This window comes from Zea mays, chromosome 7 (assembly GCF_902167145.1).
Source record: "Zea mays cultivar B73 chromosome 7, Zm-B73-REFERENCE-NAM-5.0, whole genome shotgun sequence".
Lineage (NCBI taxonomy): Eukaryota > Viridiplantae > Streptophyta > Magnoliopsida > Poales > Poaceae > Zea > Zea mays.
This window is the reverse complement of record NC_050102.1, coordinates 184,906,589-184,978,231: the sequence shown is the minus strand read 5'-3', so window position 1 is coordinate 184,978,231 and position 71,643 is coordinate 184,906,589. Positions and strand designations below refer to the sequence as shown.

The 71,643-nt window shown below is 48.2% G+C and overlaps 2 protein-coding genes across 2 annotated transcripts; one reads left to right on the top strand and one right to left on the bottom strand.

Annotated features, from left to right (window-relative positions):
* Nucleotides 1–40,892: 40,892 nt before the first annotated feature.
* LOC100279347 (uncharacterized) lies at nt 40,893–44,377 on the top strand. Its single transcript, NM_001152366.2, has one exon. The coding sequence runs from the start codon at nt 41,207–41,209 to the stop codon at nt 43,751–43,753; it is 2,547 nt and encodes an 848-aa protein (NP_001145838.1). The 5' UTR covers nt 40,893–41,206; the 3' UTR covers nt 43,754–44,377.
* Nucleotides 44,378–44,430: 53 nt separating this feature from the next.
* Nucleotides 44,431–60,041, bottom strand: LOC103634452 (synaptotagmin-1). The gene is made up of 13 exons (XM_020540923.3): nt 59,580–60,041; nt 51,720–51,848; nt 50,959–51,057; nt 50,826–50,876; nt 50,604–50,727; nt 47,648–47,766; nt 47,443–47,544; nt 47,273–47,347; nt 46,025–46,101; nt 45,690–45,936; nt 45,245–45,598; nt 45,025–45,156; nt 44,431–44,791 (listed from the first exon to the last, which is right to left on the bottom strand). The coding sequence occupies exons 2-13, from the start codon at nt 51,828–51,830 to the stop codon at nt 44,663–44,665; spliced, it is 1,620 nt and encodes a 539-aa protein (XP_020396512.1). The 5' UTR covers nt 51,831–51,848; nt 59,580–60,041; the 3' UTR covers nt 44,431–44,662.
* Between the last annotated feature and the right edge of the window lie 11,602 nt (nt 60,042–71,643).

Genomic DNA, 71,643 nt, shown 5'->3' with positions numbered 1-71,643 from the left:
CTAAGTGGAAATGGGATGAAATCGGTATGGATTTCATAGTCGTATTGCCTCGCACTCGAGCCGGCTATGACTCCATTTGGGTAGTAGTGGACCGCTTAACCAAGTCAGTCCACTTCATAGCTGTCAAGACCAACTATAGCAGTGCAGTATTGGCAGAGTTGTACATGTCTCAGATCGTTTGTCTTCATGGTGTGCCAAAGAAGATAGTGTCAGATAGAGGAACACAGTTCACCTCTCATTTCTGGCAGCAATTGCATGAAGCCTTGGGCACACATCTGAATTTCAGTTCAACCTATCATCCACAGACAGATGGTCAGACCGAAAGAACCAATCAAATCCTCGAAGACATGTTGAGAGCCTGTGCGTTGCAAGATCAGTCCGGATGGGACAAGAGGTTGCCCTATGCAGAGTTCTTCTATAACAACAGTTACCAGGCCAGCTTGAAGATGTCACCATTTCAGGCACTCTATGGGAGGAGTTGTAGAACTCCGTTGCAATGGGATCAACTTGGAGAAAAGCAAGTGTTCGGGCCAGACATTCTACTTGAAGCTGAAGAGAACATCAAGATGGTTCGGGAGAATTTGAAGATAGCGCAATCAAGGCAGCAAGCTATGCAGACACAAGAAGAAGAGATCTGAGTTTCGAAGTTGGAGATTTTGTCTATCTGAAAGTGTCACCGATCCGAGGAGTCAGAAGATTCGGAGTCAAAGGCAAGTTAGCGCCCCGCTATGTTGGTCTGTATCAGATTCTCGCAAGGCGTGGAGAAGTGGCCTATCAACTCAGTTTGCCAAAAGGCTTGTCCGTAGTGCATGATGTCTTTCATGTGTCTCATTTGAAGAATTGTTTGCGTGTGCCAGAAGAGCAGTTGCCAGTGGAAGGTCTAGAGGTCCAGGAGGACTTGACCTACATAGAGAAGCCAACGCAGATTCTTGAGACTGTAGACAGAGTCACCCAGAGGAAAACTATCAGAATGTGCAAAGTCAGATGGAGTCACCACTCTGAAGACGAAGCAACCTGGGAGCGTGAAGATGATCTGATGGCTAAATACCCTGAGCTCTTTGCTAGCCAACCTTCAATCTTGAGGGCGAGATTCTTTTAAGGGGATAGGTTTGTAACGCCCTGAATTTGGGGGCAGAATTTTTTCTTCTTTTCACTCACCAAATTCGGGCGTTACTCTCTTTTCTCTTCCCGTTTTGCTCCTTCTTCCCAATTTCAAACCAGTATAGTGACGGGTGTCTGTGCCATGTGTAAACAAAACCTAAGTGGCTAAGTGTCATGGGTGTTGCATCATGCCGAAGCACATTTCTTTGTCTAATGTCGCGTGTTCGTCTCGCCCCGTTTCAGATTTTTGGTTCGCGATCGGATTCCGTTTAGTGGTCGTGCGTGTCGTGGGTTTCGATCCACGATGTGTCACAGCCTGGCCCAGCCTGGCCCAGCCCAGCCCAGCCCGGCCCTTCTGGCCCGTGTGCCCCTGGCGCCCCCTACCCTCCCCATGCGTGCGCCCCCCTCCCCCTGATCCATTTGTCTCATTTGATTTCTCCCGCGCAGTAACCTCCCTCTCCCTCTTCCACCCCTCTCTCTCTCTCCCCATGGTGCCCTAAGGTTTGGAGACGGTGATCGCCGGAGTTTGGATCCCCGGAGGTGAGTTTTTCCCCTCCCCTTCCCTTCTCTCTCTCTCCCTCCCCCTCCCTTTCTTCTTCCCTTGGTCGCGCCCTCCCCTCCCCGCCGCGCCGCCCGTCGGTCCTCGCGCCGCCCTCGGCCTCCGCGCCCGCACCGCCTCTCGGCCCCCGCGCCCGGCCTCGCCCCTCCCCAGCGACCCTCCCCGCGTCCCCCGGCGAGCCCCTCCTCGGTGGCCCCCGCCCCTTCCCCGGCGAGCCCCCTTCCCCGCGCCGCCCTCGACCCCGCGCCCGACCTCGCCCCTCCCCGGTGATCCCTCCCCGCGCCCGGCTCGGCCCCTCCCCAGCGAGCCCCTGCCCGCGCGCCCCCCTCCGGCGAGCCCCTCCCCGCGCGCGCCCTCCCCGGCGAGTCCTCGCCCCGCCGCGGCCCCTCCCCGGCGGCCCTCCCCTGCCCGCGCCCTGCCCTGCTCCCCGGCGAGCCCCGCCCCCCGTGCCCTGCGCCCTGCGCCCTAGCCGCGCCCGGTGGCCACGCCCCGGCCGTGCGCCCTCTACCGCGCGCCCCCGGTCGTGCCCCTGCCCGCACCCTCGCACGCCCCTGCCCGCGCCCCTGCCCCAGCGACTCGCGTCTCGCGCGCCTGCACGGTTCGCGTGCCCTCAGCACGCGTAGCGTGCTCTCGCGAGTGCGACCGTAGTCGCGCTGCGTTTAACCCTCGTTCTAATCTAATTTAATTTTAGTTTAGTCAATGTGCTGCGTCACGCGCTTCATCGCACGATGATTCTTTTTAGATTTATATTTATTAATGTGTTGCGTCGCGCGCTTCGTCGCGCGACGATTCTTTTAATTTATATTTATTACAGTGCTGCGTTGCGCGCTTCGTCGCGCGACGATTCGTTCTAAATGTAGTTCTGTTGACGTAAGCCGTCGTGCGTTTCGTCGCGCAACGCTTAACGTTTATCTATAATTAATGCAAGAATCTCGTTGCGCGCTCTGTCACGCGGCGAGTCGTTCATTTCTTAATTCAATTTAAATGATGTGTCACGCGTCTCGCCGTGTGACCACTCCCTTTCATTCATCTTTATTTATTTATAATGATTAAATGTAGAACATGACTTTACTTTATGCTAAATGCAGTGGCCAAATTAATACCCTTCTGTTAAACGAGTGGTTTAATTTATACTTATGTAACGTGATCGCTTCTCGACTGTAGACTCGACCGTCATTTCCTCTTTCTGTCTCAACCGTAATTGCGACCCTGCGTGGAATGTCTGTTTATTTATTGTATTCTATTGTATGGTGTACTGTTCTTTTGTATTAAATGTGTGGATGTGTGTATGTTTGTGCTCGTATGGAGAACGATCTGGTTGAAGATTCCGAGGAACTCGCAGGAGAAGCCCCTGAGTAGCAGCTGGTTGGTGGAGGCTAGTGTCCCTTGACCTATCTCTGTCCTATACATTCTATAATTCATTTCCCGCATTTACACAGTTATACCTAAGGATTGACTAGCTTTTGTTATCCATGTCCTTGTTTACCTATTTGGGTTGGATTATTATTGTTTAGCTTTATGCTATTGCTCAACTCTAATCAATGAACATGATGAGATTTATCAATGATACGATGTTTCCCCTCTTTATTATGATGTTATACTTGTGGCATTCAAGGGGGCTCGAGCGGTTTCTCAAGTGCCTCTCCGTAAGGACCTGTTCGTTGGATGACCGCCCGGGAAAACAGTGCAACCATGAGGGTGGATTGGGATGCCCTTAGCTGAATAATTAGAGGAACTGGGGTGTAATTCGCTTAGCCGTCATGCCGTCAATGGGGCTCGGTGTATGTGGCTCGCTCTGCCAAGTTTGGGTTCGCCCCCTTGGGGAGGAGTGCGGTGCATTTAGGAAACCTAACGGGCGGCTACAGCCCCGTGGAATCTTTGTAAAGGCTATATAGTGATACTCTGCTGGGTCACCTTGGTAGTGATCAATGGAGAGTCATGATCTCTGGGCAGAAAGAGAATCACGACTTGTGGGTAAAGTGCGCAACCTCTGCAGAGTGTATGAAAAACTGATATATCAGCCGTGCTCACGGTTATGAGCGGCCAAGGGAGCTCTAGTGATTAGTGATACTTGATCAAGATGTTCGGATTTCAGGTGGCAATGAGATTGATGGTTTTTGGTATTGACTCTGGTAATCGTAAGTGATACTCTTTCCGTTTGGAAAGGAGTACGTTTGGATTAATAACGTGGGTTAATTCTAAAACTTGGCTTTCTCTACTAGTAATAATAATCTGACCAACTAAAAGCAATTGCTTGACTTACCCCCACATAAAGCTAGTCCACTACAGCCAAACATGATACTTGCTGAGTATGTTGAAGTGTACTCATCCTTGCTCTACACACCAAACCCCACAGGTTGTTAGCATTGCAACCACTGCTCAGGAGAAGATGAAGTCGTGGAAGGAGACCACCAGGAGTTCCAAGATTATGATGAGTTCTAGGCGTGGGTTAGCGGCAACCCCCAGTCGGCTGCTTGTGAAGGCCGCGTGTATCTACGTTTCTTTTCCGCACTTTGATTATTGTAAAGACTATGTGGATGTCTCAGACATATGATGTAATCGACTATTATTACCCTTTTATGTTATTATTTGAGCACTGTGTGATGATGTCCAGTTATGTAACTACTGTGTACGTGAATTGCTGATCCTGGCACGTACATGGTTCGCATTCGGTTTGCCTTCTAAAACCGGGTGTGACAAGAAGGTCATAAATGTAGGATTCCAAGGTGCGAAATCCATCTTGTCTTAGAGTAGAAAATGTAAGAATAATCAGAGTAGAACAGTAGAAGGTGAGACATGATCTAGATAAGTGTAGAAAGAATCAAAGTAAGGTAAGTAGGTAAGGGTTTTGTCCATTTCTATCTAGGTTTCGTCCTACAGTCAACATTTTCTCTGATACCACTTCTGTCACACCCGGATTTAAGGGATAAAGCCGGGTGCATCTCATATGTGCGCCAAGGAAGAACAACACATACAATTACAGAGTGCATAGAGATAAATGTCATAAATGTCATAAATGTACTTATTACATAGCGGAAGTCTTATAAAATAAATGATAAAATAAAGCAAACTAAATATTATTCCCTGACGCCACAAAGTTGACTGGGAGACGCCACCTAGATCAAGTCGAAAGCCTTAGTGTTAGGCGGCTCCTCTTCGACCACCTGTTCTTCTCCTGTGGGGGGGGGTGTAAGACAGCAAGGGTGAGCTCACACATGTTCATCGCTCAACAAGTTGTGGGAAATAATGTGCATGAACTCACCAAAGGTGGGAGTTCATGTGAAGTGTAAGGCAAATCAATATAATAAAGGTTGAAGCTGAGCATTGCTTTTATATGTTGGTCAAAATTTTATTAGCAGTTACTAAGTGTAAGTAAATACCAAACCATAGTAATAATAAGTAAAAGTAATAATAACATAATCCCAATGCGATGCAAATGACAAATTGAATTTAATTCCATAAGTTAATCATGTGAGTGTCCGAACTGCTCATGACCGTGAGCACAGCTAGTATACCAGTTTTACACTCTGCAGAGGTTGCACATCTTTACCCATAAGTCGTGTTACCCATTTGCCACGGGGTTGATCGGACCCCATACACCTCTACCAAGGAAGAGAGGCAGGGTACCACTACAAGGCATTTACAAAGTTCCACTAGCTTCAAAAAACCCACTACAATTTCTAGGAAGCTCCAGTGCAGGGATCCCTCACCTGACCGCCATCGCAGCAAAATCAACCCAAGGACCTCCCTACACTGACCACTCCCCTAATGCCCTTGCCCCTATCGGGTAAGGTAGTCATCCACTAGCTTTCCTAGTTAATCAGCCAAGGGCATCCCATACCACCCTTGTGGTAGCAGTGTTTTTCCGAGTGGTTCTCCATATTCCCATTAACATAATGATCTTATCATGAACAGTAAATAATAAACTAATAATAAAAAGTGTAATCATGAGTGATGTATATCTCTATACCAAAAAACACATAAAGCAATAGCATATACTACCCAAAAATATTCAGTGGCAAAACAAGGTATAAAGATAGCCAAAACTAGGGTAACCTATTGGATCCCATCAAAATTAACCTATGCAGATCATTATGATTAATAAGAACATGACTGGGTAAAAAGGAAATAATCAAGGGCACAACTTGCCTTCAACGAGCTCCTGCTCAGCAGTCTCCACCTGCTGAAGCCCTGGATCCTCTATGGATTGCTCATCTACTCGCATCAATACAAACATACATAGTATAGCAACAATTAACATCACACCAAACATGTAAACAAAATACACATGAATAATCTACATATTAAAATAAGGTCATAGAAACAGGAATCATTGATTTTGGAGTTACGGATCTTAAGTTATGAATTTCCAATGGTTTCAAGTGCTTGATACAAGATTAATCAAAAAATAAATTTTAATGTGGCTTTCATGTCAAAACAGTGGCACTATATGATAGACAATAATATTACAAAATTATAGGAACTGGAATGGATTAATTTGGACTAAGCATGAAGTTTCTACAAATTATACAAGTTTTAGCATTTATTTATACATTAAAATCAATTTCTGTTATTAATTTCCTATTTTCATTACTCTTTGGATTGGGCGCCAATTTCTGGAAAACGCAGAGGCTCTGGCGTAAAAGCAACTGAGACCCAGGCGACTCTGGCTAAGGACTGTGGGTTGAGTTCTTGAGAGGTTAGGCTCTCTTTAGTGAAATGGCCATCGCGAAGAGGTACAGTTGAACACTGGCCGTTGGATCCAAAATCTGCGCGCCAGATTAGATCAGCCCCCATCCCGAACCGGTATTCAATAGTACTCGCCCGATCGCGATCGAATGGTCCCGATGCACTCTGGTTGAATCGTTACGCTGGGCGAATTGTAGCCGTACGATCCAAGATCAACAACACCGATCTAATCAAACCTAACAGGTTCGCCAAACTAATCTCAGCCGCCAGTGCAAAATCGGACGGACGCGCCCCTGTCTTCTTCACCCGGTCGCAGAGCACGGCAGCGCCATCGATCCCCGCGACGGAGAACACACCGGCGATGGCTAACTGACCCCCGAACGACCTAATACTAAATTCGAAGATGGTATACAATAACCAGTAGGTAGGGAACTCGAAGCAGGCAACATACCAAGGTTTTAGGCTGCACAGACCCCGGTCCACGGCGCGACGCGATCTACGGCGGCGCGCCCACTCCGACGAGAAATTGTTGCCCGCCGATCGTCGCACGCGCCCAAGCCGATAAACGAGCACCCCCGCGGCAGCTTAAGGAAGCTTCTGGGCATAGCCCACGGACCTTCACGACGACGCTCGGCGGTAATCGACAGCGGCGTAAGTATTTAGCTCCTCACCAACTATCTGCGCAACACTACGGCTGAGATGAGGGGATTGGGGAGAAAAGGAGGGCAAGGGCTGCACACTTATCCTGCAGCGACCGACTACGCGAGGATCCCTCTCCGACGGTTGCGCCCACGGCAGCTGCGGATCTCCGGTTATGGCGCCCACCACCGCGGACGATGCAGAACAACCGGTCGTGGTTTGGCGGATGACAAAGCGGGCCCACGCGCCAGAGGAAGAGAGGGATAAGCGAGCACGTCATGGGAGGCTGACCGCTGGGGCCGTGCGGTTGGCGCCGGGAGTCCATCAGTAGTTGGGCCACGATTTCAGTTGAGATGGGCCGCAGATGTGGATTCGGCCCACACGCATTTCCAGTCTTTTCTTTTATATTTTCTTTTCTGTTTTGTTTTCCTTTTGAGTTTGAAATTCAAATTTTGAATTCAAACAGTGATGTGAACTTGTACTCTAATTAATGTACAGAAATAGGCATAGTAGTGTAGGAGGATTTAATTATTTATATTTATATTTTATTTATTTTGTTTAGCATTCTTCCTTTCTTTTCTCCATATCTTAATTTCAGAAACTAGGTTTAGTGTCTATTTCCCCATTATCTTTATGTGTGAATGCACAAACAAATAAAACCCGACATGATGCATAAGTTATTCATATGTTTCTTGCTAATTACTTACTTAAATAAGGTTGTTCACATGTGATATCAACATAGAGGGATTTACATAAGAATAACTATCTTCTTTTATTTGATCTACAAATTTGGGTATTACATCCACATGTTGCCTTCATCTTTTCCTAAGCATTAGTTGCAATAGAAACAACCTGAGGTTTGGTGTTTTTAAGCAAAGGTGAGTACACATCAACGTACTCAGCAAATGTCCCGTTTGGCTAAAGTGGACTAGCCGTATATGGGCTTAAGCTTAAAACAGTTGCTTTTAGTTGGTCAAGTATTTATTAATAGTAGAAAGCCAAGTTTTAACAATAATCCTAAGTTATTAACCCAAATAGTACTCCCTCCAAGAGGAAATACCAGAAACCATAAAGATAATCATCATCATTAAGCATCATCATAAAAGTATCCGGAGTAACTCTAATCAAAGGAGCTCCCAAGGCTACTCATAACCGTGAGCACGGCTAATATACCATTTTCTAACACTCTGCAGAGGTTGCACACTTTACTCACGAGCTGTGATTCCCTTTCTGGTCGAGGAGCGCTACTCCCCATTGACCACTACCAAGGTGATCTGACTGGGTATCACTATGTAGCCTTTACAAAGATTCTCCTGGTATGTAGTTGCCCGTTAGATTTCGCCAGTCATACAAACACAATACTCCTCCCTAAGATGGGTGACTAACAAAATCAAATTGAATGAACCTTGGCACCCACCCTTAACAGTACTATGCCCCAGCCTCCATTGACGGCACAATGGCGAAGCAAACTACACCCCCAAGTTCCTCCAATTAATTAGCTAAGGGCATCCCATTCCACCCTCATGGTTGTACTATTTTCCCGTGTGGCCATCCCGCGAACATGTCCTTACAGAGAGGTACTTGAGAAACAGCCCGAGTCCCCTAAAGTACCACATGTTCATCATTATAATCAAGATATAATCAAAGTATCATAAATGTTCTCACCATGTTCATTGATTAAAGTACATCAATAGCGTGATACTAATCATAGTAACCAATTCCCAAAGGGTAACTAAGGACAGGAAAATAGAACACTAGTCAATCCTTAGGTTGATCATAGTATGCAAGACAATGAATTATAAAGTAAGTAGGATATAATGGGTCAGAGGACACTTGCCTTCACCAGGTTGCTGCTCAGGAAAATCTCCTGCAACACACTCGAAAACTTTAGACTGCTCGTAGTCTACGCAAAACAATCATTCATTCAACACACTTGAGGAATAACAAAAGAATAGTACACCAAACATATGCAATAGAGTGAACACATGTTGAATAAAAAGGCAAAGACACACATGTGCATTAAAGGTTTTGGGGTAGACCACTATGCCTAGTGGTCTATTGTTCTCTAACTAATGCCTATCTCAGTAAATTACTTACTTAAATAAACTCATTCCAGGGATGGGATCATACATTAAATGGGATTAGGTCTACAAAGTTAAGCACTTAAATATTCATTAGGGTTTTACCTTTATTTTATTTCTAATGAAATTTCCATAGTCTTATTCCAACTTAGGGACTAACCATAAATTTGAAACATGGAAAAAGTGGATGAACATAATTTAAACAGATAGAAAATATTATAATGAACATTTTGCAATTTGAACCACCCAATTTAGAGTTCATATGACAAAGTTATGAAATTTACAAGTTTGGGGATTCAAAACCCTAATTTAGACCTATTTATGTGATTAAAATAAAGTCCAAGAAACCAGGGGCTCAGTCGCAAAAAACCAGGATGGCGGGTTAATTCTCGGGAAACCAAGGGGTTCTTTACCAAAAATAGCAAGCAAAGGGGTATCGGGCGATCTCGGCAGTCCGATCTCGGATCAACAAATAGATCCCGCGGGCGAGTGCGTGCGCGCGGGCGCGAGCGTGCACTGACAGGTGGGCCAGGGTAGTCAGCGGCTCGGGGGTGAGGGCGGGCTGACCAGTCGGGACCAACGCCAGGGGCACCAGTGACCGACGAGTGGGACCCAGGGGCAGGGGGCACCCACCTGAAACGGTATCTAGAGACCTAGGCTGTTGGATCAGGGACAAACGGTTGAGATCAAACGCCAGGGGGGCGACGGCTTCGGGCGGCGCTGCTCTCATCCATGGTGGTCAAGTTGCCGGAGACGAGGCAGGTGCGGGCTCCAGGGGGTCTGAGGTTGCAGGAGCTGGCCAGGACCGCTTAGGGGAATCCGGCGAACTCAATGGCAGGGTTTTGACCGTGAGAGCGGGGCTTGAAGCGAGCAAACGGTAGAGGGGGCGCTCCGGGCGGGTCGGGGTCACTCCAGCAAGCAATCCCAGCCGCGGGGAGGGGTGATCAAGCGCGCCGAGGCTGGTGTAGGCTCTGATGAGGGATGTGGGACACATAGGGCCGAAAAGCAGGCACGGGGTGGGGCTGAATCAGTCATACGCCGTGCGGGTGCGGCGGACTGTCGCGATAAAGCTCCGATGAGCTCTAATTTTCCACAGAGGGAAAGGAATCGGGGCAAGAAAGGCGCAAAGATGGTTCCTTACCTCGGGACTACGCTCCATGAGGGCTTGGCGCGGTATTTGGAGCTTCGGGCAGACGACGCGGCGGGCGTGGACCACCGGTGAGCTCGGGCGGCGGCGACTGCGCACAAGGGAGGCTGGGAGCGAGTGAAATGAGACAGGGGCGAGAGAGCGGATGTGGAAGGGGCTCACAATGGAGCTGGGGAATGTGGGGCATGACGTGGCCGGCTTTCTCGGCGTGCGTGCACGTTGGGGGTCAGCGGCGATTGCGGGGAGGACGACGCTCACTAGGTGGGTCCACGGTGCAGCGACTCAGGCGTGCATCGCAAAGAGAGAGCTGGGGCGCGCGTGCGAAGGGAGCGGCGCCGAAAGACTGGCCCCACCGGTCAGAGGGATAGAGGAGGCGGGCGCGCGGCGAGCGAAGCTAGGCCTAATGGGCCAAAATGCCGAGCAGGGATAGGTTTCAGGCTGCTTTGGATTTCCCTTTTTATTCTAAAGTTCTAATCCCTTTTATTTTTTTATTTTCTCTTTTGAATTAAAATCCAACCAAACCACAAATTCAAATTTGAATATTCCAAACATATGCATCAAACAAAAAGTTAAGTCTAGGCTTAACATGATGCAATATTTCATGACTCCCCTAGAGTTTAATCTACTAAAGTATTAATACATCTCCCAAATAAATAAACAAAACTCTATTAAAAGGAAGAGAAATAAATTCTACAGAGAGGAGAAAAGAGGTAACACCTGAATTTGGTAGATATTAGAGAAGAAATTTTATACCCCCAAATTCAGGATGTTACAGTGACGCATCCTGTCGTAGCTTACGTGGATCACTAGCACCGTACTCAGCTCTTTGCCTCGTCGGGTTGCTCGATAGTGAGTTGGTCGCCTTGTCCGCTCGTAGAGTTGGTTGGCGGAGTTGGTCGCCTTCCGGAGCATCGCTTGAGACGCACTCGGGCGAGTCAGAGAGTTGGTCGGTCGGTCCGCCTCGCAGAGTTGGTCGGCGGAGTCGGGCACCTTCCGGAGCATCTCTTGAGATGCCCTCGGGCGAGTCAGTAATGCGCTCCTCGTCCAGGGTTGGCCACAGGCGAGCCATGACTATGTCTCCCGCTCGACGATAGCCTCGGGTGAGTCGTGACTTCGTCTTCCACCCGAGGTTGGCCTTGGGCGAGTCGTGACTGCGTCTACTCACCTCAGTGTTGTCTCCTTCCCACCCAGCGGGGACTTGGTCGAGGTTTGTGGGCCTTGCCTTGGGTACCCCATTCTTGGGTACCCAACACTTCTAATGCTGAAAAGGACAAATAAATTACGTCACTTGAAGCTGAGCTGAAGCAAGTAAAAAGAGGAGCATGAAGATAAAATAATGAAGCTAATGCAAGCATCTGCCGAAGTAGTTGTCAAACTTAGCAGAGCTCAGGTGAAAATTGATGACCTGAAAGACAAAGTAAATCATGTGAGGGGACTTAATGAAAACTACCGAATCCTGCTGGTCAACTGTCACACCCTCGACAATAAATGTCATAATGAGTTGCTGAAAACCTTCTCCTCTACCAGGGCTTTATCTAAAGAGAAGAATTTTTTCAGATCGTGACTTGGAAGGCCTGATGAGGTGGGTGCTCAGCGAGACTCGTGCTTTCAAAAGTGTTCTCTCAGCGCGAGAGGACTGTTGTGCTTGGATAGGCACCCGAAGCACTGCTTCAGTTTTGCTAAAAGCTAGGTGTAATCATGTTAGGGCTTGCACATACCCCAATTTCAAAGTTTCTGCTGACCATGTCCGTAGATCGACTGTCGAAGCTTTGGAGTGGTCCAAAAAATTCTTATCTAAAATTTGGAAGAGGGGTGGAAAAGAATTAAGCATTGAAGAATATATAAAGAATAGGGAGAAGGTATGTACTTTGCTACCTTCATCTTTACCTTCGCGGGATATGTTCATACTTAATTTCAATCTCTATAGGTACGGTAAGCTGTTGAAAAGGTTGTGGACATTAGGAAGAAGCTTCAAGGCAAGAAATTCGAAGGTATTTGACTTTTTGCTCTTGTTAAATTTTAGTGTACTCATTCTAGCGATTGCTTTACTAACCCTTGCTAAAAAGTCTCCACTTCACAGGTAATAATTGAAGTGAAACATACTGAAGCCGAAGCAAAAGATGCTGCTGCCAAAGCTAAAGCAATCTCTACCAAAGCTATGAAAAACTACAGATGATGCTATCCTCAAGATTTGTGAGCAAATTTATGACGAAGCAATGCAAGGCAACCCAGGCAATTGATTAGATAATGTGAAAAATAGTGTTTGCTTGTTGTAATATATTTGATGGTTCAAAGCGTCTAAACTCTTTCAAAGTTTTTTAGATGTTGTGTAATATATTCGTAGCTTTTCTATTTTTGCTTCTTTACTTTCTTTTGTGATGTGTGAAATTTTATACAACACACGTTTTTGAGCCGAAGGCGAAAAACACCTTTCCTTCTTTTCACACATTACAAAGGAAATCATAGGTTTGCATTCTCTTAGGAATGTCTTCGTGGGTTTTTATGCTATCACTTGGATGCAATGGATCAAATTTCTGCATTCCCCTAAGAGCGACTTCAGGGCTTTTTCACCATTACTTAGGTGAAATGAAACATGGCTTTACATTCCCTTTGGAACGACTTCAGAGCTTTTTCATCATTACTTAGGTGAATTGAAGCATGGCTCTGCATTCCCATATAAACGACTTCAGAGCTTTTTCACCATTACTTAGGTGAGATGAAACATAGCTCTGCATTCCCTTAGTAATGACTTCGGAGCTTTTCACTATTACTTGGGTGAAATGAAACATAGCTCTGCATTCCCTTAGGAATGACTTCGAAGCTTTTTTACCATCACTTGGTGAGATGAAATATAGCTCTGCATTCCCTTAGGAATGATTTCGGAGTTTTTACACCGTTGCTTAGGTGACATGAAACATAGCTCTACATTCCCTTAGGAATGACTTCAGAGCTTTTTCATCTTTACTTAGCCGAGGATTCAATTGCAACTTGTCGGCGTTTCGAGACCGGGGGGTCCCTCGGGCCGACGAGTGAGTGTCGCTGCATGCCCCAGCCCAGATGGGTCGAGCGCGTGGGCGAGCGCGAAAGGGGGGAAGGAGCGAGGCGGCCGGTGACCGGCGTGAGAGAGGTAGGAATCCCGTGGCCTTTGTGTTCGTCCCGCGCCCAGGTCGGGTGCGCTTGCAGTAGGGGGTTACAAGCGTCCACGCGGGAGAGGGAAGCGAGCGGCCCCAAGAGAGCGCCTGTCCCGTCCTCGTCCCCGCGCGGCCAACCTTCTCTAAGAGGGCCCTGGTCCTTCCTTTTATAGGCGTAAGGAGAGGATCCAGGTGTACAATGGGGGTGTAGCAGAGTGCTACGTGTCTAGCGGGGGAGAGCTAGCGCCCTAAGTACATGCCGATGTGGTAGCCGGAGAGATTTTGGCACCCAGCTGGTGTGATGTCGTGGCCGTCGGAGGAGCGACAGAGCCTGGCGGAGGGCCAGCTGTCGGAGCGGTTGAGTCCTTGCTGACGTCCTCTCGCTTTCGTAAGAGAGCTGAGAGCCACCGTCGTCACAGAGCATGCGGGGCGCCATCATTGCCTATCTGGCGGAGCTAGCCAGATGGGACGCCGGTCTTGTTCTCTGCGGCCCGAGTCAGCTCGGGGTAGGGTGATGATGGCGCTTCCTGTTGACGTGGCTGGCTTGCGCCCTAGGCTGGGCGACCTGGAGGCTCCTCCGAAGCCGAGGTCGAGTCTGTCTTCCATGGCCGAGGCCGAGTCCGAGCCCCCGGGTCGGGCGAGGCGGAGGTCGTTCGGCAGAGGCCAGGGCGGAGTCCGAGCCCTGGGGTCGGGCGAAGCGGAGTTCGTCGTCTTCTGGGGCTGAGCCCGAGTCCGAGCCCTGGGGTCGGGCGGAGCGGAGTTTGTCGTCTTCTGGGGCTGAGCCCGAGTCCGAGCCCTGGGGTCGGGCGGAGCGGAGTTCGTCGTCTTCTGGGGCTGAGCCCGAGTCCGAGCCCTGGGGTCGGGCTGAGCGGAGTTCGCCGTCTTCCGGGACCTAGCCCGAGTCCGAGCCCTAGGTCGGGCGGAGCGGAGTTCGCCGTCTTCCGGGACTTAGCCCGAGTCCGAGCCCTAGGTCGGGCGGAGCGGAGTTCGCCGTCTTCCGGGACTTAGCCCGAGTCCGAGCCCTGGGTCGGGCGGAGCGGAGTTCACCGTCTTCCGGGACTTAGCCCGAGTCCGAGCCCTGGGTCGGGCGGAGCGGAGCTTCCTATGGTGCCTTTGGCAGGGCCTGACTGCCTGTCAGTCTCACTCTGTCAAGTGGCACTGCAGTCGGAGTGGCGCAGGCGACGCTGTCCTTTTGTCAGGCCGGTCAGTGGAGCGGCGAAGTGACGGCAGTCACTTCGGCTCTGCCGGGGGGCGTGCGTCAGGATAAAGGTGTCAGGCCACCTTTGCGTTAAATGCTCCTGCGATTCGGTCGGTCGGTGCGGCGATTTAGTCAGGGTTGCTTCTTAGCGAAGGCAGGGCCTCGGGCGAGCCGGAGATGTGTCCGCCGTTGGAGGGGGGCCTCGGGCGAGACAGAAACCCTCCGGGGTCGGCTGCCCTTGTCCGAGGCTAGGCTCGGGCGAGGCATGATCGAGTCGCTCGAATGGACTGATCCCTGACTTAATCGCACCCATCAGGCCTTTGCAGCTTTATGCTGATGGGGGTTACCAGCTGAGAATTAGGAGTCTTGAGGGTACCCCTAATTATGGTCCCCGACAGTAGCCCCCGAGCCTCGAAGGGAGTGTTAGCACTCGCTTGGAGGCTTTCGTCGCACTTTTTTGCAAGGGGACCAGCCTTTCTCGGTTGCATTTTGTTCCGGTGGGTGCGCGCGAGCGCACCCGCCGGGTGTAGCCCCCGAGGCCTCGGAGGAGTGGTTTCACTCCTCCGAGGTCTTAATGCCTTGCGTAACGCTTCGGCCGGTCTGGTTGTTCCCTCATGCGAACTGGCCGTAGCCCGGGTGTACGGTCGGGGCCCAAGTTCTCGGGCTGGTATGTTGACGCTGTCAATGGTTCGGCCAGAGCCGGGTTTGCGAGAGCAGCCCCCGAGCCTCTGCACAGGGCGAGAGGGCGATCAGGGACAGACTTGGCTTTTTTACATACGCCCCTGCGTCACCTTTCCGCAAGGAGGAGGGGGGGAAAGCGCCATGTTGCCCTCGATGGGCGCCGAACATGGTGTCTCCAGTGAGCTGCAAGCGGGTAATCCGAGTGGACGTCCGTGCCCCGTTCGTTAGGGGTCGGCTAGGGGCCCAGAGGCACGCCCAAAAGTACCTGCGGGTGATCTGCCGGACCCGGTCCCCTGGCGACGGGGTCCGAGGGCTCGATGCCTCCCTCTGATGGGATTCCGTTACAAGATCGCTCCCGCTGGTCTCAGAAATGTCCTAGGGTACCTCGGGAGCGCAGCCCGAGCCTTGGTTATGTATCGAACGTACCCATGGTCATCCCTCGCTCGGCGTCTGAGGCGGCTGTGAACCCTTCGGGGGCCAGCCTTCGAACCCCTGATCAGTAATGGGCGTGGAGCCCGAGTAGCCTGAGGCGGCCGTGGAACCCTTCGGGGGGCCGGCCTTCGAACCTCTGACCAGTAGTGGGTGTAGGGCCCATGCAATCTGAGGCGGATGTTGAACCCCTCAGGGGGGCCAGCCTTCGAACCTCTGATCAGTAGGGAGGCTCGGAGCCCGGTTCCTTCACGGGGAAGGATCCTTTTCGGGGTATCCCCCTTTCCCGGTCCCTGTTGCAAGAGATAGAGAAAGAGGAAAAAAGGAAAAGGATACGAAATCCAACGACGCGGCGTACCTTTTTTGGCGCGGTTATTACGGCGAAGGTGAAGCGTCGCCCGCTTCTCCTGCCAGAAGCGTCGCCTGTCCCGCCGCGGAGTTAATGCGACGGGGCGAGTTGTTGGCGGGTCGGCCGTTGCGCGTGCGCGAGCCGTTCGAGGAACGGCTGTTTCGCTTCGCGTTTTTTGAATCCCGCATCCGGTCCGGGCGGAACGTTGGAAACGGTCTCGCCTTGGTCTTTATATACCTGGGAGAGGGTCTGGTGACGGTTCTTTGCTCCGCTTCCTGCCTCCCTTTTAGGTTTTCGCAACCCGAGAGACTTTAGCTAGAGAAGAGAAAACCGCCCTTCCTGCCCCTTGCGCCGCCATCCCTTCCGTTTGGTAATGGCTGACCGGGTGACCATCATCTCGCCGCGTGACCCATGGCCCTTTTCCACGGTGACGACGAGCGATCTGGAGGATCTGGTCGGTGAGGGTTTGCTTCGCCCTCTCACCGATGAGCAGCGACCGGAATGGATTCCTCCCGTGGGCGGAGCCGCTCCATCCCCACCGCCGGGGTACATCGTGAGCTTCGTCTCCTTCCACGAGCGGGGATTCGGTGTGCCGGCGGGCCGCTTTATGCGGGCGATCCTGTACCACTATGGGGTGGAGTTGCACAACCTCACCCCCAACTCCATCTCGTAGGCCGCTATCTTCGTAGCGGTGTGCGAGGGGTATTTGGGGATCGCCCCCATTGGGATTTGTGGACCCATCTCTTTTTCGCGGAGCTTTTTGCCTCGCCGACGGGGGAGAGGAAGGTCCGCGCAGCGGTGCGGGCCGGCGGCTGCACCCTCCTGCTGAGGCAGTCGCGGGCGTCGCAGTATATTCCTGCCATCCTCGCGTCCTCGAACAAGGGGTGGCAGCGCCGGTGGTTCTACCTCCGGAATGACGGCGAGTTGCTTCCGCCGTTCTCCCAACGAGTAGTCACCACCGCCACCGACGCTTGGCGCCACGGGACCCCGCACGAAAGACAGAAGAACCTCGAACCCCTTCTCCAGGCCTTGGAGGCGTTGCGGAAGGGGGGACTCACCGCTGCGGGAGTGATTGCCGCCATCCACCGTCGGAGGGTGCTTCCCTTGGTGGAGTGACGGCTATCGCTTTGGGAGATGACCCCGGAGGCTGACTGGGAGGGCTCGCGGATGTCCTCTGATCCTCTTCCCTTCGACGCCCTCCAATGTCGAGTGTCCGTCGCGTTGGGGAAGCCGGACCCCCACGCCTTCTCCCAGCTTCTGATGAGTGTTCGCTCCTTCCTTCTTCATACATTGGGTTGCTCCTGGTTCTTACGATCTGGTTTCTTCCCCCCCCCCCTTCTTCAGGAGGTGGGGTGGCACAAGCCTTCCCTGCCACGGGTCCCGCAGGATGCGGTGGACCGAGCAGCGCGGCGGGTCGCCGCGGAGGAGAAGAAGAGGAAGAAGGACGCGGAGAAGGCCCGGGCCCGTGAGCGGAGGCGGGCTCGAGACGCCTTGGAAAAGCGCCGTCACCAGCAGGAGAGGGAGGGACTCCCGAGGGAGCCGTCGCCGGAAACGCCCGACGACGACGACGACGATGATGATGATGAGGAGGACGACATGGCCGCCCGTCTTGGCCTCAGCCCCGGCTTGGGGTGTGGCCAGGAGCCGTCGAGCCAGCCCCCAAGCGGGCCGACGCCGTCAGTCCCCGGAGTCGGGGCGTCGGGGTCCCGGCCCGAGGCACGGGGGCAACCCGAGAGGGCACCTGACCCCTCGGCTGGAGGAGCTGAGGTGACTCCGGGGGCCAGGCCAGGGCGTCTGCTCTCCGAGAGCCGCCGCTCGCGCCGGCAGCGCATGGAGGTGACCCTCAAGTCACCGTGACAGTGCCTGGGCAATCTGCTCCCCGGGTGTCCAAAGCAAGGGTGGTGCCGAAGTTGCCGGCGAAGCGGACCTCGGCGGCCGTTCCGGGAGCTGGGATCCAAGAGACTTCCCCCCAGGCGCGGTGGATCATGGCCCGGAGCGGGTAGGTATCTCGGAATGTCTTCGTCCTGGCTTTCCATTCATATGTCTCGGCCGTGATTTTCCTTCTTCCCTCAGCAAGCGAAGCCATGGCCAGACCGACCTGGCACCCCGGAAGGCCCTTAAGACGGCGCCGGCCTGTGCGGCCAGTGCCGCTCCGGGCCTTGTCGTTCAGCCGACCCTCTCGCAAGGCGTCCCACCGCAGGGGGCTCGGGCGGCACCTGTCGCTGTGGAGCAGGTTCCCAAGGCTGGCTCTTCTGCCGAGGCGGCCATCGTGATAGGGGAGGCGGCTGACGCTGACGCGGTCCCGAGCCCACCTGACGTGTCGGCCATGCCGGCGCCTGCCGCTACCGAAGTCGCCGCCGTCCCAGTTGGAGAGCGACCGGTTGCTACCGACGTCAAGACGACTGATGCGTCGGCGCCCAGTGCCTCGGAAGAGGTGGGCGTGGAGGCGCGATCCGTCCCGCCGGGCGGCAGCCTCATCGCTGTGCGGTGGAGCCCCGGGACCCGGCGCCAGTTGCTCCGGTTTCGGACCCGCGAGGCCTCGGACCCTGTCTTCATTCTTGACAATGAACAGGAGGACCAGTCCTGGGATGAGCTCCGCGAGTGTGCTGAAGCAACGGTGGGGTCGCTCCGGTCGTCGCTGGAGGTTTTCTGCAGGGACGTCCCCAAAATCCTCCAGGTAACGGTTTCAGGCATACCTTTTCTTTTCTGTGAACGAGGCGTTCTTCGTGACGCCCCGTTTCCTTCCCCAGGATCTGACGGATCGGAGCGCCGCCAAGTCGTCGTTCATCCGCCGCGAGGTTGATGTCTGGGGCTCGCTGTTGGGGACTTGTTCTCAAATGCTATGAATTAAGAACAAGGCAACACAAGAAATATTAAACGTTAAAGCCCTTCGTCCTTCGAAGCATTATTTCCCTTAGGACATAATGATTTTCGGGCGAAGGTTATGAAGGATATACCTTCATAAATTCAACATATAATAATGAAGAAGGAACCATATGAGACACAAAAGATAACATAAACCATTATGTATTATTATCAACTCATTTCTGTATTATTATTATAGAAAAGTAGAAATAATATCAAATTACAAATGTACCTTCGGCTTGAAAGAAGGCGAAAGTACAAGCGTGACGCAAAAGCAAATGCCAAGTCAGCGTGAATAGTACGGGGGTACTGTTCACCTATTTATAGGCACGGGACACAGCCCATATAAAATTACATCCACGCCCTTTACATTTGGTAGTAACTCTATAGTAATCCACCGAGGTCTGAATAGCCTTTTCATCTTTAAGTCGGTTTCCTTTTCTGCTACCACGCCGAAGCTTTTCTGCTCACATCTTCGGCGCTGTTTCAACCTTCGTATTATTTGGGCTTCTCCTACTGTGATATCGACTCGAATCCGAAGATACCTGTTCACACATTATACTCCAGAAACACTGTTAAATCTTGTTTTTGAGGACCTTCGGAAGCCGAAGGCCCCCAACAGTAGCCCCTCGCAATATTAATTTGTTAGAATAATAAATTTAGATTGCGACATGGACGAAGGCCTTAAGCCGATGGTCCGAAAAAACACCTTCCCTTTGCTAGAATAGCAACATTCACTGACAAGCGGGGTCTTTCAATATTCAACGCACTGGGCGTATAAATAAGAGCATACCGCGAGCTCATTTGGTACGCTCTCTTGCCATCTCCTCTTGCTCACTAAATTTTTAGCTCCTGCGCACCAAGATTTGCTTAGCTTTTTAAGTTTTTAAGCTTCGGCGTTGAAAACAGTTTTTTAGTGTTTCCGAAGATGTCTGAAGATAAGAAGGCTGCTGCCGAGATGAAGCTGAGTCTCTCTGAAGAGAAAAACCTGGGGTTTCTTATAGCAATGTCGAAGACCAATACAGAAAAAATCACCAAAGAGATTTTAGAAGGTTTGTCTGAAGATACTGATGACAACGATAGTTATGATGTGGATAGTGGTGGTGAAGACTCCGAAGATCGCCCTTGGCGACCAAGCCATGCGGTTTTCGGCAAATCAAGTATCAAAGAAAATCATCTTGTCAACATGAGGGGAAGATATTTTCGGGACTTGTCCGAACCCTGAAGAAAATGAAGTCGTAGTGTACCGAAGCTTTTTGAAAGCTGGACTTCGATTTCCCCTGAGCAACTTTGTCGTAGAGGTGCTGAAAATATTTGAAGTCTATCTTCACCAACTTACCCCCGAAGCGATCATAAGGCTGAATATCTTCGTGTGGGCCGCGAGAAGCCAAGGTCTGGAACCTGATGCGAAAAGTTTCTGCAACATACACGAATTATCATACGAGACAAAACCCTGGGGTAAGGAACAGTATCACAATAATTTTGGCTGCTACAGCTTCGTTTCTCGGTCTGGGTCAAGCTGTCCCGTGCCAACCTTTCGGAAGAGATGGCCCGGCGACTGGATGACAGAATGGTTTTATGTGAAGAATGACCTGAAAACACGGGAAGATATTAAAGGTATAATTATGCGCCCTATTTGGCAAAGCTTCGGCCTGCGGAGGCCGAAGGTTGAAATGAATGAAGCTGCCGAAGAATGCCAGAGAGCCTTCGGAGTTATTTGTTCTTTTATTGGAACGAGAGATTTGGTCCAAGAGCATATTGCCTTCAAAGTATGGCCGCTCGCGGAAAAATGGGAAATGCCGCAAGAGACCATAAAGGAGGCTGACGAAGGTGGACTTATCAGGCTGAAGTATACTTTCAAGTTCGGAGATAAATTCGTTGAGCCAGATGATGACTGGCTAAAAAGCATTGAAAATGTAAGTGATGAACTACTTGGGGCTTATTCGAAGGCCGAAGATACTGCATTGTCAGCAGCCTTCGGAGGCCGGAAAAAGAAAAGACTGAACCGAGTGTTTGACGCAATCGGGTTCGTCTACCCTGACTATCGTTATCCCATTCGAGGGCAGAAAAGAAAAGGCACGACTTCTGCGAAAGAAGAAGCTGCAGCTGCTCCTAGTGAGTCAGCACCGAAAAGAAAAAGGATAAAGGTCCTCACACATCGGCCACGCTATATTGAACTAGCCTCGGTGCCTGAGTTCACCGGAGAGACCTCTTCGGCCACCGAGGCTGAAGAGCCAACCTTGCTGCCAGAAGTCGCAGAAATGGCCGAAGCGCCAATAAGAACAGAATTGGAAGAACCAAAGATTTTGTTACCAGAAACCAAAGAGATGGCCGAAGCGCCATCAACAGAAAAAATGGAAGAAGCAAAAGGTTCAACTGAGGGATCAAAAATATCAGAAGTTTTAAGTCCTTCAGCAAATGTTGAGACAATAAAAAACCAAAAGGGGCCAGCGGTGACTCCGAAAAGAAAAAGAATGGTCAATGTGCTAGATGTTCTGGAGACAATTAAGTCCTCAAGCACAACTCCGAAGAAGACTGTTGAAACTTCCGAAGCAAAAACTGAAATTTTTGATACTAAGGCTCCAAAGCAAGAAACTGAGGCTGAAGCTGGGCCCTCAGAGCCCACGAAGGTAAAATCCTTGGAAACCGAGGAAGAAAAAATGACGGAGCCAATTCTTGTTGAAGAAATCAGTGCTGTTGCCCCCGAAGCATCCCCCAAAGTCCTTGATTATATTGTTCGACATGCTTCGGGGAAAAAATTATCAGAAAAAGAAAAGCAAGAGGCCCAGCTTTACGCCCAAAAACTGAAGTATCCAAAGGAGGCGTTAATATTCAACGGCAACGGAGAAGAAGACTTCTTGTATTGTCTCCCTGACAGCAAGGAGATTTCTGTCTGTCGGGAGATGAGCAAGAGCTTCGGATTCCCAACACTAGAAGACGGGCTCTCGGTGCTGTCGAAAAACGAACTGGCCGACAGCCTGGCGTACAATAGCTTAAAGGTGCAAAAAATGAGATCTTTGTATTTTTTCTTGAGACCAAAATTTTTCGTTTGCTTAAATTTATTGACGCACACACATTTTTCTTTGCAGGGCCTTATACTTAGTAATGCCCTCAGGGCCCAAAAAGATGCCGAAGACGAAGGGTGCGCTATAGCCCTGAGCAACCTTCGTTCCGAAGTAATTGAACTAAGGAACGAAGGTCTCGAAAAAGATAAAATATTACATTCATTGATAAATAGAATAAAAGAAGACGAAGCTACTTTTAAAGGTCAAGCTGAGGCTCAGAAGCGTGAAATTGAAGATCTTCGAAAACAGCTGGCCAGAGCTAAAGAGGAACGCATACTTGAAGAAACGAAGCGAGAACTTAGCGACCAATGGGCAAATCATTTAGAAGGAACTGTTGAAGAGCTTCGTTCGTCCAAGAAAAGATGCTATGATAAATCTATGGAGTGTGTTAAGAAGATGAAAGCTAGCTTCGCCAGCGTCGGTGCATTCTCGAGCGAAGAAAACTTTACAAGAGGCAACCCCGAAGGTCCCATCGAATGGATTAATCACGAAGCTGAGGCCTTCGAGGAAATTTTAAATAGCCGCGGAGACATATGCGCTTTCTCGGGTGCCAGGGGGATTGCCACCATTTTGGAGAAAAAGGGCTGCGAGCATGTAAAGATTTTAGCGCAATCCGAAGCTACCTTGTCCTTCGAAGATGCGAAAGATCCTTCAGCCGAAGCTAGCATGGTTGGTGGAAGATTTTTCACCGATGTCTGGGATAATGGTGGTCGAGAAATGGCCCGAGAAATTATCCAAAAAAGCGAAAAGGGCATCCACGATGCTAGAAAAGTAGCAGAGGCTGCTGAGAAAAGCGCAGAGCCCGAAGGGCAAATAGGTATTAACTAATGGTTTTTACTGTGTTGTAATTTTTGGTTTTAAACTTCGTTCGCAATTTGTAATAGCAATGTAGTCGTATCCTGTCCTCCTTCAGATCCTACTAAAGCGTCTCCGGGCCCTCACCCGAAAGGAGACGACGAAATTAAAAAGATGGCTGAAGCTATCATGGATGAAGTTGTTAATCGGCTCCTGAACGAAGCTGCGGAAGTTGTACTTAGAGAAGATTAAGTGCTATTGTAAAAACTTCTGAAATGTAATATGTGTAACATCTTGTAACCCTGAATATAATATACTTGTTTTTATGGTTCAATTCTTTACGATGCATGAAATTTTACATACGTACCGTTTTTGAGTCTTTGACGAAAAAACACCTTCCCTTCTTTTCATGCTTCGTGAAGAAGAATTTTCATTTATCACAACAATATGCGTAGTGTTCTGATGAAGAATATCCAAGCTTCGTGAAGATATTTTCCGAAGCTACACTTCCGAAGATCAATAGTATATCTCCTTGTGACTTAGTATGATTTTCCCCTTTTTCAAAACATTCTTCTGAAGATCGATATTGTGTCCCCTTCTTGTGCCATATGCAGCATGATGTATGATGCTTATGCCATGCGAAATGATGTGATGATGTTATGCTATGTAAGATGGTATTTATTCCGAAGATACACGCACATCCCTGTGATAAAACACATAATCTTTTTAAATCAGCGTTGACTTTTCGCTGTAAGCCTCCCTTAGGAGCTTCTTCGCCTTTTACTTCAGCGGAATCAGCGTTTATTTTTCGCTGTAAGCCTCCCTTAGGAGCTTCTTCGCCTTTTACTTTCAACGGTATCCACGTTGACTTTTCGCGCTTCGCCTTTTACTTAGGCGGTATCAGCGTTTATTTTTCGCTGTAAGCTCTGCATTCCCTTTGGAACGACTTTGGAGCAGAAAACTTACACTGCGCTCTCTTTGGAACGGCTTTTTGTAACTTCAGCAAACTTACTCTGCGTTCCTTAGAACGACTTTTTGTTGCTTCGAAGAATTTTTGATAATTCGAAGGTCCTCCTTGTTATCGCAAATCTTTAAGCTTCAACAACTTAAGCCTGTGGAGAAAAAATATTTTCCTTGTGGCAAACAACGAAACTATTACATGAGATTTAAAAAATGTCCTTTATTACACAGAAAATAAAACTGAATGGAGAAGACTACTATCAAGGTAGGATATTTGTCAATAGATGTGCTTCGACTCTGGCACAGTGCTATTGACTGTGCGAGCTTCGGACTGTTCTCTGAAGTCCCTTTGGTGTTGAGCATATTGGCCCCCTTCTGGCTGCTGGCCTTGTTGCAGCGGTGGTGGAGGCGGAGGCTGTTGCCAGGAAGCTTGAGGTTGACTCGCCGAAGCAACAGAAACTGCAGGGTGGTTGCCTACATATTCTGGGATGTAAGGCGAATGATACGAAGCAGTGTGCATGATTTGCTTCGGCTAAGCCTGTTGTGCTGCAGCTTCGGCTATCTCCTTTTGCTTCTGGATGGTAACATGGCACATCCTGGTGGTATGGCCCTTGTTTTCACCACAGAACAAGCAAAATATTCTCCTTGGTTGATCTCCAAACCTTCCGCCGAAGCCCCTGGCGCCTCTACCTCTTGGAGCTGGCGGCCGGAAGGAGCTTTGTTGTTGCCCCGAAGCCTGTGAGGAGCATTGTGGCCTTTGCTGCTGACTTCCCTTATCATCATTTTGAGTAGAGTTGTGAATTGACCTAACATGCCTCGGATAAAATCTTCCTCCGAAGCCCCTGGTCATTTCAGAAAACCTGAAAGCCTCCTCCCTTCTTTGACGAAAATCATTGTCGGCACGAATATACTCGTCCATCTTCTGGAGCAGCTTCTCCAAAGTTTGAGGAGGCTTCCTAGCAAAGTACTGAGCTGAAGGTCCTGGCCGAAGTCCCTTGATCATGGCCTCAATGACAATTTCATTGGGCACTGTTGGTGCCTGTGCCCTCAAACGCAAGAACCTCCGGACATACGCCTGAAGGTATTCTTCGTGATCCTGGGTGCACTGGAATAGAGCTTGAGCAGTGACCGGCTTCGTCTGAAACCCTTGGAAGCTGGTTAACAACATGTCCTTCAGCTTTTGCCATGAAGTGATCGTTCCTGGCCGAAGGGAGGAATACCAGGTTTGAGCAACACTCCTGACAGCCATAACAAAAGATTTTGCCATGACTGCAGTATTGCCACCATACGAAGATACTGTTGCTTCGTAGCTCATCAGAAACTGCTTCGGGTCTGAATGGCCGTCGAATATGGGAAGCTGAGGCGGCTTGTAGGACGGAGGCCAAGGTGTAGCCTGCAGCTCAGCGGACAGAGGAGAAGCATCATCAAAAGCAAAATTTCCATGGTGAAAATTCTCATACCAGTCATCTTCGTTGAGGAAACCCTCCTGATGAAGGTCTTTATTCTGAGGCCTTCGGTTCTGCTCATCCTGAGTAAGATGACGAACTTCTTCAGAGGCTTCGTCTATCTGCCTTTGCAGTTCAGCTAGCCTGGCCATCTTTTCCTTCTTCCTCTGCACCTGTTGATGAAGCATCTCCTTGTCTCTGATTTCTTGGTCTAGCTCATCCTCTGGCGGTGTCGGGCTGATAGCCTTCCTCTTCTGGTTTCGGGCCTCCCGAAGGGAGAAAGTCTCCTGATTGGAGTCTAGCGATTGCAGAGCTGTAGCCCCAGTTGCTGAAGCTTTCTTCGGCGCCATAGCGAAGGTTTATGATCGCCGAAGGTGTTCAAAACTCAAAGAGTGGAAGTGAGTTCACCGGAGGTGGGCGCCAATGTTGGGGACTTGTTCTCAAATGCTATGAATTAAGAACAAGGCAACACAAGAAATATTAAACGTTAAAGCCCTTCGTCCTTCGAAGCATTATTTCCCTTAGGACATAATGATTTTCGGACGAAGGTTATGAAGGATATACCTTCATAAATTCAACATATAATAATGAAGAAGGAATCATATGAGACACAAAAGATAACATAAACCATTATGCATTATTACCAACTCATTTCTGTATTATTATTATAGAAAAGTAGAAATAATATCAAATTACAAATGTACCTTCGGCTTGAAAGAAGGCGAAAGTACAAGCGTGACGCAAAAGCAAATGCCAAGTCAGCGTGAACAGTACGGGGGTACTGTTCACCTATTTATAGGCACGGGACACAGCCCATATAAAATTACATCCACGCCCTTTACATTTGGTAGTAACTCTATAGTAATCCACCGAGGTCTGAATAGCCTTTTCATCTTTAAGTCGGTTTCCTTTTCTGCTACCACGTCGAAGCTTTTCTGCTCACATCTTCGGCGCTGTTTCAACCTTCGTATTATTTGGGCTTCTCCTACTGTGATATCGACTCGAATCCGAAGATACCTGTTCACACATTATACTCCAAAAACACTGTTAAATCTTGTTTTTGAGGACCTTCGGAAGCCGAAGGCCCCCAACAATCGCTGCGATCCCTGAGGACCTCGCTCGTCGGGGCTACTGCGTGCCTTTCTCAGCAGGGTGCCAAGGTAGCGGACCTCCAGTTGCTCTGCACTGACCTGAGAGCCGAGGCGGCAGCGGCGCGCGCGGAGGCGGCAGCGGCGCGCGCAGAGGTGCAGTGGCGCGCGCAGAGGTGCAGCGGCAGCGGTCGGAGTTCGTCCAGGTCGTCGAGGAGCGGGACCAATCTCGGGGCCGGGCTGCCGAGGCCGAAAGCCGGGCTGAAACCCTCGCAGCCGACTTAGCCGCAGCCCAGGTCGCGGCCTCGGAGCAGCGTGCCCGAGCCGGAGGTACGCCTTGGCCGTCCTTGGTTCTTGTTCTTGTCTGTTTCCTCTGCTTGTGTTTGAGATCTTTCTTCTGGCTGTTCGCAGAGCTCGAGTCCGCCCTTGACGAGTCCGCCAAGGCGCTTGCCGAGGCGCTTGCCGGAGCTACCGAGCAGAGGGAGGCTGACCTCGCGGCCATGTCCGAGGCCGTCTCGGACGTTTATCAGATCCTTGGCTCCGGCGACGTCCCCTCAGGAAGCTCCCCTCAAAGCCGCCTTAAAGCCTTGGGTGATCACGCGCGCGGCAGACTCCGCGTGGTGCTACACCACGGCGTCAGGCGGCCCTTCGCCGTGCTCGATTCCCACTACGTTGTGGACCTGGAGCGGGTTAGTGAGGGGTATTGTCTTCCTGACGAAGACGAAGCTGCCCTGGCAGAAGTTCAGCGGCTCGACGCGGTCGCCGCGGGTCCGAGCGCAGTGCTGGCGACCACCTTTGAGGCGGAGATCCTTCCCCCTGCGCCGTCGCCGGAAGCCGAGATGGACCTTACCGAAGGCGGGGACGGAGCTGAAGGCGCGGCTCCTTCCCAAGGTGATGCTTAACTCTTATTGGAACAGTTTCTGTTGGACGCGCGTGTGTCTTGCTGCGGCCGCTGAGGCCTGAACACTTTGTTTTCATTGCATGAAGTCGTACTCTTCTTCCTTTTATTTTGCGTGTCCGGCTTAGCCTGTCAATAATAGGGTGGCTTCCCGAGTAGGGTCATTTTTCGTGGCGGGTGATGAGTGAGGTGTCCCTAACCCGGGGGCATAGGAATTCCTCGGCTCAGTCGGCCTTGCCACTTACATGCACCCACGTTCGCTCCTTGGGGCCCTGCTTCTGACATAGCCGGGAGAACGCAAAAGCCTTTTTGATCGAAATTTTTGGATGCGGAGAAATACACCCAATCTTGACGTGGAGGGGTTCCCCCTTTTTAGCCCCCGAGGGAGGGTCGGGCTCTGCCGAGGCGAGACCGACCCTTCCTTGACGACTGAGACTTGTGTGGGAGCGAGGTATACGAACAGCTTGAAAAACATCTTAAGGGTAGAAGCGATGTAGCTGTCGGATGTTCCAAGCGTTGCCGTAGACCTCGCCTTGACCGCCGGCCAGCTTGCACGTTCCGGGCTCCAGGACGTCGGCGATGACAAGCGGCCTTTCCCGGGGGTGCGTGCAGCCCCCGGGTGCCCCCAGCAAGGGCTCGGGGTGCTGTGCGATGGTCGGGGTCTTCTCCTGGTTGGCTTCGATGCCCCGCTTGGAGATGATGAACCCCAAGACCATGCCCTGGGGCGCCCTGAGGACCCACCTTTCAGGGTTGAGCTTGACGCTTTTCGCTTCTTTTAGCTTGTGGATCTCCTCGCCTATCACTCTACGCTTCTCCTCGTCGAATCGGCGCAGAGGCTGCTTGACGGGTCGGGCTCCGGCCCGAATATCCAGCGAGTGCTCGACGACATCCCTTGGTATGCCGGTAGGTCCGAGGGACTCCACGCGAAGATGTCGGCGATCGCGCGGAGAAAGTCGACGAGCACTGCTTCCTATTTGGGGTCGAGCCCGGAACCGATCCGGATCTGCTTGGAGGCGTCGCCACTGGGGTCGAGGGGGGCAGCCTTGACCGTCTCCACTGGCTCGAAGTTGCCGGCATGGCGCTTCACGTCTGGCACCTCTTTGGAGAGGCTTTCCAGGTCGGTGATGAGGGCCTCGGATTCGGCGAGGGCCTCGGCGTACTCCACGCACTCCACGTCGCATTCGAACGCGTGTTTGTACGTGGGGCCGACGGTGATGACCCCGTTGGGGCCCGACATCTTGAGCTTCAGGTAGGTGTAGTCGGGGATGGCCATAAACTTCGCGTAGCATGGCCTCCCCAGTACCGCGTGGTAGGTTCCTCGGAACCCGACCACCTCGAACGTTAGAGTCTCCCTTCGGAAGTTGGAGGGCGTTCCGAAGCAGACGGGAAGGTCGAGTCGTCCGAGGGGCTGGACGCGCTTCCCGGGAATGATCCCGTGGAAGGGCGCAGCGCCTGCTCGGACGAAGGACAGATCGACGCGCAGGAGCCTGAGGGTCTCGGCATAGATGATGTTGAGGCAGCTGCCCCCGTCCATAAGGACCTTGGTGAGCCTGACGTCGCCGACGATGGGGTCGACGACGAGCGGGTATTTCCCCGAGCTCGGCACGTGGTCGGGGTGGTCAGCTTGGTCGAAGGTGATGGGCTTGTCGGACCAGTCTAGGTAGACTGGCGCCGCCACCTTCACCGAGTAGACCTCCCGGCGCTCTTGCTTGCGATGCCGAGCCGAGGCATTCGCCGCATGCCCACCGTAGATCATGAAGCAGTCGCGGACCTCGGGGAACTCTCCTGCTTGGCGATCTTCCTTCTTGTCGTCGTCGCGGGCCCTGCCACCCTCCGCGGGCGGCCCGGCCCTGTGGAAGTGGCGCCGAAGCATGACGCACTCCTCAAGGGTGTGCTTGACGGGCCCCTGATGATAGGGGCACGACTCCTTGAGCATCTTGTCAAAGAGGTTAGCACCTCCGGGGGGCTTCCGAGGGTTCTTGTGCTCGGCGGCGGCGACAAGGTCCGCGTCGGCGGCGTCGCGTTTCGCTTGCGACTTCTTCTTACCTTTCTTCTTGGCGCCGCACGGAGTAGACGCCTTGGGAGCATCTTCCGATGGGCGGCCCTGGGGCTGCTTGTCCTTTCGGAAGATAGCCTCGACCGCCTCCTGGCCATAGGCGAACTTGGTGGCGATGTCCATCAGCTCGCTCGCCCTGGTGGGGGTCTTGCGACCCAACTTACTCACCAGGTCGCGGCAGGTGGTGCCGGCAAGGAACGCGCTGATGACATCCGAGTCGGTGATGTTGGGCAGCTCGGTGCGCTGCTTCGAGAATCGCCGGATGTAGTCCCGGAGAGACTCTCCCGGCTGCTGCCGGCAGCTTCGGAGGTTCCAGGAATTCCCGGGGCGCACGTACGTGCCCTGGAAATTGCCGGCGAAGGCTTGGACCAGGTCATCCCAGTTAGAGATCTGCCCCGGAGGCAGGTGCTCCAACCAGGCGCGAGCGGTGTCGGAGAGGAACAGGGGGAGGTTGCGGATGATGAGGTTGTCGTCGTCCGTTCCACCCAGTTGGCAGGCCAGGCGGTAGTCCGCGAGCCACAGTTCCGGTCTCGTTTCCCCCGAGTACTTTGTGATAGTAGTCGGGGTCAGAACCGGGTCGGGAACGGCGCCCGTCGGATGGCCCGGCTGAAGGCCTGCGGACCGGGTGGTTCGGACGAGGGACTCTGATCCTCCCCGCTGTCGTAGCGTCCCCCACGCCTGGGGTGGTAACCTCGGCGCACCCTCTCGTCGAGGTGGGCCCGACGGTCGCGATGATGGTGCCCGTTGCCGAGGTGGCCCGGAGCCGCAGGCGCGGTGTTGCGCGTGCGCCCGGTGTAGACCGAGGCTTCCCGCATGAATCGGGAAGTTGCGGCATGAGGTTCCGAGGGGTATCCCTGCCTTCGGGAGGCAGAGCTCTCGGCCCGTCGGACCGCAGCGCCTTCCAGGAGATTCTTGAGCTCTCCCTGGATTCGCCGACCCTCGGTGGTTGATGGCTCCGGCATCGCGCGGAGAAGCATCGCTGCTGCAGCCAGGTTCTGACCGACCCCACTGGATGCGGGTGGCGGCCTGACCCTGACGTCGTTGGCGACGCGGTGCTGGAGACCCTGGGGCAGGTGACGTATTTCTCCGGCCGGGGGTTGGCCCGCCCATGCCTGCCCGACGTCCCGGTGGATCGGCTCAAGCGCTCTTGCTCCCTCGTCGAGCCTGGCCTGCGCCCCGCGGACTTGCTCGAGTTGTGGGTCGTGACCTCCTGCCGGAACGGGGACCACAGCTAGCTCCCGTGGGATGTCAGCGCGAGGCACCGGCCTAGGGAGATCACCGTCCTCCGGCATGCCGAGATGATTGCCTTCGGAGGGATCCCCTAGATTGACGTGGAAACATTCGCAGCTTGGGCCACAGTCCTCGTCGTCGAGGCTGCGGCTACCGTCGGAACAGTCGGAGAGGCAGTAGTCACATGCGGTCATGAAGTCCCGCATGGCACTAGGGTTGCCAAATCCAGAGAAATCCCAACAGATGTTGGGGTCGTCATCTTCCTCGGACCCAGAGGGCCCGTAGGTCGAGACGTTCGTCAGCCGGTCCCAAGGCGACCGCATGCGAAACCCCAGAGGGTTTGAACTCGCCTCTACGAGAGCGCCCGCCAAAGCAAGGTCGCTAGGCGGGTTGAGGCTGAGTCCAAATGACGTAGGATGGGAATCGGTCGGTACCTTTCGGTCGACGAGCAGCGACATAGTCACATCGGGGACTGATTGCACTGTCGTCTCAGGTACGAGGGCGACGTCCTGCAAGCTCTCCGTGAGCGCACTGGCGTCGTCCACTTGCTCGGGATTGGCGTGTCGCGGGGAGACGACGCTCGCCTTCGTCTCAAACGCGAGGTCGACGCCCGTCGCGCCCCCCGTTGGGGCGCTGGGGACGTCGACTCGCTCGACAGCCGACGAGGCGCGACCTTTCGCTTGGCCTTGGTTTCCCCGCCTCCTCCTCCGTTGGCGTGGGAGAGGACGGGGCGAGCTCGAATGTTGTTCTTCCACCACGCGGGGAAGACGTCGTCGATTCCGCCGCCGGCGGGCGGGCTGTCGGCCGCCATTGTCGTTGTCGCGCGGCGGTGGAAGGAGTATCATGTCGTAGCTGCCGTCAAAGGACATGAACTCAAGACTCCCGAAACGGAGCACCGTCCCGGGTCGGAGAGGTTGCTGGAGACTGCCCATCTGGAGCTTGACGGGAAGCTGTTCGTCAACACGCAGCAGGCCCCTACCTGGCACGCCAACTGTCGGTGTTTCGAGACCGGGGGGTCCCTCGGGCCGACGAGTGAGTGTCGCTGCGTGCCCCAGCCCAGATGGGTCGAGCGCGTGGGCGAGCGCGAAGGGGGGAAGGAGCGAGGGGGCCGGTGACCGGCGTGAGAGAGGTAGGAATCTCGCGGCCTTCATGTTCGTCCCGCGCCCAGGTCGGGTGCGCTTGCAGTAGGGGGTTACAAGCGTCCACGCGGGAGAGGGAAGCGAGCGGCCCCAAGAGAGCGCCTGTCCCGTCCTCGTCCTCGCGTGGCCAACCTTCTCTAAGAGGGCCCTGGTCCTTCCTTTTATAGGCGTAAGGAGAGGATCCAGGTGTACAATGGGGGTGTAGCAGAGTGCTACGTGTCTAGCGGGGGAGAGCTAGCGCCCTAAGTACATGTCGATGTGGCAGCCGGAGAGATTTTTGGCACCCAGCTGGTGTGATGTCGTGGCCGTCGGAGGAGCGACGGAGCCTGGCGGAGGGACAGCTGTCGGAGCGGTTGAGTCCTTGCTGACGTCCTCTCGCTTCCGTAAGAGAGCTGAGAGCCGCCGTCGTCACAGAGCATGCGGGCGCCATCATTGCCTATCTGGCGGAGCTAGCCAGATGGGACGCCGGTCTTGTTCTCTGCGGCCCGAGTCAGCTCGGGGTAGGGTGATGATGGCGCTTCCTGTTGATGTGGCTGGCTTGCGCCCTAGGCTGGGCGACGTGGAGGCTCCTCTGAAGCCGAGGTCGAGTCTGTCTTCCATGGTCGAGGCCGAGTCCGAGCCCCCGGGTCGGGCGAGGCGGAGGTCGTTCGGCAGAGGCCAGGGCGGAGTCCGAGCCCTGGGGTCGGGCGAAGCGGAGTTCATCGTCTTCTAGGGCTGAGCCCGAGTCCGAGCCCTGGGGTCGGGCGGAGCGGAGTTCGTCGTCTTCTGGGGCTGAGCCCGAGTCCGAGCCCTGGGGTCGGGCGGAGCGGAGTTCGCCGTCTTCCGGGACCTAGCCCGAGTCCGAGCCCTAGGTCGGGCGGAGCGGAGTTCGCCGTCTTCCGGGACTTAGCCCGAGTCCGAGCCCTGGGTCGGGCGGAGCGGAGTTCGCCGTCTTCCGGGACTTAGCCCGAGTCCGAGCCCTGGGTCGGGCGGAGCGGAGTTCGCCGTCTTCCGGGACTTAGCCCGAGTCCGAGCCCTGGGTCGGGCGGAGCGGAGCTTCCTATGGTGCCTTTGGCAGGGCCTGACTGCCTGTCAGTCTCACTCTGTCAAGTGGCACTGCAGTCGGAGTGGCGCAGGCGACGCTGTCCTTTTGTCAGGCCGGTCAGTGGAGCGGCGAAGTGACGGCAGTCACTTCGGCTCTGCCGGGGGGCGTGCGTCAGGATAAAGGTGTCAGGCCACCTTTGCGTTAAATGCTCCTGCGATTCGGTCGGTCGGTGCGGCGATTTAGTCAGGGTTGCTTCTTAGCGAAGGCAGGGTAGATAGGTAGTGTAGGAGGCCTGTACAGTGGTGGCCATGGTGTAGCCTGTAATTCTGGTGTCAGCAGGGAAGCTTCATCATAGAGGAAATCCTGGACATTGAATTCTTCGTGACGAAGGCTGTCATGATTGCGACCATCATGATCTTGGTCCCTGTAGTTGTACATGTTTTCATGCGCTTCGATGTTGCGCATCTCTTCAGTTGCTTCGTCAATCTTCCTTTGAAGCTCAGAAAGACATAGCACTTTCTCCTTGCGCTTCTCAACTTGCTGGTGGATGAGTTCAAGGTTGCTGATCTCCTCATCAAGTTCCTCTTCTTGAGTTGGTGGGCTAGTGGTCTTCTTCTTCTGGTTCCTTGCTTCTCTGATGAGAGCTTTGTTCCCTTGATTGGGATCGATAGGTGCAATAATGGAGCCAGTTGTCGTTGCTTTCTTCGGTGACATGGTGTATGCTGATGTTGTCATGGAATCACTGGAGGTGGGAGCCAATGTTGGGTACTTGATTTCAATCCCCTAAAGGCGTTGAGAATCAAGGCAACACAAGTTAGGAATGTGAACCTTCATCTTGATCTTAACACTTCTTTAATGTGTTAATATGGAGGATGAAGGTCTTAAGGTAGAAATGCAAACGGAAAAGATGTGTAATGGAGTAACACGACACAATGGTGTATGAAAACTCATCTTCCTTGCCTTGGCATTTTCATTCCATATCCCATTACACTAGATAAATTTACAAGCATACCTTCGGCTCCTTAACAGAAGGTAGTATGAAGCTTCTTCGGAGGCTAAGCAATACGAAGTTATGGCCCTCGAAAAGGTACTTTATACAGGGCACTGTTCATCTATTTATAGGAAAGATGAACCGCCTTTGTATAGAATTAAAATAATTCCCACCAAGGCTTTACATGTACTATTTCTAAATGATATCTAGACAATAATATATTTTCTCTATCCTCGGCTTTCGTGGGTCTCAGCCTTTGTTGTTTAGTAGCTTCACCTTTGGTTTGTGTCCGAAGTTATTGTCTTCGGATGCCATCTTTGCTACTTGCGCATAGACGAAGCTTCTTTGTATACTGCTTTGATCGAAGATTAGATTCGTCTGTCAGTGGAAACGTTCCTGAAATACACCCATTTATGCTGAAGCAACATGCTTTGTCTATCTTCTAGTATACACATGAAACAGAATTATGTAATACAAGTGTTTCGAGGACCTTCGGCAATGTAGGCCCACAACACTAGCCACTTGCCACTTCTCCCTCTCCTCATGAGTCGTCTGCAGGAGAAGAGAGAGGCTAGGAGCCACTCCATCAAAAACCACCCTATTTTGGTTCTAGATCAACCACGCCCTAAGAGAGAAGAGGGAATCCATCCCTTTTTTCCTCACACCCATGACCTGACTTGAAGTCCTTTCCCACCAGCTCAAAAATTGATATCTCCTTGATGAGGGGCTAAACTATGCAAGCCAAAAAAAATCTTAAGATGTTGTACCAAAGGACTCTAGAAAAACATAGGAAACCAACAGATGGTTGATAGTTTCGGAGTCTTGTTCACAAAGAGGGCATCTAGCTAGATGATTCATGCCTCTTTTAGCAAGACGATCTGCAGTCCAACATTTATTTTGAGCTACCAGCCATAGGAAGAATCGTCATTTAGGGGGAGCCCAAGACCGCCATATTTGTTTGTGGTGAGCAAAAACACAAGATCCGTAAAATAGACCCATATAAGCCACTCTCGTAGAGTAATTGTCATCAAGTGCGATAGAGAAAACATGCTTGTCCTCAATATCCGGTTGCAAAATCAGACTCGAGAGAGCATTCCAGAGGTGCAGATATTCCACTAAGGCTCCCACCGTTAGAGCACCCTTAATATCCTTAAGCCACCTCCTATTTAGCAGGGCTTCTTGTACACTTCTTTTGGTTACTCTTCTTGGAATTATGCTAAATAGCCTTGGGACAAAGTTTGACACTCTTCTTACATTGATCCATTTGTCCACCCAGAATAATGTATTAGCTCCATTACCAATCACAGTGGTTAGCACAATAGAGAAAAAGGATCTGGCTTTACATGGTACCTCAATTGGAAGATCAGTCCATGGACGGGTAGGGTCAATTTTCTTCAACCATAGCCATCGCATACGCAGAGCTCAACATAGTTTTGGGAAACTAGAGATTCCCAATCCTTCCAAATTCATAGGCCTGCAAACCTTTCCCCAAGTGACCATATAATGCCCTCCCTAAGCTTCCTTTCTACCTCTCCACAAGAAGCCTCTTCCAATCTTGTCAATAGCAACAATGGTCCATTTAGGAAAATCAATTGTCATAGCAGTATAAACTGATACCAGTGAGAATGTGCTGAACTAAAACCCTTATGCCTACCATGTTCAATAGATTAGCCTTCTAGTTTGGGAGCTTATCAGCAATTCTTTCCACCAAGGGTAAGATCTGGTGTTTGTTCAGCTTGCATAAGGAAAGAGGGAGTCCTAAATATTTGCATGGAAAGGAAGCAATTTCACATGGCAAACAATTTTGGATCTTTAGGATGGTCTGTTGGGAGCATCTGATAGGGAATATATTAGACTTCTAAGCATAGTTGTGAAGGCCAGAGGCATCTCCAAACAACTCAAGGATTTCCAAAGAAGTGGAAATGTCATCCTGAGTAGGGTGCAAAAATAGAGCCACAACATCAGCATATATTGAAATCATGTGAAGCTTCTTCCTATTAGATAGGAGCTGCAACAATCCAGCTTCATTGGCCTTGGAAAAAAGAAGGCCAAGCACATCCATGACAAAGTGAACAACATTGGGGATAAGGGTCTCCTTGCCTCAGGCCTCTTCTATGTTGAATCCTGCTGCCTGGACAGCCATTGAGAAGAACTTGAGAGGAAGAGGATCCAAGTAAACCACAAATAATATCTCTCCATGTGTGCCCAAAACCCATTTGCTGCATAACTTCAATAAAAAGGGCCAAGACATAGAGTCAAAAGCTTTTGTAATGTCTAGTTTGAAAAGAAGACTAGCCTTATTCCGCTGATGCAACAACCTTGAAGTCTGCTTGACAAGCATAAAGTTATCTTGGATAAATCTTCCTTTAATAAAAGCACTCTAGCAAGGGGAGACCAAGCTATTTAACCTTCTAGAAAGCCTTTGGCAAGGATCTTGGTGACCAATTTAGCACAACTGTGCACCAGACTAATTGGTCTGAAATTACACACCTGATCAACCCCCTCCATCTTTGGGATCATGGTAATATATGATGAGTTGAGCCTACCCAGATTTATGAAGTTTATATTCCAAATTGGTGTCACTGCATTTAACACATCCCCTTTGATTGTATTCCAACACTCCTTGTAGAACCTCCCAGTGAACCCATCAGGCCCTAGGGCCTTATCAGATGGAAGGTTTCTGATGGTATCCAAAACTTCTTGTTTTGAACTAGGAAGCTCCAACTCAGAAAGATCATGGACTGGCAGCCCAAGAGACTCTAGATCAATAGTTCTTTCTCTGGAATCAGCCTTCCCAATGAGGTTGGAGTAGAATTGGTCTACCAAAGCAGCTTTCTCAGGTTGGCTACTCTAAATGTTTACTCCATCACTTAACCTTGTCACCAAATTTTTTCTTTTATGATATCTGGCATGCATATGATTTTTTTAATTTGCATCCCCTTCTTTTAACCATGAAATTCTAGATCTTAGTCTTGTCATTGTTCTTCTAAAGGAAGCCAACAGTAAAGATTGCTTCTTGAGCTTAAATTTCAACCATAATTCGATAGGAGACAGAGCCCTATGATCTTGTGCAATTTCGAATCTATGTAATAATTCATTTGCCAAGGAAAGTTAAGAGACCACATGCCCCACCTTCTTGTTGCTCCAACTCTGTAATCTTTTCGCTGTCTCTTTAAGCTTCATGTTCAGGGTCAGGAAAGAGCAACCAGCCGGCTAGACAGAAGACCATGCATCCTATACAACCTCCTGAAAATCCTCCAACTTGGTCCAAAATGATTCAAACTAGAACCTTTTCTTGCCAAGAAAATTTTCTTTAAGGCCTAAAAGCAGTGGATAGTGATCTGAATCCTAAGATGTTGTGCTTTGAAGGAGCACATGAGGGAAGTAGGATTCCTAATGAGTTCTACAAAAAACTCTAACTAGTTTTACAAGCCCTGGCATCGGAGAGAACAACTCTAGCCGGGTTGCAGAGTGCACCCGCCTAATCCTGTGAACTAGGGGAGCCTAGGGATTTCCTGATTAGCTGAAAGAACATGAGAACACAAGGGTTAGAGTGGTTCGGGTCGCTGGAGCATAATACCCTATATCCACTGTGAGTTGTATTACATGGGACTCTATGTGTGTGTGTGTCAGAGGGTCTCCGAGGGGGTCTCAGTCAGTTTGTGTGAGTCTCTGAGGGAGTCTTGGTTAGTTTGTGTGAGTCTCCGAGGGAGTCTGTAAGGGGGTCTTTCCCTTGTAACATTATGTGCCCTCCCTTTTATAGCCAAAGGGGGGCACATACTACATGGAACAAGTAATGTCGTCGGCGAACATAGATCTTCTCTTGGTTGTCGTGCAGATTTCTTGACCAGCCTCTCCTTCGTAGATCTTCTCTTGGTCACCGTGCGGATTTCCTGACCAGCCTCTCCTTCGCCCTGTCTTGTCGAAGGCTCTAGTATGGGTTGCAGCATAGAATGGCACGCTGACGTGCGTAGGTGCGTGCGCAGTCACCTCCGCTGCTAGTTCAACTGGTCACTGTAATGGACACATTACCCGACCGAACGACGCTTCATGATAGTGTCTTCCATGCGCGTGGCACATCTAACTCGGTAAAGTGCGGAGCTCTAAGCGGGCATTTAATGTGCGCGGCGTTGCCATGCTACAATGCGTCTCGGTAATGCGCGAGGCGGTTATAGGGACCTATCACAAGCCAGCCTATGCCCTGCGCTTGGTCAGAGCATGTCTTGGCTGCCTTGCATTTAATGCGGGTTGAGGCCTTGCTTTCATACGAAGGTTTGCACCATGCGCCTAGCGACCACGTGGCGTCACCATTGCTTGGGTCCAAAGTAGGGCCTAGAGACATGTTCTACCCTAGAGCACCGGGAGCCCTTGTTAGCGACCCGAACCCTATAGGGGGTCTGGATCCCTACTCGGGGTCCGATTTATATACGTGGAGGTCCTGGACCTTCTAGGGGGTCTGGATTGCATACATGGGGGTCTAGACCAGTTGGTGAAGTCCCTGAGTATATCACCTCTCTGAACACGTGGCAACACCAGACCTACCATAAGTCGAGGACATGCGCCATTCTGGAATCGAAGTAGTTGGTCGAGGCGGGTAGCTCCCGGAGCGTCACCTGAGACACCCTCGAGCGAATCGGAAATGCGGTTCTCGCCCGAGGCTGGAGTGGGCGAGTCGGGAATGCGTTCCCCGCTCAAGGTTGGCCTTGGGTGAGCCGTGACTGTATTCCCCGTCCGACATTGGCCTCGGGCGAGTTATGTCTTTGTCTTTCGCTCGAGGTTGGCCTCATACGAAACGTCACTGCGTCTCCCGCCGAGGTTGGCCTTGGTCGAGTCGTGACTTGAGTCGAGCTGCTCAGTTCCTTAACACATGATTAGAGATAACTTTGTGGGTACCGACAACTGGGTTGCATTGATGATTTGACCAAGTGAATTTATAACCATGCAACTGTATTTCTCGAAGAGCCAAATCATTTATCACAGATCTAAACCGCTCCATCATGGCCCTGTTGAGGTTGAGAAACCACCCAAGGGCAAGCACATGCTGCTCTGCTCTCCCTTAGGTAGTGTTTGGTTCCAGAGTCTATTTGGATGGAATGGCTCCGTTCTAGATTCTAAGAATAGAATGACTCCATTTTATGTTTGGCAATTAGATCAGAGTCACTCTATTTTTTTTGTTTGGTTTTATAGTGAAGTAGAACAGAACGACTCATTCTGTGTTTAGTTATAGAGCGAAATAGAACAGAGCTTCTCCACATATATACACAAAAATAACAATATTACCAATTAAACAACAAATAATATAATTACAATACTTATATGGTTTTCACAGTCCAAATGTTGAGATACAAAAATATTATAATACTTTAAGCTATTAAAGACTAATGGGTAATGGCTAGATTTGACAGACAAGGTGAGCCAGACATGCACGAAGGGATATGGTTTTACTATGAAGGAATATGGTTTTACTATGAAGCGGATTTACATGTCTATTTTGTTCATCACGATAGCGAGACTATGGTTTTGGTTTTACTATGAAGCAGATCAGCGGTGCGATGGGGGGGAATAGCTCACACGACACAGTTTAGAATAGGGGCGCGGCGACAGGAGGGGAGAGAACAGGGGCACAATAATAGGGCGGTGGAGACACGGCGGCCGGCGGCGGAGAAGGTTGCAGTAGACGGCGACGAGGTGGGGAGTGACCGGGTCGGAGGAAGAGGACGTAACTGGAGAAGAACATAAGTGCTGAACGCTCGAGCGTATAGGTTCGTGCATTTTTCAGGAGCCTAGAGAATGCAGTATATTGAAGGAATATTCTCTTTTTTGGTGTCGCTCGATTCTACATAGAATCAAACCAAACACCCTATATACTAGAATGGAGTGGCTTTGTGACCCTATACTCTGGAACCAAACACTACCTTAGTCCTTGGAGGAAAAGAATTTTATCGGCATCTCCTTGAGGCCCATAAACACAAGAAAACCACCATAGCTGACCATCCTCTCTGCAAAACTGAACAGAGACACATTGTCTATCTATTCTATGGATGCCTATATTCCTTTTCCAAGCAACAAGGATATCCCCACTGGTTCCCAGCGAAGGCAAGAAGACAAATTCAGAGAATTCCACACCCAGGATAGATATAACATCTCTTCTTGTAATATTCGGCATTTTAGTCTCCTGACAACATACCACATTAACCTTAGGTCCCGTTTGTTTCCTTTCATTTCGAGGAATTAGAATCATACTAATGGAATAAGCTATTTTTTTAGAATGTGACATTTCACCACTTTACAAAGTTATCATATAAGCCTATCTCAAATTCATGAGGTGAGAGATGAAAATTGATTCTATAGATTTACATGCTATTTTTCTGATGTACAACTTATAGCACACTCTTCTAATTGCTTCGCTATGACATAAATGTAGTATATAACTATCTCTCATATGATTTTGGATAATATACAAATATATTACATATATAAATATATGAACTTAATTAGTTTTGTCTAAATTATAATTAATAAAATAGAATTCAATTCTAACGAAACAAACTGGCCCTTAGGGCCCTTAGCAGAATCTGCTAAGTCTCTCAGAATATCTTGTCTAATAGAGGAATTTGACCCTTTAACATTCCAAATTAAAAAATTGGCCGGATCCATTAAAGAACTAGAAAAAGCGACCAGGTTGGAAGGAAGCCGAGACCTAGATCTCCAACTCTGCTGGTATGGACCAGCCAAAGAGAGCAGCAAGGGCCTTCACCTGTGACGGTGTCAGTACTGATGAGATGGAAAACGGTGTGGTGGCTGATGGCGGGTCGCGTCCGCCTCGTGTGTATCATCTGAGCGATCGTGTATATGGGCCAGACCGAAGAAAGTGACCTGTTGGGCGCCTGCGTGCGCGAGGATAGCTGGGCCTGGTTTGGCAGCTTGTAAGCAAGTAGTACTTATGCACTACCTGATGGAAGGGTCAGGATTATCGAAAACATGAACAACTATTTTCTCTCTGCAGAAGATACTCCATCCTTCCTGTGATCTTCCCTACCTTCTCTTGTATCTTCCTCCACTCCTGCTGTGTATCTTCCTCCACTCCTGCTGTTCGGTTAGGGATTAGTGAGTATTGCTAACAATTGGTATCAGATTCGTTCGATCCTCGGAGTTTTCTACCTCGATCTGTTTTCCTCGACTGCTGCATCGACATGTCGCTCGATACGAAGCTCATCCTCAACGCCATTAGCGAGCTCTTCGACAAGTTCGACGCGCGATGGTCCATGAGGGATGCCGCGCGGGAGGCATCCAGGCGCGTCCCTGTTCCGACCCAGTGCACGGTTGTCGGAGCCGACGTGGTCGCCGACAACTGGGGCAACCTCTTCGACAGTGGCGTCGATTCCGACGAGCAGCGCTACGAGGAACCCATCAACGCCGACAATTGGGGTGGATTCTTCGATGGAGCAGACGTGTCTGCCAACGCCGAGTTCGCCGGCCACTGGGACAACCCTTCCTCCAACCCCGACGCGACTGCCTATGTCACACCAGAGGTTGCGGTGGAATCGGTGCACCCGGCCGCACGCGGACGCTTCTTCAACGACGATTCGGGTGCCCCGCTTGACTCGGACGACGACAGCTCCGTCCACGGCGGCCACGGATCCGTGATGTCCCATCTCCTGGAGCGCGAGGCCGACACCGCCTTCCTTCCCCACTTGGATCAGCGGGATGGAGTTGAGGCGTGGCTCATCCTGCGCCGGTGCACTCCCGCCTCCTTCAACGTCGCCTCCACCGACCCCAACAACGAGGTCTCGAGCGCCGTTACCGCGGACGCGCTCGCTAAGGCCGCGCCCGCGCTCTTCGCTTCGAGGGCGCCCAGACCATCGCTCAAGTACCTGGAGCTGCTTCTCCAGGCAGAAATCGACTTCGACCACATTGACCTACCGACTGCTGCCGCCGCAGAGCACATCGTCGCCCAGGTCACCGGCAACAACGCGGTGTCCGTGGTGGAGGACCAACTCAGGTGCACCCTCTTCCTCACGCGTAACTTCCTGTCAAGCCACCACCAGGCCGTCAGCAAGGAGTGGGACATGGTCGCCGTCGTGCACCCAGTGTGCAACGTGGGGGAAAAGAAGGTGGACGCCATCTGCACTGGCCAGATCGAGCACCTGCTACTGCATCACCTCAAGCGTTCACCTACCTCGATTGGTGCCAAGGCGGTGTTCGATGAAATGCAGCAAAGCACCAATTCCGCGACAACGACACCCGCATCCTCAGCTCTGACAACAACAACTACTACAACCATGGCTGCACCGGCCACCTGGCTGGACGCGCAGCCTGCTGTGTCGACATGCTCATCAGCATCTTCTGCTCAAGAAGATACACCAATACCACTCCTCTTCCTTCGCGGTGGACTGAGTATGATGGATAATGTCTTACCTGCTAATTCTACTTTCCTGTCTACCAACATATCACTCAGCAACATGGAGTGTCTGAGAGAGTTTATGCTTCACCTTAAGCTCGGCACCGCCAGATTCACTATTTGTGACGAAAGTGTAGTGAACCTGTGGTCGTCGCCGGTGGAGCGAGTTGTTCAGCAACAAACATGGCTACAACTTGAGTTGACAAATAGTGGTCTTGACCTATGGCCTATCTCATGGCAATCGCAACAAGTCTATTTTGGTACTCACCATGGATTCGCTGCATGGCCCAGGAGCCATGGCACAATTCTTGTCTTCGATTTTAGCAATACCTTGTCCTGGAACAACTCAATGTCAATTGTTGCTTCATGCTCAACCAACACCCTTCTTGCCAAGGATGATGGAGATTCTATGAACCGGTGTTTCAGTTGGTGTTGGAAGCCTCCATGGTTACATCCAGGTCAGTCGAAATTCAGAGATTTCCTCTGGTGGTCTTTTTGGTATTTCCAATTTGTCAGGTCCAAGTATTATGGGTGCAGAGCATCACAATTACTAACTCCTTGGACACCACCTATGACATTATGTTTGGTTGGTGATGACCTTGTTGTGATGCTAGTTATTCCAAGTATGCTACTGTTATCTCGGTGCTATTTTAGTGGAGTAGAATGTGTGCTGGCAGCTGCAGATCCGTTATTTTCTACATTTCATGCTGAGAGAGAGTTGTTCTGGAAGCCACCTTGGCAACATCTAGTTCCTAACACCAGATCTGAGATACAGTTGTTGATGGAGTTTGTCTATCTCAATACAGGAGTCTGCCGTTCTCTGCACATGATTACTAAATTTTCTAAGCAATACTTTGTTGGCCTATTTTTGCTAATTACAAGGGAAAAATTTATGTCTGGGAGAATAATGTTGGCTCTTCTTCCACTTCTGAAGCTATTTACATCAGGAGGAGCAAGGATTGTCAATGCTTCCTCACTTGCGTCGGAGCTGAAGAGAATGCCAAATGAGAAGTTGCGAAACGATTTGAGCAACATTGACATCTGGGACGAGGACCGGATACAAGCAGTACTCAACACATTCTTGGAAGACCTGAGGAGCGGTCGGCTGGAAGAGGCTGGGTGGCCCGTGATGCTACCAGCCTACAGCCTGTCGAAAATGGTCATCAATCTGTACACCAGGATCATAGCAAGGAGGTATCCGGAGATGCGCATCAACTGTGTGCGACCTGGATTTGTCACGACGGACATCAGCTGGAATCTGGGGGTCCTGACGCCTAAACAAGGTGCGAGAGGGCCAGTCATGCTAGCTCTCCTCCCAGATGATGGACCAACGGGTTGGTACAGAGATGAAATGGGCGATAAGATGGGCAGCCTATTATTTTTCAAAATGGTCAAGTATTCATCACTAGTCGAGGGATTTTGTGGTGTGCAGTTTTCATTTCCTAATATTCTATTGTGCAAGTCTTGGTCACAGGAGTTAGCCACCAACACAGAAAGCCATTTACTACCAGAAATGCTAGAAGCGGCCAATGGTTATATTTGTCATGAGCTTCATCTTATGCTTACCTCTATTGGAGTGACACATATGATCGATTGTGGTAAATATTTGATAGGGGTTATCGACTTGCTAACTCCATGGGATCCTAGCATAGTGGTCTTCAACCTCAAGTTCCTGATGCTTTGGCTTGAGGGCAAGCCAAATCTTAAGAAGGGGGAAATGTCAGTACTGATGAGATGGAAAACGGTGTGGTGGCTGATGGCGGGTCGCGTCCGCCTCGTGTGCATCATCTGAGCGATCGTGTATATGGGCCAGACCGAAGAAAGTGACCTGTTGGGCGCCTGCGTGCGCGAGGATAGCTGGGCCTGGTTTGGCAGCTTGTAAGCAAGTAGTACTTATGCACTACCTGATGGAAGGGTCAGGATTATCGAAAACATGAACAACTATTTTCTCTCTGCAGAAGATACTCCATCCTTCCTGTGATCTTCCCTACCTTCTCTTGTATCTTCCTCCACTCCTGCTGTGTATCTTCCTCCACTCCTGCTGTTCGGTTAGGGATTAGTGAGTATTGCTAACAGACGGGGACAGAGGATGTTTGAAAAGCGCAGCATACTCCCGTTGGGCTTCTTGACTGATTTCTCCATTACTGATGATGTGCAAGGCCTTCATAGCTTTCTTGGAAGATTTTCCACCCCAATCCTGCATAGCAAATTCCACACCAATTCCAGCCACCCGCCTGCTACGTCTTGGAGCATTCGCCTTATAGGGCTTTGAAGTCTTCTGATTTGATGCAGGTAATGGAAGAAGGGTTTGTCAATAGTCAAAGTAAAGTAAAACTAAAAGCGACCAGGTCTAGAATCGGAACCGTCGCCTGGTTTGAAAGCTATGAAGTAGAGTATGTTCCTAAAGTTTTATTTTCCAGTTCTATAGTTTTACTTTGAGGTCTTTTGATTTGATGCAAATTCCACACCAATGCCAGAATGCTCTTGTATGGTCTGCCATTAGTCAAAGAATAGGTTCAGTTCCATAAACATGCATACATAGTGCTTGTCGGAAATTTGAGCAACTAAGAGGAGATCTGAACAAAGATGTCCATAAACAAAGAAACTATCTACACGAGCTCAATCTCAATCACAGACATCCGCAAACTGAATATAGGAACATACGTGTGTACTACATTCAGGCATTCTGGCTTTTTCCTGTCTAGGAAGTTCTCCACTGCAACTCGATTTGGATCTGACCATTTTTTGAGTCTATGAGATGGTACTTTTCATTAATCCGCTTGTTGCTGATCACGTCTGCGAGGCTAATATCAATGTAGCCCAAAGTTTCCTGGACCAAGAAATACAGGTATCAGGACACAAGACATTTGACCTCTTCGGATTCTGTTTCTACATGCTACAAGCTAGCAGAGGCTCCAAAAAAAAAAAAACAATGCATCAACTAGTGATATAGTCGTAATGCCAGGAGTAAATATCAACCATTCCCCCTTCTTCTGGTAACAGGGCAACCGGTAGGATGTAGTAGATCAGTAAATTAAATGTAGGGTAAGAATTTCATTCTACCTTGCCATGTATTAGCCCTTTCTTCGAGGCTTTACTTAGGACATCAACATGCAGTTTATCATTTACAGGAGGCTCCTCACACACGAACTCAAATTCATCCTCCCATCTTGGATCCCTATTCTTCTTGATGACCTAGTACAGGGGATGAAGAGTAAATAAAGAGATATATATGTCATGGCCATTCCATGAAGATATAAATCATAATTTGATTACATAATACCTTTGTTTTCTTCTCCTCGCCTTTGAAAATAATTTTTGCATATGGGTTTGTATGGTGCTTCCCCTCAAGATCTTGGGCTTCATGAACAATAACATAAAGCAAGCCACCACCAGCTGGAGTACCATCTGGAGCTTTCTCTATCACATCAGCACTCTCTGTATCTTCTTTCTCTATATCTTCTTCCTTGAAAGGCTTGTATATGAGCTCTAGAGTAAGCTCACCACGAGATTTCTCATTTTGTACATCATTTGGGTCCATGGTCTTAAGCAAGTTAAGGGTAGTAACTTTAGTCTCCTCTGGTGGGAGTTCTCTAAGTGTGATCATGTTCATTCCCATCTTTTCATGTTTCCCAACCTATAAATAACAAAAAAAAACATCATATTGTTTTTTTAATTAAGTTGGCAGAAAAACTACAACATAATTTAAAAAGGACCGGAAGCCATGCCTGTTCCCAGTCGAAGACATCAACTTCAAGAGCCTGGTTCTCTGGATCTGTCACAACAAATTTGAAATCTTCATTCCACTCTGGATTGAGATTGCTGCGCTTTACAGTTGTCTTCTTGGATGGAAGTTTATCATCTGACATCTTAAGTTTCACGTATGGGTCAGATTTACCCAGCAGATCCTTCTTCCGCAGATTTTGGGCTCTTACAACCTTCACAAGTAGAATTCCAACGGGTCTTTTTGATGCTCTGGGAATATGAAAACCATTTACTCATTCCACATCAGATACAGGTTTTTATGTACATATTAAAAATAGAAGAGGTACCAAAAAATTACTTCGAGGGATCCATTATAGGCACTTCTAGCGTCTTCGGCCACAAATACATGCTTGCTACTTGTTCCTTGATGGTCTCCTGTAAATGCAGGAAAGATATCATTATTGAAATGAGTTAACTGAACTGAAAGGAGTGAATTAGAATACCACACATCACATCCACTTTAAAGAGCAAACTAGACACTACAGAAGAATAACACTTGAAGTTTAAACCCAGGTGACCAACCATCAAAGCATAGAAATGCTGCGTTCAGTACACAAATGCATGTGTTTAAAGAAATGGAGGACAATATCAGGAACAGGCCAGATAAAGAAAAAAACTCGACCTGCGGTGAGTGAAATAGCCCCCGAATATTGTATTAATTGTATTAAGAAGACTTTCTCACACAGGTCGAGAAAACCCTCGAACCCCTGTCCCACCTATACACAGTGGCATCGAAGCCCATGTGAGAACGACCGCGTCCGGAGCCGAGCCTTAGACCTGTGCTTTGGCGTGGGACAGATAAGGAGATTTTTTTAACAACAGCTTGAAATTCGCTCCCACGGGGAGTCAAACCCAGAACCTAAGGAGTGCCCTTTCGCGAACAGGCCAGATAAAGGATAGACCCAGTGTTGTCGGCTCCTACAGGATTGGAGTCTACGGAAGTAATAACCGAGACAAGTCTTACCCCCACATTTTTTTACAGAGAGGCTGCATCGAATACAAGACCTTTGGCTATGTGGAAAGGCTTCTCACACTATGCCAGTAGGCCAGGTAATCATATTAAAAGTATGATGTGACCATTAAAAGGGAAATAATAATCTATTCATTACTTCTTTTTAAAATGAAACCATTCATGACAGTGCCACAAAAACCATTACTATGTTCAGAAAACATAATGGAATTTCAACATTGTTCACAACAAAGTGTAAAATATGAATAAACTTGCACATGAAAATATTGAAACGGGAGTCAGGAATAAATGAACAAAATGACAACAACAACAACAACAACAAAGACTTTTAGTCCCAAGCAAGTGAGGGTAGACTAGAGTTAAAAACCAACAAAACACATAAGTCAAGGTTCGAACATATGGATAACTGTTTTCCATGCACAACAAAATGAATGGAAATAATAATATATTCATAATTTCTTTTTGAAACGAAACCATTAATGACAGTGCAACAAAAACCATTAGTATGTTCAGAAAGATTAATGGAACTTTAACATTTAGCTCACATGAAAATGTTTGAACAATAGTCACAAATACCTGAACAAATATGTAAAGACCAGGAATAGCCATTACATCTGCTCCAAGAAGTTTTAGCCCAAAGTCAACGTGTGGCTGCAAAACCAATCACAATTAGCAAACAAATGGTGGACCAGGATTATTCAAACACAAATACCAGAGTAATTCAAACGAATAATCAGTTGCCACACCTTCTCCATAAGTGAGACAAGGATTTTTGCAAAGCAAGGAAATGTAGGCACCAATGGCTTCAGAGTAATGCGAGGTGATGCAAAGACTTGTAGATCCACAATCTGAAATATCTCAAAAGGCATATTTCAGTTGGCTCGACTCAACGCGACAAATGATTAAGTGAATATCGGTTACAAATCCAGCTTACGACCGAATATTTCATACCTGGATAGTAGCTTTCAAACCATAGGCTTTTACAACAACAGTAATATTTGGGTTTGCAGCCCATTTAAGAGATGGTTCCATTATCAGCTCTTGCTCCTCTGTGATGTAGACTTTCATCCCTAGGAGGAAAAGGCATGAATTGCTTCAAAATATATATTTGCAACTGCAGTTGTAAAAATTGGGATAGACTCAGTGCTAGAGGCTCCTACATGAATGGAATCTAGGGAAAGGATAAATTGAGGCAAGCCAACCGAGGCAAGCCTTCCTCCCACGAATATAGAGAGGCTGCATCGAACCCGGTGACTCAGCGAGACAGTTCTCACCACTACACCATGCAAACTAGCATCACATATAAGCAAACCTAACATAAGCTTGTGTACAGTTGGCTAGGCTATACATCAGAAAGTTGATGTATAAACTTCACCAGTTGTACATAGCCAAGCAAAAAGTGTGATAAACTGGTGATTATGATGTAACACTAAGGAATGGAACATTCAACCCTAAACTCAATATATAGCAGCTCATCTAGAACACAGTTGTAGCAGTGTCTCCACATGGCCACAACTCATATCATCAGTAATTAAAAGTTTTGAACTACAATTAAAGTTGTTAAAAGCGTAAACTTGAATCGGATTGGAATTCCAATGGTAGGATTGCAAATCATAAGATCATAACTATTAGAACCGTACGAGGGATCGAATCCGAAATGATAATATATGTGATAGGCTAGAGGTAGCGCTAATTGAAAAAAAACATTATCCAACATCGATTGATATAGTTTGGACATGTCCAACGAAGAACTCTAGAGGCGTCAATCGGTCAATGTGTAGTGAGATCCTAAGGCACGATAGTAATGAGAAGAGATGGAAGAGGAAGACCAAAGTTAACACAGAAAGAGATAGTAATAGGAGACTTGAAAGAATGAGATATACCAAAGATTCAGTCTTAAATAGGAGTGCATGGAAAATATCTATCCATGTGCCCAAAGGCTTTGTGGTTTTTGCTATTGTATAACTATTAGAACTGTAAGATTGTAGATTCCACTTGCATAATCGTAGAATCAAGTTGATAAACTAACATCACAAGGTCATAAAATCATGCCATAGAATCACGATTTTAACAACTACGACCACAGCTATTTTACCAATCAGGGTTGATGTGACTACTCAAGAACCTATAAATGGTAACTCAAGATACTAGGAAAAAAGAAGGAAGCCACATAAATGAGGCACGATTGCTTGCAGTGATGTCATGCACAATATGTGGCATCTAATTTCTTCTTATTAAGCCGATACGGCTTCCTTGCCAATCACCGTGTCCACGTCGTTGAAAAAATCCTCACCGTTCACGTGTCCGGTGTCCACCGTTGCTTGAAATCTTGGGCGTACGTGTGTCAGGTGCCCGCTACTTCTTTGACTTTACCATGACCTACCGCTTCAACTTCCAATAAAAGATAATAAACAGCAGCTCACATGAAACTTGGCCACTATCGTACCTCCTCTCGAAGTCTCTAGCTTCTGTCACCTCACGTACTACACTGCATTTAAAAAGTGAGAAAAAATATTGGCCACATCTTCGTCGCCGCTTCAGATTAGAAAATGTCAGAGTACCCTTCTCACATCTTCTTGCTGGTGTGAGCAGAAAGAGGCGACGCTGACGAGGAGAACAACGGCGCCATAGCTGCTGTCGCCGGCTTCTGGCTCCTCCCACCGTCGCTTTCTAAGGTAAAGATAAGAACAAATGTTCTCACTTCTCTTACCTTTTTCCTTTTTCGTTTCTCACTGTGCGTTCCGTCTTCGACGACGGAGCTGTTTCCGCCGGCCTGGTCGTCGCTTTCTACAGTGAATATATCAGTCCCACACTTCCCTTTGATAGCAGCAGCGACGCTACAGCTTCGCCCTCCACATCCTCTCGCGACCGCCGATGACAACGACACCGCAGCTTCCTCCGCATCCTCTCGCGACCGCCACTTTTCCAGGTGAGAAGGGTTTTCTATACTTCTTTTAGCTTTCCGCCGTACGTTTCTTACTGTAGCTTCCTCATTCTTTTACGTTGCTTCCTCATCCGTTTCGAATTAGTCCCACACTTTCCTTCGTTTTCCCTTTTCGTTACTCACTGCACCTTCACCATCTGTGCGCGATTCATTCATCTTTTTCTAATTTTTACTTTGCAAAAAAAATGGAATTAGTACATCTAAAAATATCTGGTTCATAATGGAGTCTTCATCTACAACAATAAACATGCATGTCTTTTCTCTCTTTTTCCAAAATTTCTTCGAAATTGTATGCGCTTTCCCCTAAAACCTAATAAACTCTAAACCCTAAACCCTATACACTTCCCTTTGATAGCAGCAGCGACGCTACAGCTTCGCCCTCCACATCCTCTCGCGACCGCCGACGACAACGACACCGCAGCTTCCTCCGCATCCTCTCGCGACCGCCACTTTTCCAGGTGAGAAGGGTTTTCTATACTTCTTTTAGCTTTCCGCCGTACGTTTCTTACTGTAGCTTCCTCATTCTTTTACGTTGCTTCCTCATCCGTTTCGAATTAGTCCCACACTTTCCTTCGTTTTCCCTTTTCGTTACTCACTGCACCTTCACCATCTGTGCGCGATTCATTCATCTTTTTCTAATTTTTACTTTGCAAAAAAAATGGAATTAGTACATCTAAAAATATCTGGTTCATAATGGAGTCTTCATCTACAACAATAAACATGCATGTCTTTTCTCTCTTTTTCCAAAATTTCTTCGAAATTGTATGCGCTTTCCCCTAAAACCTAATAAACTCTAAACCCTAAACCCTATACCCACTATGTTGTCCATCTGCCTTAGCCTTTTGCTGCCCCTTCAAACCCTCACCCATTTGTAAATATTATAGTTCAATGTAAGGCCTAAAAACCATGTGAAATACATGTGCATGCTTATAAGGGAAACAAAAAAAATGCAACACTGCTGACCTTGAAAGGTGGGTGGCAAGCTACCCAAAGTAAGTGTTTCAAACTCAACAGTGTCTATGTTATACTTAGCAGTATTCTCAGCAATAATTGGCTTCGCGATATCTTGTGCAGTTCTGCAGATAGCCTACAGGATAAAAACAAAACACAAAGCATGGCAAATTCAGTGTCAACCAGAGATAATGATTTTATGCTGTCCCAGAGCAAATGATAAGATGCGGGTACCTTGTTAAGATAAGGCCACATCAACTCCAAGAACCTATTCAACCAATCAATCTAGAGATGAGGAAGAAAATGAGAATCTAAAAGCACTAATATAATTAACATAGTTTATTGCTAGTTCATCAAAGGAGCATACTCTATCATAGTCAGGATTCTTGACCCACAAAGGAATTTCGGGAAGGATGCCCTCCAAGGATTTTGAATCATATTCTACAAGCGGCCGGACCTTGACATCCTGACAGAAAAGTAAAGAGAAAGAAAATCATTCCCATAACTCCATATATTATAGAAGCAAGTGAAAAAAAACAGATGGCATATGCATTCAGCATATTAAACCACTTGACTCAAATCCTTGCAGGTATTACACAAACCAGACTGCAAAATATAACAAAAAACACCCAAACTAAATACTGTGCAAGTGCAAAGGAGTAAAGAGTCATATATGTCTCCAGGTCTCCATATCCTTCATGAAATGGCCCTTACCTGGGTGCGTGCAACATATGCCATCACCAAGCAACACATTAAGTTAGGAAGTAAACACAAACACCATGGTAACCCCCACCCCCTTGCCCCAAGAGTGCTCGATCAGTATAAAAGGCATGAAAGGCAAATTGCAGATGCATATGTAGAGGTCTATAGCATACATATGTTAGCAACGCTGATCAGACTGTGTAGTAATAATGTGATACACAACAAAAAAAAAGTAAATGTATTCAACAAAGGCCAGCTCGTCTTTGTTGTCTTAACTTCAGATCAAGTTGTCTACAGATCTCTCAAAAAATAATTTGGAAACATATCAGCAAAACAGTTGTCAACAATCCAACTATTCATTATACAGTAGTGAAGAAAAATTATATACAGTAAGAAAGACAGAAGACCAAAAGGAAAAGTACCCACCTTGACATCAGTTGGTTGTACGTAGATGAAGAAGAAGTAACCAATTACAATGCCAGCAGATAACCCAAATCCAAACCCAAAGAAACCAAGCACTGTGCTGATTACACCCATCTTGGATCCTTCCAAAACCTGCAGACCAAATGCCAGTTTTCAACCAAAAGTTGCAAAACAAACATAAAAAAGAATATAATCAATCAAATTTGCACAAACGAAAAAAACTGAAAACCAAAAAAATATTTTCACTCTGCTAAATTGCAATGAAACAACTAGAGTGGCCTGACCTTCTAGGCTCTAGCACAAATAACAAAGATCCTATTCAATTTATTGCACAAAAAAATAAACATCAAGTGTCAGGATTACCCCGACTACGAAGATTGTATGTATGGCTGCTGGACTTAGGATGGGAGCAGGAAGGTCGTGCGGGAGCCGTGATGAACTCAGGTGCTCCACGCCCGGAACAAGTGAATAGGATGAGGCAAGTGCAATCTCCTTTAAATTAAACTTGCTTAACCGATCAATACAATCCAGGGGCTTTTACATAGCCTTGGCCTAACAAAATCTAGCATTATTTCAGGGAGCTAAACAACTCTCTCCTATCTTTTCTCCCTAAGCTTATCAGCTGGCTGATAGCCACAACTAATTAACTAGGCTGAGCCCTCTAGTGACGGCCCACTTACATGTTGTTTAGGCCGGCGGTTAGACTCTGCCAGTCATAAGATCTCTCCCTCCCTCGACGAACAGCTCGTCCTCGAGCTGGAACTGTGGATACGAAGATTGGAAGTGCTTGAGTGGCTCCCAGGTGGACTCTTCTGGCTGCTCTTCATTCCACTAGACCAAAATGTGTCATTCACCCCTCTGCAGTCGTGCTCGTAGTACCTTCTGTGGTGTTGGTAGCAGTCTCCCGTTTTCCATAGCAGGCAGGGCTGGTGGTAGAACCGGCGGGGCGCCGCGGAAAGGTTTGAGAAGGCCCACATGGAACACATCGTGTATGCGAGCTCCCTTGGGTAATTCCAGCCTGTAGGCGACCGTGTCGATGCGTTCCAGAACTTGGAAAGGTCCTGCATAGCGTGGACCCAGTTTTCCCTTAGGTCGTTGAACCAGTGACTGTCTGTCGGTGTAGAAGACGTAGCCACACCCAATCTCCAACCTTGAACTCCATATCACAGTGAGTGCCATCATAAAACTGTCTGGCATGTTCCTGTGCTTGAAGGAGCCTATCCCTGACCTCAACGAGAAATAAGTCCTGTTCCCGTAACATGTCCTCAAGACCTCAACTGCCTGTGTCCCTGCTGACCCTTGCTGGTATGGTATGAGTGGGGGAGGGTCTCTGCCATATACTACTCTTTTTTTTCTCGAACACGCAGGAGAGCTGCGTATCATTATATTAAAAGAAGAAATAAACAAGGTCTAAAATAGACCGGGGTACAACTGACGCCTTACGGCGGCCTGAACGACACTAACATAGACTGATTCATCTATATAACTCTAGTCTACATGAGAGAGGGAAGCAACAAGGGAGGTCAACCCCTTGGCCCCGGCAGTCTCCCACAGACGGCGCTCATCCCCAACATGGATTAGAAAATTAGCAATATTAGGGGAAAGGCCATCAAAGATGCATCTGTTCCGGTGATTCCACAAAATCCAAGCGCCCAGAATAATGAGGGAGTTTAGGCCATCTCTGAAGGACCCCTGAATAGCTTCATTTGCTTGATGCCACCACTCCATAATATTAATATTCGTTGGTTGGGGGGCCAAACCCTGCAGCCCGAATTGCCTTAGAAGGAGGAACCAACATTCTCTTGAGAAAACGCAATTCACAAGCAGATGGTCAATTGTCTCCCTCTCCTGATCACATAAAGGACATTTTTCCGGATGATCCAGCCCCCGCTTCTCAAGTCTATCTGCTGTCCAACATTTCTTATGAGCCACCAGCCACAAGAAGAATCGGCATTTGGGCGGAGCCCAAGTTTTCCAAATCCGCTCAAAAGGTTCAAACTCCACAGCTCCAATGAAGAGCCCCTCATAAGCAGCTTTAGTCGAATATTTGCCATTAGCAACCAGCCGAAAAATATGTTTGTCCTCCTTATCGGGGTATAGTTCAACTTGGGCCACCAAATCCCAAATACACAGGAAGTCTGCAAGTGCACCAACAGATAAACTCCCAGGAATATCATTAATCCAGCCATTATCCTCGATCGCCTCCTGAACTGTCCTTTTGTTAATCAGCTTCTTAGGAATGGTCTCAAAAAGTCGGGGAGCGATATCCACAATCCGCTGCCGACCCAACCATCGATCACTCCAGAAAAGGGTAGAAGCTCCACTTCCAATCTCAGAATACAAGGCCATTTGTAGAAACTCTCGAATTATTTTCGGGGTATGCAAAGGCAGGGATGCCCAGGGCCGACCTGACTCAGTTTTTTGCAGCCAAGCCCAACGCATTTTAAGGGCCCAACTCAGTTCAGTGATGTTGAAAATGCCCAATCCACCAAGCTCTCGAGGTCTGCACACTCTGCCCCAGGCCACTGCACAATGGCCACCCATGGCATTTTTACGACCACGCCAAAGGAACCCTCTTCGAATTTTATCAATGTCCTTCAAAGAAGTAGAAGGCAGGCCTACAACCATAGCACTATAAATCAGCACCCCTATCAAAACAGATTGCACCAATACACTTCTTCCTGCTTTAGTCAACAAATCAGCTTTCCATCCAGGTAATTGATTAGCTATTTTATCCACAATGGGCTGCACCTGCTCCCTTCTTAATTTATGTAACGACAGGGGCAGCCCAAGGTACTTGCAAGGAAAGCTAGATATCTCACAAGGCCAAAACTGTTGAATAATCTCTAAATTGTCTTCATGGCATCTGATGGGATAGACACTAGATTTCTGATTATTATTATATAAACCAGAAGCCTCACCAAAAAGCTGAAGGATGTCTGAAACCATAGTCATGTCCTCCGCCATAGGATTAATAAAAAGAACCAAATCATCAGCATAAAGAGAAACCCAGTGTTGAAGCTGCCTAGTAGAAAGAGGTTGTAACAAACCTTCCTCATCTGCTTTAGAGACAAGTTGACCAAGCACATCCATGACAAGCACAAACAACATCAGAGAAAGAGGATCCCCCTGTCGTAGCCCTCTTCTATGAGAAATTATGCTTCCCGGATGACCATTAACTAACACTCGAGTAGAGGAAGTGAGAAGCAGCCCTGAAATGATATCTCTCCAGATCTGCCCAAACCCTAGATTCTGCATGACCTCAATAAGGAAGGGCCAGGAAACCGAATCAAAAGCTTTAGTAATATCCAGCTTGATCATCAGGCAAGGATGTCTTTGTTGATGAAGTAATTTAGCTGTCTGCTGAACCAACATGAAATTATCCTGGATAAAGCGACCCTTAATGAAGGCATTTTGGTTTGGAGAGACCAAATCGTTGAGTCTTGAAGGCAATCGATTAGCCAATATCTTTGTGATTAGTTTTGCAAAGCTGTGAACAAGGCTGATAGGTCTAAAATCTTTGACCTGATCAACATTATCTTTCATTGGGATTAGAGTGATAAAAGCAGAGTTCAGCTTATGAAAATTATCAAATTTTCTGTTCCAAATCGCAGTCACCGCAGCCATAAGATCCTCTTTGATAATGGACCAGCAAATTTTGTAAAATCTACCAGTAAATCCATCCGGTCCAGGAGATTTATCAGAGGGCAGAGAATTTATAGCATTGAACACTTCTTGCTCAGTAATGGGGCTGTCCAACTCGAGCAAATTTGGAGATGGAGTGCCAGCAGTTTCCAGAGCCTCAAGGTTAATCGAAATATTTCTGTCTTTATTAGCCCCAATCAAATCAAAGTAAAACTGATCCACTGCTGCAGCAATGTCGTTATGAGCAGTAAGGACTTGATTTCCAACAGTAAGCTTGGATACACTATTCTTCTTCTTTCTGTAACGTGCAAAGGAATGGAACAACTTAGAATTTGCATCTCCTTCCTTGAGCCAAGAAATTCTTGATCTAAGGCGGGCAATGGTACGCTTGGTTGAGGCCAAAGCCAGAGCGAGTTTCTTCAATTTACTTAACAGCCACCTTTCCAACACAGACAAAATACGACCATCCTGTGCAATCTCAAGTTGATGGATCAAATCTCTAGCAAGATGCAGTTGAGTCTCAATGTGTCCCACCTTCTTGCTGCTCCATCCTTGAAGGGCTTTGGCTGTCCCTTTGAGTTTTAAATCAAAAGTGGAATAAGGGCAGTGGCCAACAGGAACCGAATTCCAGACGTTGTGCACCACTTCGTGAAACCCTTCAATCTTCGTCCAGAAGGATTCAAAATGGAAGCGCCTTTTAACACCTTTGCAATCTTTGAGACCCAATAATAAAGGACAGTGATCAGAATCTTCAGAAGCCGCATTTTGTAACAATGCACCAGGAAACAGCTCCTCCCAATCAATGGAGCACAGAACTGTATCAAGTTTGACAAGAGTAGGTTGATTCTGCTGATTAGACCAAGTAAACTTGCGCCCATGGAGTGGAATTTCTTTAAGAGCGAGATCATCTACCAATTTTTTGAATCGACCCATCATAGCCCGATTAATATGCGAGTTGTTTTTATCCTTGGCATGCAAAATGAGATTGAAATCCCCAGAAATCATCCAAGGACCCTGACAAGCTGCTCTAATATGTCTCAGCTCTTGCAGAAATTCAATCTTGGCTTCATTAGATTGCGGTCCATACACACAAGTAAGCCACCACTGGTGTCCCTCCACTAAACAAAACTGCACAGAAATACTATGAATGTCTGTCCTGGTAGCTCCAGTTATCCCCAGATGTCGTCTCCAAGCAATAAGGATTCCACCCCTCGAACCAGTAGAAGGCAGGGCCAATGAACCGGTAAAATCAGATCCCAACATAGAGAGGAGAGCACGCGGAGAAGGTTGTGCCATCTTAGTTTCTTGAAGACAGATTATATCCGCTCCATAACAATTGAGGAGCTCACGGACAGAATTCTGTCGAGCCAGAGAGTTAAGACCTCTAACATTCCAAACAATTATTTTTTCCGGATCCATGTAGTAACAATGAGAGGTAAATCGACAAACAAGAACAACAACACTGCCAGCTAAAATATGCTTGTTGCGGTAATATCCCCAGTCCCATTGATATATTCTAAATTATCTGGGACAGACCACCCAAAAAGGGCAGCAAGAGCCTGCACATGACTACGAGAAAGAGTATTCTTGAAGAGCTTGGCGTAGTCATCTAAAGCTTGACGGCTGAATCCTTCATTGTCCTCAATAATATTAAGAGCCACCATAGCTTGTTTCTTAGACCTTTTTCCCAATCCTGAATTTTAAATTCAACCCCAACCCCCGCCACACGTCGGCTGCGCCTTGGAACTGCCAGGGGGGTAGAGCCTTGGAACTGCCAAGGGGGTAGAGGACTGACGTCTGACAGATTTTGGGATTGGTAATACGCGTGTGATCTGGTTTGACAATCTGCTGATGAATTGCTCTTGAGCACAAATCTCCACAGAATCTTGTGTTGTTGCTGGAGGGTCCTCAGATGGAGCAGCCAACTCAGCATGTGTTGTTGCTGGAATGTCCTCCTAAGATGGAGCAGCCAACTCAGCATCAACGTCTAAGGCATTAGCCTCCGACGGAGCCGCGTGTGCTGCTGCCACATCTGACAGGGAGGGATGTAACGTTCCAGACGGAGTTGCCAACACAACGTCAACATCTGAAACAGGATACTCAGATGGAGCCGTGTCAGCAGCTGCCACGTCTGTGGGGGATGGAGGAAGCACAGTGACAGAATTGGGAGCTCCAGCTTCCTCCAGGTTCAGGACATTCTTGAATCTTTGACGAAAGTAAACTTTCAGCTGCTTCGCCTTCACCGGTGAAACAAGAACCCTGTCATCAGTCATCTCTAACAGCCTAGGAGAAAAGGTCCCCTCATCAGATTCCAAAGTTCTCCTTAAATCTGAAACTGCCACCTCCGAGCTAATGTTCCGCTGCTGCATGTTCTCATCTCTTGGGCCCAACCGTTCATGAACTGAGAGACGTCCTGAATGACCATGTTCTCCCCTTCTCCCACTCGAATGGGGGGGGGGGTCTTGAAAAAGGAGGGGATCCCTACTGCACATGACCAGAACCATCACCGCCCGAAGTAATAGCATGAAGCTTAGGATCGGATCCATCCCTCCGCGGGGCAGACGAGAATGTGATGCGGATTGGATACATCAACATTCTCCTGCCAGAAGACACCCCATCAACGGCAAAGGGAGGTTCGACGATCCAGAGCTCCCTTGAAGCAGGCACCAAGGACGGGTCTAAACACCAAGCAGAACACCGGTAAACAACCACATCCTTTAGCTCCAGGGTGTCAGGATGAACCTGGTGAACACTAGCAAAGGGATTAAGCAATTGTTCCACAGTTATGGTTTCCCAAGCAATGAACAAGTGAACAGGATGAGGCAAGTGCAATCTCCTTCTTTAGATTAAACTTGCTTAACCAAAATCAATACAATCCAGGGGCTTTTACATAGCCTTGGCCTAACAAACTCTAGCATTATTTCTGGGAGCTAAACAACTCTCTCCTATCTTTTCTCCCTAATCTTATCTGCTAGCTGATAGCCACAACTAACAAACTAGGCCGAGCCCTCTAATGACGTCCCACTTACAGGCTGTTTAGGCCGGCGGTTATAGACTCTACCAGTCATAACACCAAGATCCTAAATCCTTAGTCAAACATGTATATGAATTATACTCGGCAGGAAAAGGAAATTTCCAACAATAGAAAGTCGAGGGACCCATCAACTAAGGCTCTCACTATCTACAAAAGTAATGCTTTTAACCACATCACAAAAGAATAACATACAAAGTGTTAAAAAATTAGTAAAAAGCGATAGGCAGGTAGCCGATAATAAAATGATAGCAACAGAGCAAGCACAAGTACAACTAATGCCAATTGGTTCAATAACACAACAATAAGGACCTTGAGCCAAGGATAATACTTGTAACTTTCAACTTTCAAGTCGATCATGCTGGGTTTGTAGAATAATGTGTAGTGGCACCACGTTACCGTATGCTATTAAATATTAGTTGAGTAGACAAAAAAGTGGATACGAATATTGATTAGTGAAGGAGGGTGTCACACGGTATCTTTAATAGTTGCTCTCGCTTGCGAGTCCGGTTGGTGCTTTAATCTTTGCTTCTGAGGGAGAAATTAGATTGAACCAAATAAAGAGTGTTCGTCTGGTGGAATAAACATATGGGAGCGTGCTCAGGCGAAACATCAATATAACCGAAAGAAGTATTTATAGGCTCAAACAAAAATGCGAGTAGGTTTCAGAAAAAATGTTATACTCCGTATGAAGGAACAGAAACATGAATCAGGATTACAATATTCTTTTAGGTGGGTTGTGAATTCAAGAGTTACAGGTCATGCACTCCTCAAACAGAAAATTCGTACGGCTAAGGGAAAAAATCGTTTGACTGGACAACAAAACAGCGGTAGCTCATACATTTGATCATTCTTATCCTGGCTAAATATGGTTGATCCACTGAGTTAAGAATAGTTATCGACTTATAGTGCCTCTGAAAACCAAAAAAACAAATGAAGTGCATTCCCATCACCCATCAGAATTTTCAAAACAGAAAAACAACGAAATGCACCCAACGAAATACAAGTTTCATCGACTGTTCATCCTATGATTTGTTCTCGAGAGACGACGCGGATCGACATCACCAGCTCGAGAAAACCAAGTGAAACATAAGAAGGCAATTTCCAGAGCAATACCCCACGAATTCGGACCGCGGACTCTACGCTAGAATCATACCGAACGCTGAGGGTGGGGAACCGAGACGAACCAGCGCAGCAGGCGTCGGGGCGGGGCAGTGCGGCGCGACGCGGCGAGGCTTGCTAATACCTCGATGCGGAAGGCGAGTCCATGGAACTCTCGGGGATCGGTGCTCCGGGCGGCGGCGGAGAAATTTGATTCGGCCGGCAGGGGGGAGGAATCGAATTGGTTTGGGCCTTCGGCTGTCGGCACGTCGCTGCTCACGCACACGGCGGCCGCGATCCAAGGTGGGGTTAACAATAATCCGTGGGGCGCAAATGCTATAATTAAGGTCACTAAACTAGCGCGTGTGCATGAGGGTGGATCTTCTCCACAGGTCCGTGGTGAAGTTCGCGCGTGGCTCGTGACGCTGACGTGCGCGCCAGGGCTACCCCTACCCGTGGTGTGATTTCCCGTTCCCTTGGACGTGGATGCCCCAAACCACCTGGCTGTAGCTGCCTCTGCTTCCTTGCATTTGCAATTGCATGGTTTTGCAACATTTCTCAACTTCAACAAGCTTCACTACATACGCGTCCGACGGGTGAACTGTTAAAGCAGTATGATTTATTTTTCTAATGCAACTGGTGAATATAGAGTTCTTTTGACTATTCATGTTACAGTGTTACATCGGATAAGCGAAGTTTTTCTAAATTTCAGTTATTGAAGTCCTATTTGCATTCTATAATGACAGAACAAGTCTAATGCATTGAGTGTAGTAGCAATTGACATTAAAATGCTAAAGATTGAAACAAAAATATAATTGAAGATTTTATTTTAATGCACACAAAAAGAATAACGATTTCTACATGAGAACTATGCAACCAATACAATATTTAGTCGTTATTATGTCATATATATATATATATATATATATATATATATATATATATATATATATATATATATATAGTATATGTATTTAGAGCCCTAGGCTCTATTTAACTATAGGAAGCCCCGACCACGTACCGACCAGGTGCGCGACCGCACCGGACCCTTTTTGGCTTATTGTACCTAACTGCTTACGCCAAAATATAATACGAGTTATGCTGATGTGTGTATCAGTTTATGCAAATATAGTCTGCGCATATTACGTGCATCGGGCCCACGATCCGGCCCACGCCACCACTATAAAAACACCCCCACGCCGCCAGGAATTAGGTTTTAGCGGTGGCGGCGGTTCTCTAGGGCGTGCGAGCGGCGGTGATCCTGGGGGCCAGCAGCGGTGTCACCTCGAGGCAGGCGACCGACGGCGGCGCTCCACCAGAAACGAGCGACAACGACGCTCCGAGGCAGGCGAGCAAGCGGTGACGACGCTCTTGAAGCGGACGGACGACGGCAGCGCACCCTAGGCCCGGTGACAACGGCGGTTGTCCCGTCCGTCTCTGCGATGGCCACCGCCACCGCCGCTCCAGCATCTGTGGCGCGACGACGGATCTGGGGACACGCTCGCGACGGCGGATCCCTGAGGCGCGACGGCGGATCTGGGGACACGCTCGCGATGGCAGATTCCTGTGGCGCGACGACGAATCTAGGGACACGCTGCGGCATCGGATCCCGAGGGCACGCACGCGGCGGCGGCCCCATGAGGTGCGCACGACGGCGATGTGCCAGCGGTCGCGACGGCGGATTTCCCTAGGCGCTAGCGACGACGGCATCCTCCCCTAGGCACGAAGTGGTGGCGCATCCCAGATGCGAGGCGCTGGTTCCGCAGGACGGCGATCCTATTTTTATGCTATTTTGTATACATATTTATGCCAATGTCAATAGGATTTTATGACCTATATTTCAGTTCATGGATCCGCTTCCATCTATTTGTCTGTTTCTGATATTTCTATTCATTTACGCTAAAATTTATACTCATTTACGCTATTTTGGTTCACGATTTACACTTAAATCCGCTCGAGCGAGAACCCGTCATTTACGCTGTTTTGGTTCATGATTTACACTTAAATCCGCTCGAGCCAGAACCCGCGCACGATTTTTACGCCGTAATTTGTCCCCATTTGCCGTTACGAAATCAATCGATGATTTACGCTAAAATTCATACTCATTTACGCTGTTTTGGTTCACGTTTTATGCCGAAATCCGCCCGAGACAGCGCCTGTGGCGATTTTCATGCCGTAATTCGAGACCCATTTGTCGTTACGAAACAGATCGATGATTTACGATAAAATTTGTACTCATTTACGCTGTTTTGGTTCACGTTTTACGCTAGAATCCACCCGATCCAGAACCCGCGCACTGATCGGGTGCACACGATTTTTACGCCGTAATTTTAGGCTCCGTTTGCTGTTACAAAACAGTTTTGGAATTACGCTAAATTTCGTACTCATTTACGCTGTTTTAGCTCACATTTTACGCTGGAATCCGTCCGAGCCAGAACCCGCGCACGATCGACTGCATGCGATTTTTACGCCGTAATTTTAGGCCTCGTTTGCTGTTACAAAACAGATATAAGATTTACGCTAAATTTCGTACTCATTTACGCTGTTTTAGGTCACGTTTTACGCTGCAATCCGCTCGAGCCAGAACCAGAACCAGATCGAGCGCGCGTAGATATACCTGACTGGGGCTTCCCATACTAATGGAAGCCCAGGGCTCCAATTACCATCACCCTATATATATATATATATATATATATATATATATATGCATGTGTATATATATATATATATATATATATGCATGTGTATATATTGGGCCTGTTTGGTTCAGCTTTTTTCTGACCAGCTTTTCTGAAAATCCGGTTGTGGGGAGAATCTGGCTGTGGGGAGAATCTGAGTATTGTTACAATTACGTGTGGAGGAAGATAAAGTTGGTTATAGGGCTCAGGATCTAGAAAGTGATGGATTCCTACTATTACAACGACTCAACCGATTATGTGCTTATGTTGATTTTGGATGGTTTTTGCCCCAACAAATTTTATAGAATCTGGCTGAAAAGCTGAGCGTTTGGTAGTCCGCAGTAGCTTTTGGTGGCCAGAAGCTGCCAGAAGCCGAAACAAACAAGGCCATTATTACTTGATAAGTTTTGCACTGGGCCTCCCAAAATGCCGAGACATCCCTACCTATATCTGATGCTTCATCTTATTCTATCGGTTAGGGTTGTCTTCAATCGTATGGTTCGACGCCTACAAAACTTTCTTTGCTTTGTTTCTTTGTGTATGGCTCCGCTTCATTATGTATCTTGTACTCTTGCATGTTATTGTAGGTCTTCAATTAGTTTTCTAATGTATTGCTTTATGCTTTTATCATATGATCATCCCTTTGTATTTATCCAAGTCGAATTTGCATTCTTCAAACTAAAACCAAAGACACTCGTAAATAATATTAGTCTAAATGATTATATTGATCATAAAACATCAAAGTTTTAACTATCAATAGGCTAAGGGTGCTTAAGGTCCTCAGCCTCATATAAGATGAAAGGCCAACACCCAAGCCCTCTTGTGGGATTAAGAGACTCTTGCATGGACTAAGTATAAATCTGTCCACAGGATGGAAGGTTGTGGCCAGCCCACCAAAGTCATTATGACCCTAAAAACAAGGGTGTCATGTTTGAGGTCTACTAACAGGTCTATACCACTGGCATTTTAGATAAGCCTCATGTACAACACATTAAATGTGTGATGTTATAGCCTGGCAGGCACACTATCACCATGACTTAGGTTGCAGAGTACTCAAAATAATTATTCAGTACATACATAAACCATGTAGCCATGTGTACTCATGGATGTGTACTACGAAGTGTTATCAATTATCGATGTTACATCGGTCATGAACCCGACATCCGTAGAAGCGACATAACATTCCTGCCATGCAGTTGGTATGATAGCCATCAGAGAAGGACATCCTCCCAATTCTCATGTTACTGACACCATCCTTTGGATATCCCTTAGTTGTAGGCATTTTTTATACCCACGAAAGTAAATCCTTATTCCCTGCAGCACAAGATCTTGCTCGAGTTAAATATGAAGTTAGTGATATAACAACTAAATTCATCTTTGGGTCAATTTTAAAAGAATAGACAATGTAAGATTGATAGCTTGAGATAAAAGTTGAATTAACCCGCTCAAGCACCTCAAAGCTTCATTTCATCTCCAAGTACCTGTGAAACTTATCATGTACATTTTGGTACCCATCTTATGATGGGTCCATCAAGGTTAGCCAATAAGGACTTAGGCACCTAAATAGCCTTTGTTCTACAATGTTATGAACTCATCACCTTTCTAGCACAAGAGTCAGATTTGGGTCTTCTAAGCATACTCGAATGTATTGACAAGTTATGCTTAGGAAAGTTACCCATTGGGCAATCCTTGCATAAGTGTCCCTTTTTGTGACGATTGTAGCAAATATGTTGCTTGTCCTTGCAAGGTATTTGCCTTTTACTTGTTACCTCTTTGTTTATGGGCACTTCTCTTGATGGTGCAAGGTCTTGGTTCTTCATGTGTGGGCACGAACCAATTTCACGACCCTTCTTCTTGTATCAGTAGCACCACCTATCGTTTCTATTTGATCTTTCTTTGTTGAAGCACATAGGTACATTGTTAGAGCATTTAACATGAGCAAATGATTTCTTACCTTGAGTCTTGCACATGCCCTTCTTGGAAAGCTTTGTGCTCTTTTGAAAGGGTTTTGAGCATGCTACGATTGTTTCCTTCTCAACCCTTTTCACCATGTTATCACGATTATCTTGAGAAGGTTGAGCATGGCACTTTTCCTTTAAATGAGTTAAGCTTCTTCTTATCCTCTCATTTTCTTCCTTGAGTTTATTGTTTTCTTTTGCATAGGAAACTGAGAGCACCTAGAGGGGGGTGAATAGGTGATCCTATAAAATTCAACACTAATAGCCACAAAACTTTAGTTGTGAAAGTTAGAACGGCCAAGTAGCTTGAAATGAGCTCTTGTGAACACAGACAATCAAAGAGAAAGCACACAAGAGACACGTGATTTTTATCCCATGGTTCGGCCAAGTAATACTTGCCTACTTCCACATTGTGGCGTCCCAATGGACGAGGGTTGCACTCAACCCCTTTTAAGTGATCCGATGATCAACTTGAATACCACAATTTTTCCTTTCTTAGTCTTTCTCCCGTTTGCGAGGAATCTCCACAACTTGGAGCCTCTCACCCTTACAATGATGATCACAAAAGAAGCACAGAAGTAAGGGAGGGGAGAGCAACACACACAAGACTCAAATCACAGCACAATCACGCACACAAGTCACAACTTGAGCTCAAAACACAACCCACGGAGTTCACAACTCAAATGGAGCTCAAGTCACTATCTCAAAGAATCAAATGCGCGAAGTTGGAGTCTTGGAGTCTTAGAATGTTTCTTGTAAGCTTAGGTCACTCCTCCATGTGCCTAGGGGTCCTTTTTATAGCCCCAAGGCAGCTAGCAGCCGTTGGAGGCCAACAAGAAAGGTTATCCTTGCCTTCTATCGGGTGGCGCACCGGACAGTCACTGTAGACGGTCCGGTGCCGATCTCCTTCCTATTATGGCGCAGACGACCGTTGCATCTCCGGGCTGGATGGCGCACCGGACACTGTCCGGTGCCCCCTGTCGACCGTTGGCGCGGGCCACACATCGCCCGCGGATTGCGTGGCCGACCGTTGCGCTGGCGACCGTTGGCTCACCGGACAGTCTGGTGCACCACCGGACAGTCCGGTGAATTATAGCCGTACGCCGCCGATTTTTCCCGAGAGTGGCCTATTCACCGGAAGCCAGCCTGGCGCACCGGACACTGTCTGGTGCACCACCGGACAGTCCGGTGTGCCAGACTGAGCTGAGTTTTGGCTGCACCGAGCCAAGTCTTTTTGGTTCTTTTCTTCTTTTCTTCTCACTGTTTCTAGCACTTAGATAAAACATATTAGTACTTAAAAACTATGTACTAAGTCTAGAAACATACCTTCTCTTTGATTTGCACTTCTCTCTTCATTTAGCACATAAGAACTTATTTAAATGTGTTGGGCACTTAATCACCAAAACATAATAGAAATTGCCCAAGGGCACATTTCCCTTTCAATCTCCCCCTTTTTGGTGATTTATGCCAACACATCCAAAAGCAACAAAGAATAAGTGCAACATCGATGCAAATAAGGACCAAATTGTTTTTGACTCTAATTTGGCATATTTGGATCATTCTTTGCCACCACTTGGTTTGTTTTTGCAAATCAAATTCATTTTCCTATCTCTAAGTCAAACTCACTTGTTTGGGCATAAAGAGAGATATTCCAAGAGTGAAATTGATCAAGATCCAAAAACTCCCCCTTTTTCCCATAATCATATCTCCCCACAAGAGACCAAATTTTGCAATAAGAGTATTTTGGACAAATCAAAAATTCTAACTCTACTATTTTCAAAATTCTCAAGTGGTAGCTGATCCATTTGCTTTGGCCTTAATTTCTCCCCCTTTGGCATCAAGCACCAAAACGGGATCATTTTTTGCCCTTTAACCCCATTGCCTCACCAAAAATGTCAATTAAGAGCAAAAAGGCAATAAGAGCATAAGAATGAACTTGGAGGTGAGTACACTAATACCAGAGTGCAGTGGAAGTCTTTGCATGGTCTAACTTCACCTTTCCCTTTCAATGCACCTTTGAGACTACATCAAGTAACTCAAACACAAGGGTTAGTCTCAAAGGGTCAAGTTGTAGCACTTCTCCCCTAAATATGTGCATCATTCACACATGGACTTATGAGATCCGGGGATCCCTTGCACAACTTGAGCACCATAAATAAGCAACAAATTTTATAAATGCATAAAGTAACATGATCAAAGGTATAAAACACATGTATGATATAGATCAATCCAAGTTACGCGAATCTAAGACATTTAGCTCACTACGCAGCCTGCAAAAGGTTTTCTTATCTAATGGCTTGGTAAAGATATCAGCTAGCTGGTTCTCGTGCTAATATGGAACACCTCGATATCTCCCTTTTGCTGGTGGTCCCTCAGAAAGTGATGCCGGATGTCTATGCTTAGTGCGGCTGTGTTCAACAGGATTATCCGCCATCCGGATTGCACTCTCGTTGTCACATAGGAGTGGGACTTTGCTCAGATTGTAGCCAAAGTCCCGGAGGGTTTGCCTCATCCAAAGTAGTTGCGCGCAACACTGTCCTGCGGCAACATACTCGGCCTCAGCGGTGGATAGGGCAACAGAGGTTTGTTTCTTTGAACTCCAAGACACGAGGGACCTTCCTAGGAATTGGCACGTCCCTGATGTACTCTTTATATCAATCTTGCATCTAGCATAATCGGAGACTGAGTATCCAATCAAGTCAAAGGTAGACCCCTTTGATACCAGATCCCGAAGCAAGGCGTAGCAACTAAATATCTAAGAATTCGCTTAACGGCCACAAGGTGGCATTCCCTAGAATCGGATTGAAATCTAGCACACATGCATACACTAAGCATAATATCCGGTCTACTAGCACATAAATAAAGCAATGACCCTATCATAGACCGGTATGCCTTTTGATCAACGGACTTACCTCCTTTGTTGAGGTCGACATGTCCGTCGGTTCCCATAGGTGTCTTCGCGGGCTTGGCGTCCTTCATCCCAAACCGCTTGAGAAGATCTTGAGTGTACTTCATTTGGGAGATGAAGGTGTCGTCCTTGAGTTGCTTTACTTGGAACCCAAGGAAGTAGTTCAACTCGCCCATCATTGACATCTCAAACTTTTGAGTCATCACCCTGCTAAACTCCTCACAAGACTTTTGGTTAGTAGAACCAAATATTATGTCATCGACATAAATTTGGCACACAAAAAGATCACCATCGCAAGTCTTAGTGAAAAGAGTGGGATCGGCTTTCCCAACCTTGAAAGCATTGGCAATTAAGAAATCTCTAAGGCATTCATACCATGCTCTTGGGGCTTGCTTAAGTCCATAGAGCGCCTTAGAGAGTTTAAACACATGGTCGGGGTACCTGTCATCCTCGAAGCAGGGGGTTGTTCCACGTACACCTCCTCCTTTATTGGCCCGTTGAGGAAATCACTCTTCACATCCATTTGAAACAACCTGAAAGAGTGGTGAGCGGCATAGGCTAATAAAACTCTAATAGACTCTAGCCTAGCCACAAGAGTAAAAGTCTCATCGAAATCCAAACCTGCGACTTGGGCATAACCTTTTACCATAAGTCGAGCCTTCACTACACCAAAATCATACACTTCCTACGGTTTTTTAACTTCCTACAGCTTTTATAACAAACTGTAGGAAATAAATAACTTCCGAGAGGCAACTGGTAGCTCTAGGAAATAAACATAACTTCCTACGGTATTTTATAAAAGCTGTCGGAAGTAAAAAAAACCGTAGGAAGTTAGATAACTTCCTACGGCCTCCTCTACGAAGTTAGGTTTCAGCTGTTGACTAGTCAAACGAAAAGCTAACTTCCTACGGCTGGCTCTAGGAAGTTAGTTGCCTAGCTAACTTTCTACGGCCTCCTCTAGGAAGTTAGGTTTCAGTTGTTGACCAGTCAAACGAAAAGCTAACTTCCTACGGCTGGCTCTAGGAAGTTAGCTGCCCAGATAACTTCCTACGGCCTCCTCTAGGAAGTTAGTTCTCAGTTGTTGACCAGTCAAACAAAAATCTAACTTCCTACGGCCAGCTCTAGGAAGTTACTTAACTTCCTAGAGTAAATGTACAAACTCTAGGAAGTTACGTAACTTCCTACGACTTTACTTTAATAAGTTATGTTTTTTTATTTTAAACCTCTCCTCAACCTTATCTTTTCTCTCGCCTTTCTCAACCCGTCTCTCTCTGTCTCTTGGAGCCGCCAGCCGCAACCGCCACCTGCCCCCGCGCGGCCACCCCTGGCCCCTGACGCACCAACCACGGACGCCCGTTCCACCGGATCTCGTGGTTCCAATCCGTCGTGGCCTCGACTCCCTCGCAACCCGCTTCTACGGTCAACACACACATACGTACGGCATTTCCCTCCCTCTCCTCTCGGCGCCCTGCCAGACGCCATCTCCTTCCTGTACTGCGTCCGGTCCGGGTGCTTGGCTGCTTGCTCCCTCCCCGGGATCCTGGCTCTTTGTTTATTCTACCCAAGCGTACTTCGCCTCCATTAGTTAATTTGCTCCAGTCACTTGTTAATCCCTGGTGCGCGATTCAAGAACCGTGCGCGTGTTTCATACAAGACCCCCAATTTGCTCCCGAAAAGTTTCTGTTTTTTAATCCGAGTTGATTCATCAAATGATGAGGCAGAGCTAGCTAGGTAGCTCGTCATTTCGTGCTGTTTTGATTTGATACCGAGCTAGCTTAGTGGTTGTTTGAATAGAGGTTAGCATCAGTAGCACGCATCGTTGTGGCTCAATAGTACGATTACTTCTCTTTTGCCATTTATTTCCTCCCCTTCTGGCTTCTGGATGATCAATACTACGTAACTGTGAGAGGTCGCCCCCTCGGTAGCAAGCAAATTCATTGAATGCAATCTGCAGCAGCTCTCCGTCGTGTGTGAGATGTTTTATGTGAAAATATGTTGTGCTATATAGCTGTTGATATATTTGTTATGTTGTGGAATGTGGTGTAAAATAAAAATAAACAGCATTTGTAATGCTGGTCAAATTAACTTCCTAGAGGCTTATTTAGCCGTAGGAAGTTAGCCAGCTAACTTCCTAGGGGCTACAGTAAGCCGTAGGAAGTTAGTCGTAGGAAGTTAGTCAGCTAACGGCGCTGACGGCGTGAAGCTACTAACTTCCGAGAATCTACTAACTTCCGAGGGGATTTTCTGGCTGTAGGAAGTTAGCTAACTTCCTAGAGGGCTCTAGGAAGTTAAGCTAACTTCCGACAAAAAAAATTCCGAGAGCCAAACTTCCGACGGGAGGGCTTAACTTCCGAGAGTTTAGCTAACTTCCTAGAGTTTAGGCCTAACTTCCTAAGGTTTAGGCTCTAGGAAGTTTAGTATTTTGGTGTAGTGCTTGTTTCTTGTCACCACCCTGTGCTCGTCTTGTTTGTTGCGGAACACCCACTTGGTTCCCACTACATTTTGCTTTGGACGTGGCACCAGGCTCCAAACTTCATTTCTCTTGAAGTTGTTGAGCTCTTCCTGCATGGCCAACACCGAGTCCGGATCTTGCAAGGCCTCTTCTACCCTGAAAGGCTCAATAGAAGAGAAAAATGAGTAATGCTCACAAAAATTAGCTAAACATGAGCGAGTTGTTACTCCCTTGCTTATGTCACCCAGAATCTGATCGATGGGGTGATTTCTTTGGATCGTCGCTCGGACTTGAGTTGGAGAGGCCAGTGGTGCTTCTTCCTCCAAAACTTGTTCTCCTTGTGCTCCCCCTTGATCACACGCCTCTTCTTGAGGGACCTGTCCATCATCTTGAGTAGGGGGATGCACCATTGCTGCGGAAGAAGGTTGATCTTGCTCTTGTTGTTCCTGTGGTCGCACATCTCCAATCGCCATGGTGCGTATTGCGGCCGTTGGAACGTCATCTTCATCTATGTCATCAAGATCAACATGCTCTCTTAGAGAGCCATTAGTCTCATCAAATACAACGTCGCTAGAGACTTCAACCAAACCCGATGATTTGTTGAAGACTCTATACACCTTTGTATTTGAGTCATATCCTAGTAAAAACCCTTCTACAGCTTTGGGAGCAAATTTGGAATGTCTACATTTCTTCACCAAAATGTAGCATTTGCTCCCAAATACATGAAAGTAAGAGACATTGGGTTTGTTACCGGTAAGGAGTTCGTAGGAGGTCTTCTTGAGGAGACGATGCAGATAGAGCCGGTTTATGGCGTGGCAAGCTGTGTTCACAGCTTCCGACCAAAACCACTCGGGCGTCTTGAACTCTCCAAGCATCATCCTCGCCATGTCGATAAGCATCCTGTTCTTCCTCTCTACCACACCGTTTTGCTGTGGTGTGTAGGGAGCAGAGAACTCATGCTTGACACCTTCCTCCTCAAGATACTCCTCAACTTGTAAGTTCTTGAACTCGGACCCGTTGTCGCTCCTTATCTTTTTCACCTTGAGCTCAAATTCGTTTTGAGCCCTCCTTAGAAAGCGCTTTAGGGTTCCTTGGGTTTCTGATTTATCCTGCAAAAAGAACACCCCACATGAAGCGGGAAAAGTCATCTACAACTACAAGACCATACTTACTTCCCCCGATGCTAAGGTAGGCGACGAGTCCGAAGAGGTCCATGTGAAGAAGCTCAAGTGGTCTTGATGTTGTCATCACATTCTTGCTGTGATGAGTCCTTGAAAGGGAAATGTGCCCTTGGGCCATTTCTAAGTATTTTGGTGATTTAGTGTCCAACACAAGTGCTTAAGCGATAAACTATGTCAAATGATGGATAAGGTGCAAATCAATACAAAGGTATGATTCTAGACTTAGTACAATGGTTTTTGTGTACTAACATGATTGTCTAAGTGTTAGAATCAGAGATAATGCAATTGAAAAAGGGTGGCTCGAAGCAGCCAAGAGTCTGCTCAGTCTAGGTGCACCGGACAGTGTCCGGTGCGCCAGGCTGACTCAGGCGAACTTGCTGCTCTCGGGACTTCGACGACGACATACGACTATAAATCACCGGACTGTCCGGTGGTGCACCGGACTGTCCGGTGAGCCAATAGTCAGTCGGGCCAACGGTCGAGCGCAGAATCCGCGCGCGACGCGTGGCAAGTGCCAACGGTCGGATGGGGCACCGGACTGTCCGGTGTGCATCGGACAGTGTCCGGTGCGCCAACGGCTCTAAGACTGCAACGATCGGCTTCGCCAAATAAGGAAAGAGATCCGCACCAGATAGTGTCCAGTGGTGCACTAGACTGTCCGGTGCGCCAGGCGACAGAAGGCAAGAATTGCCTTCTTGAATTGCTCTCAACGGCTCCTAGCTACCTTGGGGCTATAAAAGGGACCCCTAGGCGCATGGAGGAGCACACCAAGCATTCTCTAAGCATTCCTAAGCACCAAGACTTCGATTCCGCGCATTTGATTCTTTGTGATAGCAACTAGAGCTCCATTTGAGTTGAGAACTCGTTGGGTTGGGTTGTGAGCTCTTGTTGCGACTTGTGTGCGTGTTGTCGCTCTGATTTTGTGTCTTGTGTGCATTGCTCATCCCTCCCTTACTCCGTGCTTCTTTGTGAA

Excerpts from the sequence above, each read along its gene's own strand:
- LOC100279347 (NM_001152366.2), top strand. The coding sequence starts at position 41,207 with ATGTCCCATCTCCTGGAGCGCGAGGCCGACACCGCCTTCCTTCCCCAC.
- LOC103634452 (XM_020540923.3), bottom strand. The coding sequence starts at position 51,830 with ATGGGTGTAATCAGCACAGTGCTTGGTTTCTTTGGGTTTGGATTTGGG. Across the intron at positions 46,102-47,272 it reads GTCTTTACATATTTGTTCAG|GAGACCATCAAGGAACAAGT; the intron begins GTATTTGTGACT and ends CTGCATTTACAG. Across the intron at positions 45,937-46,024 it reads CCTATAATGGATCCCTCGAA|AGCATCAAAAAGACCCGTTG; the intron begins GTAATTTTTTGG and ends TCATATTCCCAG.